This window comes from Solanum lycopersicum, chromosome 5 (genome assembly GCF_036512215.1).
Source record: "Solanum lycopersicum chromosome 5, SLM_r2.1".
NCBI classification, from domain to species: Eukaryota; Viridiplantae; Streptophyta; class Magnoliopsida; order Solanales; family Solanaceae; genus Solanum; species Solanum lycopersicum.
The window spans coordinates 51,489,112-51,561,200 of record NC_090804.1 but is presented as its reverse complement, the minus strand read 5'-3'; the positions used below and the strand labels follow the sequence as shown (position 1 = coordinate 51,561,200).

Genomic DNA, 72,089 nt, shown 5'->3' with positions numbered 1-72,089 from the left:
CCAACAAATTTCCAAAGATGCTTTGCTCCTCATGATGATGTCTCATATCCTTTTCCTATGCCACCACTAACTCCTTGTCAGTCTTTGCATCTGCATCTGTGGCTACTACATCTCCCATATGTACATCCCTAGTAGTAGCTAGAGGAATATTTAAGGTCGGAGGGGCACCTCCATCATTATCTATCCTCATCATATAATTGAAGTCGAGAGATTTAAGATAATCTACGTTTTGCCGCAGGCCTGCGATATTGACTTTCATAGCCGGTATCTCAAATGGTCTTCTTTGTCTTTTCTTTCAAGGTGTAACTCTCAGTGTTAAAGCATCGATAGAGGTATGGATTGGGGTAAGTGCATCAGCTATGACATTCTCGATCATCCCTTGAACTGAGCTCTCTAGTATGGATACCCTCACCTCAGCTAATTTGGCCTGACGCCCTATCTTCGAGATCATTGCTTGAATAACCTTGATCTGATGACCAAAGGAAGTAGTACTTGGATTTATGAAAAGGAAGAAGAAGGGATTGATGTACCGAATAGTCCAGAAACTGGAGTAGGTGTGGATTCCTTCACATGTAACAACTCAATATCAATCTCTAGAGAGGCATCTACTGGAGTTGCTCTCCTTTTATCACCCTCCTCATGTATGTATTCATCCTCAATATGTCGGATATTAGTGGTGTAAGAAGGTAAAACCTATAGATCCCTATTAATCTCTCGAGGTACTCTATCATGTCTGCATAGCTCAGTAACCAGAATAGGAAATGAAATGGAAGTCTTCTTCTATTTGGAACTCATGGCCATTTTATATGATATAAATAGTCCAAGATCAATAGTTTTTCTATGTATGATACAACCAAGGCAAGCTGCATTTGGGAAGGATGTAATAGACTCGTTATGGGATGACATAATGGTATTACAAATAAAACCAAACCAGAATCTAGCAGCAATATCAGGTGCCTCTTCTCGATAGACGCTATGACCCCTATCTATCTCATGGTGTCCTCAGAAAATAAAAGTCCCAACCACTGCTTAATGATGAGGATTTGGGTAATCACTTATAAAGTTGTGCAAAATATAGTGCCCTTCCCATCACCAAATTGATATGCTTACTGTGGCATTCAAATTATGTGCCTCTCACTGTGTCTGGAATTAGTGGCTTAAAGTCACTCGCTTGCTTCTTACGTTTAGGCACCAATGTTCCATATGTTGTGTAAAATTCTCATACATGGGCCTCAGGGCCTCGTGAATTGCTCGAACCCATGTAAGAGTAAGATCTACAAGATGTCAGGGTACTTGTCTGCCAGGCACTTCACACACAAGAGATTTTCCTCAAAAATAATTCGCTGCCCATCACCCTTAAATTTATTCAGTAATTGCGGGTGATGGGCTAGCACATGCATGGGGCCCAATGAAGGAGTCTATGCTAGTTCTGGAATTGGCTCATATAAAGTTGTGGTTGTTGCATCCCTGGTGGAAGTGGTAAAATCCGATGGAACCCTAGTGGGTGATGATCTAGCTATATTTGTAGACCTTCTATGTCTCTGAATCAATGGATGATCATTCTCGAACTCATCCCACTCATTTTCTACCTCAGCAGCTACTCTTTTCTTTGCCACTCTCTTTATCTTTTGCCTCTACTTAAATTGAGTTCTTTTTATTCCCACTTTGGAGGATTTGAGCCTCTTTTGTTAATAGGAATGACTGGAGCTGCCTTATTTTTGAGTTGTGTATTAAGGCTGGTGTGTACTGTATCTACAAATGATTGTGATAAGTCAAAACAATAATAAAATTTAAACACAAAAATTTGATATAAAGGGTCGCCTTCTTAGCTGGGGATCACCAAATCTCGTTGTTGAGTTAAGTCGAGCATGCCGAAGGATTATCTTAAAGTCCAAGCAACTTGTTGATGGAAAGGTCTACTCAGAAAGTCGCCATCTTCCTTTGGCAATGAATAGATTGTTCACCGAAGAACACAATAAAGATTGGAAAAAGGACATGCAAAAGGAGATATAAAGTCTTGTAGGCGAATCGACGACTAGTTTCACAGATTAAGAATGTGTCCACCAAAAGCTATAGATTTTATATAACTAAAACATTAGTTAAGGGTGGTCTATAAGAAGTAGACCATCGTTAAGTCATTCTCCGCAGTCAACCAAACTCTCCGAATGACATAATGTGCCCAGTATTAAATAAAGAAAATAAAATCAAAGCATGGAAACATGAAAACGAAATCAAAGCATCTAAACACGAAATTCTCCTAAAACCCATACCCCTCATTACCCCAGAGTACTAAGATTTCTACCGGTTTTATCATATTTGGCCATTTAACTATGATCATCCTTTAGAATGTTGTCACCCATTCCCTCATTGGTCAATTTTTGTTGATTAGCGCAAAGGGTCAATTATTTAGACTTTATCCAATCATTTTAGCAACGAACAAGCAACACCCATGGTAAATTTAATCAAATAAAATCATAATCATTCAGGAATTCTAGTATCAAGAAATTTTAGGCCTTATACAAAGCATAATGACAACCTATTTCTATCAGAGAGGCCCAACACAAGTCATCCTTATACTAAACTTGCAAAATAATTAAAAATTATCAAAAACAAATTCACTGTTTTAGAGACTAACCTTTGATGTCGTAACGTCTCTTTTTGTAATGCTAAGTAGAAAGTAATTCAGACCCCAAGAACAAAATACCGGCCCAAATACTAGTTAACAATGAAAATCTAAGAAAAAATACCTTTGGTGTTATTTTGATGAGTAGGAACTGAGGGAAAGTGAATGATTCAAAAATTTTATCATTTAGACTTTATATAATCATTTTGTTCTTGTAATTGGCGACGTTAGTCGTACTCGCCGACCCACTCGGTATACGCCGAGTGGTAATTTTTTTTAGTAAAATTGTCAATATTTTGGGAATGAAATCGGCGGTCTACATCGATATTATCGAACAAGTTGGAGATATGCTAAGATGCTTTTCGAGTTCACTGAGTTTTACAAGCTTTGAGATGTATTTGCATTGAACCAAATGGCAGATTAAGCAGGGCTCGCCGACCTGTTTGGAAAAATGCTAAATCGATTTTCTGCTTGTCAAACTTGAATTTTTTCACGCTTTCCTATTTTAATACTGCAACATAACACACCATTGTTTATAAAAGTAAAATCGTAAAAATACTTAAGACCTTAGGTTTTCTCCCAAGAAGAGTCTTATTTAATGTCGTGGAATGAATAGGTCCTTATTCACTCCATATTATCATAGTTAGTAGGTAACCTCAACATGTCGTTTGGATGGAGTTGATCCACTGAAAATATCAAGTGTGATATGATGTGCTCGATTGATTTAGAATGAGATAAAATCAATTGATTCAACAATTCCACATTATCTCTCATTTCGTCTAACAACCGATCTTGATTGATGATTTTTTGGAGAATGATTTGTAGCATTACCTCAACGTGACTATTCTCATCTTCTATTGAATGATTTTAGCATTACCTCAACGTGACTATTCTCATCTTCTGTTGACTTCTTCTGCTAAGGAGGAGGGATATACCTCCCTTGGCATTTGTATGGTTTCCACCTGAAATATTTTGGTTGTCAAGTCATTTAGATGAGATACCAGCATAGTTAACTTTAAATCACCCACGACTTCTTGATTTATTTTGCCCCCAGTCCATCAGCCAAGCTTAATGGACATGCATGCACAAACAACTAAAAGGAAAAACAAAACAAAACTACAAATAAAATTCGAAAACTTAACTAAAAAGAATGAAATTTCTTTTAACTACATTATCGCATGAAATTACTCCATGGAAGCGGTGCCATTTTGAACTATTATCTGTGACCAACAACACTAATCTACAGTATGAGTGTCTATGATCGTTGATATTTTTCACCCATCCAAGGGTTGGGACTGTGTCCCAAAGAAGCGTTTCGAGAAGATGTAGTCAATTAGAATTTCATTATAATAAGTCGTGGCTAAAAATATTTAAGAGTAAAAACATTATAAATTATGAGGTTGACACAAAAGTGTCAAATATCAAAGGAGGGTTTTGTGACAAGTAGATAAAAACAAAAACAGCAAGGAAGTAAAGTATGGGGAGAAGTTCTTTGGGTGTGACCGCAACACAAGTTGATCTAAGTGGTTGGGTACATGTTTTCAATAGGAAATTTGCAAGATAATAGAGACTAGGATTAGCTTTAGATGGAAATAACTTCACTCTCGCACAACTTACCCCCATTTTGAATGCGTTCCTATCCAACACCCATTTATTGCATGCAGGCTACCCTATGCTTTACCTCACGCACTCTCTCGAACTGCATGTTTGGATATGGGATTAGGTCTCACCCTCTCCAGATGAATCTCATGTTGACTCAATCTTTAGGCCATCAGCCTAGGGGTCTTATTTTCACTATCTCCATCTCAGGCAAGTAGAAAACAAATGGGTGAGTTTGTTTTTGCAACTACAAACCCATTAAGTTAAACCGCAACCACTAGGTGCAATCACCATTAAAATATATCTTACCTATGAGCAATCAAGACCCTAAAGAAATGTAAACTCATATTTGAATCATACCCCAAGAAAGGGTTTTTTTAGCCACACATTTAGCAACAACAACATACACCTAAAATAAAAATGAAATCAAATGGGTATAAGAAATTAAATCATGATTTAAGCAAAGGAAGATGAATAGAGAAGACCCACTTCCAACTTGGGGAAGATGATTTTCTTTCTTAGAATATCCTAACACACTCTCCAAAATTGAGAGAAAATAATAAAAAAATATTCTAAGGTACAAACAAAAGAAATGAGTGGGTACCGAAAAATAATAACAGACTAGTATTTATAGCCTTCAGATTAAGTGTTGTGGCGGTCCATTAAGCGAGGTTAGTCGTGATCGCTGAATAAATTAGTGAATCTCCCTTCTTCGTCCTCATCACAGTTTAATGCATGCCTTCAGCATCTTCATGTTCTGGACCACTGGGCGGTATAGCATTGCTTCGCAAAACAATTCGACAATGTGCATACTACTTCTTTCATCGCCTTTTTCATCCACTTCCTTAAGATCTATGCATTTTGGAAAAGGTAGGAGTACGTCTTTTCAGTGACTCACCAAATGCTCTTGGTGAAGCTCATGCTTCAGGTTTTGTGTTCTTTTTAGCCTTTTTCCCTTTTGTGCGCAAGTTTCCACGCTTGCACTATAAACTCAATACCTGAAAATTAAGAGTTTTCACTAGATATTAATACAAAAAAAAAGCATTTGAGGACACTATTTCAATCAAAAAAATCCTTAAATGATTCAAATTTGTGGAATCATCACAAAGCACGACTAAATTCAAAATCATTTTCTTCGAGAAAAAGTTATGCAAGGCAAAATTGGAATGAAGCAAATCAAAAAAATACAAGAAAGCAAATTACATATTCACAAAGATACCGGACAACATGAAGTTTATAATATTTCAAAAAGTTGTTCAAATGGTTGAAAGAGAGAATAAAATTGTATCGATATAAAATCACATGACCTAAACATGGAGTCATATGTATTGCCTCTTCAAGAGAACTCAATATACCTTGTCAAGGTTATAAAGGCATGACTGTCGTGATAATTAAATATGTTGTCTGGAGACTTAACCTAGGAGGTTACATAGTTATCGGGAATTAGGGTGCCTGGCCCTAATCTACTCGATATTAATCCTATCCCAACTTAAATGTATAAATTACAAACCAACTTCGATAAATTGGATGAGCTCAAATTTGTGATATGCTAACTGAAAATGCAATATGAAGTATTGATAATGAAAAAATTGCAAACTGATGCATGTATATATGTACAAAATGACCTAGCAAGTGTAATTCATGAACTAAATGAATCAACACAATTAGGTTCTGAATTTGATGCCAAAATTGAGAAACATAGATACAAAAAGGTAATATTATGATTTAGATTAGTCTAAAAACTAATTCACTACAAGAATCTAAAGTTCTATAAACCCTAAGTTGAAACATAATGAAGAGAATGAAAAATGTAACTTAATTCTAGGGACCCAATGAGTGAAAGGAATCCACTAGTGAAATCCCACATACCTGGTGACGAATTCCACAGAGAAATCATTCGATTTTGGGTATGGAACCGGAGGAAACCTTTTTGCGGCCTTGAGTAGGGTTGATCAACTCTCTCTGCTCTTTTCCGTTTAACATGGACAATTTTTGGATAATGAGTTGACTTGGGAAAAGTCTATGCAGTTACTAAGCTAAAACTCACAAAAATTACGTACTTTAGGGGTTAAATAATATAGTTTTTGTTTCCAAAATAAAGGGAAAAGACCAAATTGACTCTAGCTTAAATTTTTCAAAAACCATCGATGACCCTGAACTGTGGTCCGTCCTGTCAATCGTTGTATGGATTCATAGAGGGGCTGATAAGGGGTCTGATCCAGGGACCTGGACCATGAACCATGGTCCCACCTATGATCTATAGGTCCTGGAGAGGTTCTGGACTTAGCCAAATTTTCTGGGCTATATGAGGAGGAGCTTTAAGTGGCAACGGTCCATGGATTGTCCCCGTTGGTTGCACCTGCAACTTTTGGAATTTTCTACATTTTGTGTTTTTCTATAATATGGGGTGTCGCATTATCTCCCCTTTGGGAAAGTTACTCATCGAACGAAGACTAAGCTAGCTGAATAAGGATGAAAAGTGCTGCAAACCCTACCACTAAATATTGGAAATTGAAATATGATTGTAAGTTCCAAGAACATCAAAATACATTAAAAAAATGCAAGTACAGCTAAAAGAACATGATTCTAAGATTGAATCTACGCATGAGTAACTGGAAACGAACTATTACCTCAATCTAGAATGGAATCTGAAGGGAAGAGATGGGAATACTTCACAGTCATGTCTGCTTCTGTTTTCTAAGTTGCTTAGTCTATTAACGGACTACTCCACAAGACTTTAAATGAAGCAACTTCATTGTTTTGATCAAGAATATCAACTAACACATCATCAAAAGTAACACTATCCTTCATAACCACACTTTCTAATGGTATTATGGATGCTAGATGTAATACCCCAGAATTTCCAATACCCATAGTAGAGACTCATATGTTTTATAATGATGATTTAATACTTAAAGTAGTGTAAATAAATTTTTTGATAAGTATTGATGCTATAGCATAAAAGAAAGTCTTGACATCCAAAAACTAGCTAAATTGAACTAGTAGACGCCCCTATGTTTGGTGAATGTTTTGGACGATCATATGGAGTCTAAAACTTGTAAAAATATTTTAAATAGGTAAAATTTACTATATAGGATCAAAACATACAGTCACGACACCCCAAGGACCACCGGAAGGGTCCTTGGGGAGGACCCGAACATGGGCGAGCAGCCTGCGCACAGTCAAGATTTTGGTGGCTGTTGCGTGACATACATCCATCATGCAAGGATTTCAAATTGGACTCATGATGCAGGGACTACACAAGGCTCACTGCCTCAACCCGGATTTCAAAAATAAATCATGAAATTAACCCCGCTATGCGCAGCCACTTCCCAGATTTGTAAAAGTCATATTTTCAGTATTTTGACTTGACAAAAAGACCCATTTAAGTTAGGGGAAATTTGGGTAGTTTAATGGTGACTATATAAGGTCTTAGGGTCAGTTTTAGGTCAATTTTAACCCCTAAATCAAGTCTCAATATTTAAAGCAAAAATCGCTCTCGTCTCTCCCAAATTCTCTCTTCCTCCAAACCTCCATTGAAGACCAATATAGATACAAGAAGAAGATCAAGACTTCAAGTTTCAAATCAATCTTAATGGCTTTATCATATCTAATTTATGGTTTCTTTCACTTTTGGGATTTCCCCAAGAGTTTCCTCCAAAAGATAATTTCTAAATCCCCCAAACCTAAGATTTTGTTCTACTCATGGGTCTTCTTTGAAAAATAAAACTATGAACCAATTGTGATAAATTATGATGAATTAATGTTGTTTAAGTATGAATTTGTGGTTCATTTATGATTTCCTATGATATTTCCCTAGATCCATTTCATTCCTCCAATTTCATGAAAATCTTGAATTGATATGGTAAATGTGAAGATTATAAACATGTAGATTGACTACATTGTTGTTAATTATGTAATTGCTTCTGAAAATTACCTTGTTTATGTATTCTTGGTAATGGAAGTATGAAGGTTCTTAGAAGGGCAATGAGGTATGTTGATTTATTCTCCTTGGATTCAATTATGAATTATGAGTTACTTAGATAGTAATGCTTCTAGGTCTAATGTGTGGTTGTTATGTTGATGCTAAGTATTCCTCATCCTTGACCCTAGACTATTGAATTCTTTATAAAGTATGTAAGTATGGTATGGTATGATGATTATATGATTGAAAGTATTTTCTCATGATTATAATAAAGTGTTAAGTGAAAGGTTTACTCACATAAAAAGTGGTGTCTAAAGTGAAAGGATTGTTCTCACTTGTGATGACTTATGAGCTAGATATGCAAAGATGTTTACATAGGGGTCTAGAAGAGACTAATTTCAACTTGTATGATGAAATAATATGATAACTAAAATAAAAAATTTCTTAGCACCAAAAGGGCATGTAAATTAAATAGAGGTCTCACGTTAGTAAATTCCGCCTCCCACATGGGTTTCCTTACGTTAGTAAGTCCGAATTCCCTAATTATGTGTTGTATAATGAGATGGAAACCTCTGCGTTAGTAAGTCAAGGTTTATAGAAAAAATATCCTTTACCCTTAACTATATGCCCACATAGGACCCTAGCTTAGTTGATCCACCTATATAGTTATGTACGAATAATTATACCTTAGGCAAGTGTTAACCCACTCTTTTCGATGTAAGAGTAGAACACCGAATTCAATGTAGCTAAAATAGTCTCATGTTGGTTATTGCACTTCTTTCCCTAATTTTAAAAGTAAATGAACACGTGAAGTATGTGAACTCTTATTAGGGTTGTCTTGATGGACACTACATAGGGTGAGGGAGGGTATGTGACTTTTCTCACTCATTGCAATTGTAGGATCCTAATGGATGGCTCTAATAGTGTTCTTATGATTATGATTATGATTATGTTGATAATCTATGAATAGTATTTACACTACAAGAAAATAAGTTTTTTTGCGAGGGGAAATCCCGTTGTAAAAAGTCCTAATCCGGTCACTATTTGTTAATAACGATGCACAAAAATCCCGTCGTCGTCGGTCGCTAAAAGCTCCGTCATTAAAAGTTAACGACCAGATTTTAAATCCGGTCATGAAAGAATCTTTAGGGACGAAAAAATCTGGTCGTTGTACCACCTATTGGCAACACCATTCACCCTTTATTGATTGTAATTCCTGTCGTTAAATCTTTTAACTAAGATAGAAAATTTTGTCGCCAAAAGTTCTTCTACTTTAGACAAATATCTGTTAATCTTCAGTAATTCTTTGATAATTAATATATATACCGCCATTCAAAAATGTATCAAGTAATCAATATTCATGTAAGTTCGTCAACTACAAAGATCTGAGAGCACCATATTAGAAAAAAGATATATGCATTCAAATTGATGACATTGTGCTTATTAACATCTCACAAAAGAGAGAAGTTCTAAAATGTACAAATGAGAAAATTTGATACTCAAATCAAATCAGTAAATAGATCTCTTTTGTGGTTCAACTTATTATAAAACATTTTCGCTTGCTTGTACTTGCTCAACATTTCTTCTAGAACAAGTTCCTCAAACTTCAGAATCTTGACCTGTTTAAAATAATTTTAAAAGAATTAATTAATAAAAAGCAGCAATAATAAACACATAGGTCCATACAACATTATATTATTTTATTCCTTGTATAATAAGCCAACGATTATAACATAAAGTTGGTTAAATTGTTAAGTGTAAATGCTTAATAAACTAAAGAAACTGCATGTCTTTTATTTTGAAAGGAGGGGGCAACTATCAATTATGAATAATCTGAAATGAAGAACAAGTATAATATTGAAAAAGGAAAATAAACTCAAAATTAATTCATATTTCTAATGATAAAGAACGACACACCAGATCAAAATTTATAGTACGAGGAAAAAGACATATTAGTAGTGAAGATATTTGATATTTCGAACACATTCAATTAAGTGACATAGTTGGTAGGTTTTATAAACATGGTTACTAAAAGAAAATATGAGGTCATGTTTTCGATTTATTTAATAAAAATACTACATTTCTGAATGGTAAATCAGAGAAACATTTTGAGTTGAAGCTAATGATCTTTGAAGCTTGAACACAATGAACAAAAATACCACGTAGAAGAAGATGAATTTGAATTGAAGAAACACAAACTAGGTGTGACGAGTAATTTAGACTTGAGGCTCCAATTTTTATAATTGCAATTGACAAAAAAAATGAGGATAACATCAAGGCTACAAATGTTGGTTGCTTATATACGACTGACCATCCACGCTGATTTGCCACGGGTGAATCACTTCAATGTAGTCTCACTAATATACTAAAGGTAACCATCATCACCTTGCCAAATCTCGTAGGTGTTGTTATAATTTTTTGCAGCTCACCTGAAACAATATAAAGGAAAGAACAACCATGAAAATTATTGCCTCTAATAGTTGTACTCCCTTGTTTTGTTCAACTGTTTTCAAATCAAATTTTAATTAAGACAAGATATTTTATTTTATTTCAAATTACCCAACACATCGACACCAAATAAACTACTTAATCCACTTCTCTACTTCGTTTTCAGGTTATTTTCCCAAATTAATGAAGCTTTCCTTGTGATAATCCCATAAAAACATGTTTTTTTCTTACTTCTATTAGTATTTTAAGATAAGACATGAAAAACCATCAATTGTAAAAACATCTACAGCAAAAAAGTTCTATATATTTATAATTTCCTTTTTTCTCTCCTATTGCACATTCTAATATTTATCTTAGATAGCAATTGTGTAAGTATCCCAAATATAACTCATCATCTAATTAAACTAGAAGTTGAATATTCATGTCCTTTCTTAAATAGTTATTAGAATCAGTGCAACTTGTCAATTCTATAAGTTAACTCTTAGTACATTACACAAAATCTGGCCACACGATGGTCTTGCAGACACCAAGTAATGACCTCAAAGTATTTTGTGATACATGTTACAATTTAGAGTTGATCAATTATATTCGATCATATCTTGAAATTGTTTGTTCACATTCATTGATCACTTACCCGGTGAGAAAGAAGTGCCATATTCAAACCAAAAACTAGTGCAATAACTCTAATTTTATTTGGATTCTCTTGGATACTATTCAATATTTACAAAAATAAATATGATATTTTAAAGTAGAATATAACAAAAGATGACACCCATATTTGACATACAAGCAAATATATGTGTATAACATTATCTAATTAAGATGTATTTTCTGTTAACTTTGATTTACCTTGAGCATGCAAAAGATACAATAATAATCAAACATATAAACCTAAAGAATATTCCTGAAAAAAAATTCATGTATTTCAAATCTACCATGAGATAGTATATAAACATATTCACAATCCTAAAATATTTTCTAAAAAATTCCAAATAATTCTCTTCCAAGATTAAGTTGCCAATTAAAAATAATATCAAAATTAGCGACTAGAAAACATAAGATAACTTCTACTTAGCAAGACATGGAAGTAAATATCTAAATATTAGTCAAATATAAAAAAATCTTAGCAACATATAGAAACTAGAAAACATAAGATTATTATATACTTATATTCTTTGTATCTTTTTATAATAGAAAATTGATTGTTACTCACTTACTCTTAAAGAAAAAAACCTAAATTTTACATGATTTTGATAACGTTTTCCAAGAGAATCTAAAGAATATATAATCTAATGAATTAGAGAAAGTGCAGCAAACATTATACATAAAATAAAAAATAAGACTTCACAAAATAATGTATGATAAGGATAAGTCATAACAATAAAATATACATAATGAAAAATAGTATAAACAAGCACTTATTTGCTCAATAATAAAAAGAGATAGAGAAAAACAACCGGAGCAAAGTTCTTCAGGTACCGAGTTGCGGATAGAGTCAAAAACCTAGTTAAAATGTAAAATTAAATAAAATAAAATTTCACCGAATCATTTGAATCAGACTAAAAGATAAGGTAGATCCACAAATCTTTTAATTAAATCAAAGAAGATGAAATATAGGAAAAACAAAAAAGTATCAGTAATAGCATAAAAGGACAGGAGATAAAAAATTTGATTGGAAACGTAATGGGTATCTATATACGAGGTGAGGGAAACCAATTTTTACCAAGAATAATAAATTTTTTTGAATGAAAGACAAAAAGGCAATGGTTACCAGATGTGGCAAAGATGAAGTCATGGAAAAAACTTCCCACTGATTAATAGGTTTTTCTTTAGTGGAGAGAGTAGGAAGTTAGCAAAAAATTATTGGAGAAAATGGTGCTTGTTTTATGTTTAGTTTAGCGACTGAAAATAATTTTTGCAATAACTGAATACTACTTATTTTTTTTCTTAATTAAAATACAATTTTTAACGTCCGGAAAAATATTTTGTCGGCATAGTTTACTTATAACGACTGGATTCATGTCCCTTCGTTAAGCACTGGTCGTTAAAAGTTAACATTCTTGTAGTGTTATATATTAATCATTATTATGACTTTAACAGCATATATTGTAAGTATGAAGTGGGTTGCTTAATGTGATATGTAGTCTTGGATAGGATTATGGGGTTCTATATTTGGCGTTACACAAGTATTGGGTTGCTATTAAATTCAATTGAATCATTATGCTTATGTATACATGTTGCGTTAAAATTATAGAATGCTTGATTTCAACTAAATTGTCCTTTTCTCATGCATTAATGATTTTTGTGCGTAGGAGTCATACTTAGTACATGTGGTTTGTACTAACCTATATTTTCCCCCTTTTCCCCAAATATTTTAGGTTCGGCCCATTGAGGAGATTCGTGGCTATTAGAGAGGAAGACTTGGATCTTTCCTAAGTCAACTGGTGATTCCTCATGAGTTCTAAGGATAGAGCCACTCATCAAGCCTTATTAGTTTTGTCTATGTTTTGAGATAATTATTCCATTCTCATGTTGAGACTTCATTGTAGACTATATGGGCATGTTGTAATAGACTAAGGGCTATGCCCAAACTATTGTGATTCACTTTATAGATGGTTTAATGTAAAACAATGATTTAGACTAATTTCTTATGTTGTCTAAGCGAGAAGACTAAGTAAGCTTCCTGCATTAGAGGTCTATGTAAACCTCAGTAAGTATATTGGAAAGTTTTATTTTTTTCCGTATCTTTGACCTATGATGTGCTATGATTTATGCTAAGGGCTTGTCTTAGTAATCTTCGAGGACGTTGCCGTCGGTAACGACTAGGTATACTTTGGGTCGTTACAAACTTGGTATTAGAGCATTAGGTTAAAGTAATCCTTAGGATTGATGTCTCACTAAACCACGTCAATCTAGGGTGTTATTCATATTTGTGAAGCACTCAACACTTATGAATGAGAGACTATGTGATGCTTATCAACTTTCACTTTTGTTATTCCTTAGTCATGCCTAAGAGTCGTAGCTCTATTTAGTCCTTTCCTCTAATCCTTTTATTGTGCTTATAGGCAATGAATAAAAGGAGTAACAATGCTCGAAGGGCTGTACAGGAGAATTTGAAAGAGGTAGTTCCCCCTCAAGGTCCTTATAACCCTCAATTTCCTATTGAAGAATGGGTTATGCCTAACGTTGAGATAAGGTCGGCCATACATAGCTTGACTTAAGTGTTTGTTACTCAAGTTGCTAAGGATGCAAGGGCTCAAGTGAACCCCAATGTTTGCACTATCGCTTCAAGAATTAGGGCTTTCACAAGTACGAATCCCCCTACTTTCTATAATTATAAGGTGGAGGAGGACCCGCAATGGTTTATTGATGAAGTGTTCAAAGTTCTTTATGCTATGGGTGTTTCTTCTCAAGAAAAGGCGGAACTAGCCGCCTACAAACTCTAAGACGTAGCTCAAGTTTGGTGTGAGCAATGGAAGGATGAAAGGTCGGTTATAAAAGGTTGGATTACTTGGGGAGCTTTCAAGAAGACTTTCCTTGATAGGTTTTTTCCTTTGGATTATGGGAGAAGGAAAATACAAGAATTCATCAATATTCGTCAAGGGGGTATGAGTGTGAAGAAGTATAGCCTCAAGTTCATTCAAATATCCAATTACGCTCTTACTATGGTTGCTGATTCTAGAGGAAAGATGAACAAATTTGTTATGGAGATATCTAACCTAGTGGTTAACGAGTGTAGGTAGGCTATGTTGATTCCTAGCATGGACATCTCTCATCCGATGGTTCATGCCGAACAAATTGGGAGCAAAAGCTTAAGCAAGTTGGCAAGGAGTTCAAAAAGGTAAGAACCAAAGATGGGGATTCTTCCAAGACTAAGTTTGAGGTGCAAGAAAAACAAAGGTTCAAAAGGAGTTTTTCTAACCAAGGCCCTTTTAATGCACCGAGGGTCAACAAGAGTAAGGTGACAACTCCCACGCCCCAAGAGGGGTAAGGTGGTAGTTCATATGTTGAGAAGTCTCTTTGTGCAAAATTTGATAAGAAACATGGTAAGTGCCTAGTTGGCACGAGTAATTGCTACGGTTGTGGCAAGAGTGGTCACGTGAAGAGACATTGTCTTATTATGAAATCTCAATGAAGGGAAAATGATCAAGCTTAATAAAGTTTCCCAAATCCAAATGCTCCTAAGAAAAATCACTTTTACACTCTCCAATCCCGAAGTGATCAAGAAAGTTCACCGTACGTGGTCACCGGTAAGTTAAAATTATTTTCCTTTTATGTATATGCTTTGTTGGATACGGGAGCTACATTGTTATTTGAGACCCCTATTGTAGCCATGAAATTTAAAATGCTACCCGACATATTAGACGAACCTTTTTTGGTTTCTACCCCGTGGGTGATTCTTTGGTGGTTAAGAGAGTCTATAGAGGTTGTCCAATTTCCTTTCCCAATAGAGTTACATTAGTTGATTGATAGAAATTGACATGATAGATTTTGATGTCATATTGGGAATGGATTGGTTCGATGCTTGCTTTGCATCCGTTGATTGTAGGACAAGGTTAGTTAAATTCCAAAATCCAAGTGAACCAATTTTTGAGTGGAAGGAAGGAAACAAAAACCCTAGGGGTAAAATCCTTTCATGTATAAAAACTTGCAAATTGATTGCAAAGGGTTGAATCTACCACATATTAACATTTAGGTATATTGAATCTAAGGTTCCTACCATAGAGTCGTTATCCGTAGTGAGGAAATTTCTGGTGGTCTTTCCCGATGACCTTCCCGGAATTCCTCCCGAACGGGAGATTGACTTTGGCATAGATTTATTGACAGATATACTACCTATTTCAATTCCTCCTTATCGGATGGCTTCGGCCGAATTGAAGGAGCTAAAGGTTCAATAAAATGATTTGTTATACAAGGTCTTTATTCAACCGAGCATATCTCCATGGGGTGCTCCGGTATTATTTGTAAAGAAGAAGGATGGGTCATTGAGAATGTACATCGACTATCCTCATCTAAAAAAAGTCACCATAAATAAAAAGTACCCGCTCCCTAGGATTGACGAATTATTTGATAAACTCCACGGAACAATATATTTTTAAAATATTGACTTGAGGTCGGGTTATCATCAACTTAGAGTGAGGGAGATTCTGAAAACGGCATTACGAACAAGATATGGTCACTTTGAATTCCTAGTTGTAACACTTCAAAAATCCAAGACGTGTCTTAAAGTCTAACATAAGTATCATGAGGTACAAACACTGTATTAAGGCCTATTTTAATGAATATAGTTCATTTAGGAAGTTCAGTAACTAAAACGTCTGTGACATTCGGAAATAAGTTATAGTGAGGTACTACCGTGCCTAAGCCTATTCGATGAGCTTTTAGGAATCGAAAATCCATGAAAATTGGTGGTGGAAGGATAGTTAATAGGTGTTTAATTTAATACATGGTCAAAAATTCCGAATCCCCAAGGACCAACCAAGGGCCCTTGAGAGGAACCCTTGCAAGTTACTGCCTCGACAATGTGCACCCACAAAGGGTCAATCAACGGGGCATGTGTTGATCGACGGTGCGTGTGTTGATCGATGGGGAGTCGATTCCAACCGTCGACCAACACTTAGACATTTCTTTGAAGAGGGTCGTTTGCACACTCTCTTAACTCATTGGTGGATGTGTAGCATCGAACGGGGGCTAGTCCGACTATTGAGCCACGAGGCGTCGAAGGGGTTTCGTCTGTGAGTGGCATGTTTTTGCTGCACATTTTAAATTAGTTGAAGAATATTAATTAAGTGATTTAGTGGTTAGTTAGGGTTTTTATATAAGCCTAATTAACAAATTTAACTCCCCATATAAAGACCCCAATCCCATTAATCTAATTACAAATGTCATAACAAACTCTCTTCATTTTCTCTTCTTTCTCTCTATATTGGAAGACACCATTGAAGACTAGCTAGGGGAGGGAATTGGGTGATGCAAAGTGAAAAACTCACCATCAAATATATACCAAACATTGAGGTATGGGATCTAATTCTCCTTTGAGACCTCTTTCGTCAAAGGGTTCCTTCAAAGTATTTTCAAAAATTGCATTTTCATATGGGTTCTTCTCAATATCGAAAATTATGTTATGAATTGGTTTGTTTATGTTTTCTATTGGATAATATGAATATATTAACATGTATTCTAACTTAATTATGATATATCTTGATGGTTTGGTCTAGTTTGTAGATGATGAACCGTGACCCTAGCTTTGATATTGATGTGAATTAGGTTGAAATGGGTTCAACCGACTTGGTTATTGTTGAATTTCTATTAAATGATGTTTTTACATGACGATGATAATAATTGAGTGAATTGTAGTCTTTCATGTTAGTTCTTCAGAACGTGGTCTAGGTTATGAAGTAAATTGACCTAAGTATCTTGTCTTAAGTTATAATCTAGTATTGAATTTTGATGTAGGGATTCTTGTAGTCTTGATATCATGTTGAATGTTGAGGTATAATGATGTATACCCAATAATTGGGTTGAATGAGGGTTTATGGTAAGACCTTGATGATGAACTATGAACAAGACTTGGTAAGTCTTATAAATCACTATCCTTTACATTCAAATTGTGGTTAATTATGATTAAGTCGTGATGTTGTATTGGAATATGCCTTATATTAGGATTGATGGGGTGGTATGATGTTAAATTAAAATTTCTTGACTATGTGGTGAGGTTGATTAAGGTGTATATGTTTTAAGGATGGTGATAACTACTAAAGTGCCTTATCATGATATGAAATGCTAATGTGCTAACCTAACCTGTATGAATTCTAATGAAATGACTTATACTCATGCAATTGCTATGGAGCTATGATGATGATGTTATACAAGGGTTAGACCCTATGACCTAAACTAAGTTATGATTGATAATTAAAGGCTTAAAGACATTTCAAAAAGGGTCTCTAACTTAGCATCGAGTAAATTAGAGTGAGGAGTTTCCCTTCCCCCATAGGGAAAGTAGGAGCACTAAAGTACTCTTGAGATTGGGGACTACAATGAATGTAACATAAAGAGGGTCCCAAATATATCTCCTAGTTCCTGAACTATGTTGCCCTAATAGGAATACTACCTAGTGGATCCACGTAGTTTCTATGTTTTATGTTTTCGTACTACTTTGGCAAGTAGTCCGCCTTCATACAGTGTAGGGTTTTATGACACCAAATTCCACACTACCTTATGTGGTCTATGTAGGTTAGGGAATGATTTTCCCAAAAGGTAAAATGAATTAATGGATTGAACTCTAACTAGGATTACCTAAGGGGACTAGATTAGTCTAGGTAGGGGTATGGTACTCTACCTAAGCATTGCACCAGTTAGCCTTGAGGGGAGTCTTAGGAGAATGTTATTATGTATGATCATGCTTATAATGATATGATATAATATATATACATACATATATATATATATATATATATATATATATATTCTGAACTTGCAGAATGTTGATACTATATATTGGTTAGTTTACATATGAATATGTGTTGTCGTATATTGTTAAAGTAAGATGAAATGCCTTTTTAAATGCCATGTTATGTGCATTAGGTTGTTAGTCATGATTCTTGTTGGGTTACTTGATTGAGTAAGCATATGGGCTTTTGCTTGGACATTGCACTTGTTGACTTGATTGGGGTTTATGGGTAATTGTCTTCCTTTGTTTTTAATAAAATGTACTCTTATTTATGCTTATTGACAATATGACTTGATGATAGAGTTACTTGAGTATGTATCTACTTATATGGTATGAATGTTTGAGTTGACTAGACTTGATTTAGTAGTATTATGATGAACATGCCTATGACTTAATGAATATGCAATAATAGTTGGTATGGTCTTGTTGAATGTGCATAAGTGTTTTTAAATGAAAAATTCATAATTTATGAGATGTCCTTTTCCTTAGCATTTTTTACAAGTATATGTGTGTATGGTCTCATACTTAGTACAAGTGGGTGCTAACCCCATTTTATTCCTTTTCCCCAATATTTTAGGTTCCGATTGTTGAAATGTTTCAGAAGGCGACTTGAAAAAGACTTGGATCCTTTGATCATCCATGTAGGGTAGGTCCTCATTGTTCTAGGGTGATGCCAATATCGAGCTTATGTTGTTGTTCTTATTTTAGTTCTAAGACTCTTATATTCTATCTCCTTTCATTTGAGTATGGATTTTATAAACCTATATGTGGATTTCTTTACATTGATGTATGGGTTATGCCTAAATTTCTAATCGTATTAGATTGTTATGAGATGAGACAATCTTTGAAGACTATGTTCTATCTTATATACATTTCTGTGCAATAAAAGTAGAAGGCTATGTAACCTTCCTATACGAAGGGTCTATGTATACTCAATATATATATGTTGTGTGTATGTAAAGGTCTATGTAAACCTTTAAGTAGAAGTAATGAAAAGTTTTAAACTTTTCTGCTAGATTTGACCTATGAATGCAATGCGGTAAACCAAGAGGTTAGTCTTACTCCAGAAAGACGACGACAATGCATGTTACGTCTAGGGGGTAAACATGGATGTGGAAAACTTGGTAAATTATCATAGAGTAAATGTATCTCTCAACCACGTCTATGTATGTTCATATTCATAATTGTGAAGTGCCACACTTATGGATAGGAACCTACATGATGCCTAGGAAACTCCCACTCTCTTTGAAATCTAATATCGTGCCATTAGAGTATACTCATTGTGTGTTTCTGCATATAATCCTAATGTTGTGATTGTAGGAGAAATGACCACTCGAAGGAATGCGGCACAAAGAGTTGAAAAAGGAGATTGACAATGCGGGAGCTCCTCTCCATGGTGATCATATTCTTCCTCTTGAAGAAGAAGCTAATGTTGAACAAGATCGGGTCAACTCCACCCTTGACAGATGGTAACATAAGGATTGCCCTCATTTAATTAGCCCAAGCCGTCACTACACAAGCCTAAGCTATGACGACCGAAGCTAACCGGGAGGTTGTACACCGTCCAAATCAACAAGTTATCACTATGGGCTCCCGTCTAAGGGACTTCACTCGAATGAACCCTCCTACTTTCTACTGGTCAAAGGTTGAAGAAGACCCCCAAGAGTTCATCAATGAAGTCTATAACATACTCTTGCCTATGGGGTCGTCCAGAAGTGAAAAGGCGAAATTGGCCACTTATCAACTCAAGGACGTGGCTCAAGAATGGTACGTCCAATGGAGAGATAATAGGTAGTATGACTTGGGAGATCTTCAAGAAGGCTTTTCTTGATCGGTTCTTTACGAGGGAAATCAGAGAAGCTAAAGTGGTAAAGTTCATCAACCTTCATCAAAGGGGTATGAGTGTTCACTAATACTCCTTGAAATTCACTAAATTGTTGAAATATGCTCCCTCTTTGGTTTCTGATCCTATAAATGAAATGAGTTTGCTTTGTGACGGAGGTGTCGGATGATTTGGAAGAGGAGTGTCATTCGTCTATGCTACATGACAACATGAACATTTCTCATCTTATGGTCCATGCCAAACATGTGGAAGAGGTAAGGGTTATGAGGAAGAGTAGAGTTGCTAAGAGGGAAAGATATTTTGATTGAGTTTCTTCAAAGAATAGGCTTGAGATACAAGACAATCCTAGATTGAGAAATGGGTTTGTAATAAAGTTCCTTCACTTCCCTAAGGCTAGTGGATAGGGTCTCTAATCCTAAGCCTAATAAGGGAATTGGTATAAGTTCACCAATCGAGAAGACAACTTGTGAAAAGTGTGGCAAGAAGCACTATGGTGATTGTCTTAAGGGGGACAAATAATTGTTTTGGTTGTGGTAAAAGAGGGCACAAGGTTAGTTATTTCCCTAAAGTGAGGGTTCAAGACAAGGGTAATGGTCAAGATCAAGCAAGTGGTTCAAATGAGGCTCTAAAGAAGAACCACTTCTTTGCCCTCCGCTCTATGGATGAGCAAGAGACTTCTCATGACGTGGTGACCGGTATGTTGAAAGTCTTCTCTATTGATGTATATCCTTACTTGATCCTGGTGCTACTTTATCATTTGTTACCACTCTAGTAGCCAAAAAGTTTGACATTTTGGCCGATATTTAGCATGAACCTTTTATAGTGTTTACTCCGGTGGGTGAGTCGATTGTTGCCAAAAGGGTGTATAGAAATTCTCCTATAATGTTGCCCAATAGAGTTTCTGATGTTGAACTACTAGAACTCGATATGCTTGATTTGATATTATATTGGGTATGGATTGGTTGCATGCTTGCTTTGCTTCTATTAATTGTAGGACAAGGGTTGCGAAGTTTAACTTTCCAAATGAACCCATTGTAGAGTGGAAGGGGGAAAATCTATTCCTAGAGGTCGTATCATCTCTTATCTAAAAGTATAAAGAATCATCCCATTGAGTTGGTCCCATAGTGAGTGAATTTTCGTAGGTCTTTCCTAATGACCTTTACGGTATTTCTCAAGAACGGAAAATCAATTTTTGTATTGATTATCTACCAGATACAAATCCCATTTTGATTTCTCCTTATCAGATGGGTCCGGCCAAATTGAAAGTGTTGAAGGCACAACACAAAGATTTACTAGACAAAGGCTTCATAAGACGTAGTATTTCTCCATGGGGTTCTCCGGTTTCATTTGTGAAGAAGAATGATGGGTCCTTAACTATGTGTATTGATTACCTCCATCTTAATAAAGTCGTAATCAAGAACAAGTATCCTCTCCCATGGATTGACGACTTGTTTGATTAACTCCAAGGGGCAAGCTACTTTTCTAAGATTGACTTGAGGTCGGGGTATCACCAACTTAGGGTGAGAAGTGAGGATATACCAAATATAGCATTTTGGACTAGATATGGTCATTATGAGTTCCTAGTAATGTACTTTGGTCTCACTAATTCTCCGGTGGTGTTTATGGACCGGATGAATAGGGTGTTTTGAAATTATCTAGATTCAATTGTCATTGTCTTCATTGACGATATCTTTGTATATTTGAAAAATGAGGGTGAGCACATGAACCATTTGAGGGTGGTGTTACAAGTACTTAAAGTACTTCAATTGTTTGCCAAGTATAGCAAATGTGAGTTTTGGTTGTGGTCAGTGACATTTCTCGGTCATATCATCTCTAGTGAGGGAGTAGAGGTTGATCCAAGGAAAATGGAGGCGGTGAAAATTTGACCTAGACCATTGACTCCAAGAAATACTAGGAGTTTCTTGGGTTTAATGGGTATTATTGGTGGTTTGTGGAGGGTCTTGTATCCATTGCATCTTCCTTCACTACTTTAACCTAAAAGTGTAAGAAATTTGAGTGGTCGGAGGCATGTGAGAGAAGTTTTCAAATGTTGAAAGATAGGCTTACTTCCGCTCTTGTGTTGACCTTATCGGAGGGTAAAAAGGGTTTTTTCGTGTACTGTGACGCATCCCGAGTGGGTTTGGGCTTTGTGCTTATGCAACATGGGAAGGTGATAGCCTATACTTTTTAAAAAATTAAGGTGCATGAGAGAAACTATCAAACTCATGACCTTGAGTTAGCGGCCATGGTTTTTGCTTTGAAAATATGGAGGCATTACATGTATGTTGTCCATGTTTATGCCTATACCAACCATATGAGTCTCAAATATCTGTTTACCCAAAAGGAGTTGAATCTCCGACAAAGAAGGTGGTTAGAATTGCTGAAAGATTACGACATGAGTGTCCTCTATCAACCCAGCAAGGCCAACATGATAGCGGATTCTCTAAGTCATATAAATATGGGTAGTGTATCTCACATATATGAAGCCAAGAAAGACCTAGTGAAATATATTCATAGGTTGGCTAGGATGGGTGTGAGTTTTGAAGATTATCTGAGTGGTGGTTTCATGGTTCATAATAACTCCGAGTAATCATTGGTAGTTGAGGTAAAGTCCAAACAGTGCTTTGGTAAATCGTTGATGGAGTTCAAGGAATCGATCCTTTGCAAGCTTAATGAGGCATTCTACCTAGGGGGGATGGTATTTTAAGGTGCCAAGGAAAATTGTGTGTTTCCAAGGTAGATGAGTTGAGGAACCATATACTTGAGGAAACCCATGGGTCTCGCTACTCCATTCATTCGGGTTTGAGATAAATGCACCATAACCTTAGGGAAATATATTTGTGGGAAGGTATGAAGAAGTACATAGCGGAGTTCATCGCTAAGTGTCCAAATCGCCAACAAGTAAAAGACAGACATCAAAAACTGGGTGGCTTACTACAATAAATTCAAGTTCCTACTTGGAAGTGTGAAGACATCAATATGGATTTTGTTGTGGGTTTACCTAGGACTGATTGACAATTATACTCTATATGGGTTGTTGTGGATAGATTGACTATGTCCGCTCACTTTATTCCCATCAAGTCTACGTATTTGGCATAATATTATGCTAGGATCTTCATAGATGAGATTGTGTGTCGCTATGGTATTCTGTTATCCATCACACCCCGGTCGGGGTTCACAATCCACATCTAGGTTTTGGAGGTCATTTCAAAAAGGGTTGGGTACTAAGGTGAAGTTGAGTACCGTTTTTCATCCCCAAACAGATGGTCAAGCAGAGCGTACTATTCAAACCTTTGAGGATATGCTTAGGGATTTTATTATTTATTTCAAGAGAAATTGGGATAAGCATTTGCCGTTGGTGGAGTTTTCTCATAATAATAGTTTTCATTCATCCATTTACATGGATCCCTGTGAAGCCTTGTATAGCAGGAGGTGTAGGTATCCTATTGGGTGGTTTAAAGTGGGAGAGCCTTCTCTTCTTAGTCCAATTTGATGTATAATACTTTGAGAATGTTTATATCATAAGGAATTTGTTGCAAACGCGGCCTATAGTCGGCAAAAGTGTTATGTCAATCATAGGAGAAGGTATTTGGAGTTTGAAGAAGGTGAAGAGGCGTATTTTAAAATTTTACCTATGAAAGGGGTGGTTAGATTTGGGAAGAAAGGGAAGTTGAGTTCTTTTTATGTGGGTCTGTATGACATCTTGCAAAGGGTTGGTAAAGTTGCCTACGAATTGAAACTTCCTATTGAATTAACTTCGGTTCATCCGATTTTCCATGTTTCCATGCTTAAAAAGCGTAGTGGTGATCCCTAGTCTAATCTACCTATTGAGGGTTGTGGTGTGAAGGATAATATCTGTTATGAGGAAGTTCCGATTCAAATTCTTGATAGACAAATCAAGAAGTTAAGGAATAAAGAGGTGGCTTCTGTAAAGGTGTTATGGAAGAATCACCTAGTTGAGGGTGCAACATGGGAGGCTGAAGCCAACATGAAGTCCCGTTACCCTCATCTAATTGATAACAAAGGTTAGTAGTTCTTACTAACAATAAAAATAATGACTAAAATTGAAGTTGCTTTAATTTTTGGTGAATTCTTGCAAAATGTGAATTTTTGAACAGTCTTACAGTGAATTACACTAAAGTAATGTATTTGAACTTGAAATTTTGCTCTTTGGCTTGTCTGAGTTATCTTATGCCTTTTGATATGATGAGTCTTTATGAAATGATATGTAGCATGTTGATAAGTTGAACTTTGGCATAATTGACTCATGTAAAGCATGTTGAGATCATGTTGTTGTTGTGATAAGGATATTCCTCATAATGTAATGTTTGAGCCTTATGTGTGGTAATTGAAGTTTCGAATTGCCTTGTGTAAGTGATATGATTTATGTTGTTATGTATTATGTTGGTTGGGCTGATAGTCTTTAGTCTATTCCTTCCTTTTAAATAATCTAGTGTCATTCGGGGATGAATGTTCCTAAGGGGGGAATAATGTAAACATCAAAAATCCAGGACGTGTCTTAAAGTCTTAAATAAGTGTCATGAGGTACAAACACTGTTTTAAGGCCTATTTTAATTAATATAGGTCATTTAGGAAGTGTGGTAACTAAAACGTCCATGGCATTTGGAAACTAGTTCTAGTGAGGTAGTAGCGTGCCTAAGACTATTCGACAAGCTTTTAGGAGTCAGAAATCCATGAAAATTGGTGGAAGGATAGTTAATAGGTGTTGAAGTTAATTAATGATCAAAACATCTAGGTATGAAACCCCAAGGCCCAACCAAGGGCCCTTGAGAGGGACCCTTACACGTTGGTGTCAACACTGCCTGGGCAATGTGCACCCATAAAGGGTCAATCTACGGAGTGTATGCTGATCGATGGGGAGTCGATGCCAACCGTCTACCAACACTTATCAAAGGACGTGCAACATGGAAGGGGGGCTGGTCCGTCGATTGAGCCACGAGGCGTCGACATGGTTTCGTCTGTGAGTGGCATGTTTTTGCTGCACGTTTTATATTAGTTCAAAAAAATTAATGAAGGGATTTATTTGTTAGTTATGGTAATTAGAGAATCCTAATTAACTAATTTAACTCCCCATATAAAAACCGCAACCCCATTAACCTAATTACAACTCTCAAAACAAACTCTCTTCCTTCTCTCTTTTTTCTCTCTCGATTGGAAGATGCCATTGAAGACTAGATAGCGGAGGGATTTAGGGGCTGTAAAGGGATGAATTCACCATCAAATCTTCATGAAACGTTGAGTTATGAGATCTGATTCACCTTTGAGACCTCTTTTCTCAAAGGGTTCCTTCAAAGTGTTTTCAAATATTGAGTTTTCATTTGGGTTCTTCTCAATCTCGAAAATTATGTTATGAATTGGTTTGTTTATGTTTTCTATTGGATAAAATGAATAGATTAACATGTATTCTAACTTATTTATGATATATCTTGATGGTTTGGTCTAGTTTGTAGATGATGACCCTTGACCCTTAACCCTAGGTTTGATATTGATATGAATTAGGTTGAAATTGGTTCAATCAACTTAGTTATTGGTTGAATTGCTATTAAATGATGTTTTTACATTGGTCATTAACAAAGTTAGAAAGTAAATTGACCTAAGTATATTGTCTTAAGTTATAATCTTGTATTGAATTGTGATATAATGATTCTTCTAGTCTTATTATCATATTAATTATTGAGTTATATTTATGTATAACCAAGAATCAGGTTAAATGAGGGTTTATGGTAAGACCTTGATGATGAACTATGAAGGAGACTTTGTAAGTCTTATAAATCTCTATCCTTTATACTCCAATTGTGGTTGATTGTGATTAAGTCATGATGTTGTATTGGAGTATGCCTTGTATTAGGACTAATAGGGTGGTATGATGTTGAATTAAAATGTCTTGACTATGTGGTGAGGTTGATTAAGGTGTATATGTTATAAGGATGGTGATGACTACCAATGTGCCTTATCATGATATGAAATGCTAATGTGCTAACATCACCTATATGAAATGTAATGAAAGGACTTATTCTCATGAAATTCCTATTAAGATATGAGGATAATGTTATACAAGGGTAGAGCGTATGACCTAAACTAAGCTATCATTTATAATTAAAGGCTTAAAGACATTTCAAAAAAAGACTCTAGCTTAGCACCGAGCGAACTAGAGTGAGGAGTGTCTCTTCCCAAATAGAGAAGGTAGGACCACTAAAGTAATCTTGGGATTGGGGGCAACAATACATGTAGCATAATAAGGGTCCCAACTATATCTCCTATTTTCTGAACTATGTTTCCCCCATAGGAATACTAGCTAGTGGATCCACTTAGTTGCTATATTTTATTTTTTTTTGTACTACCTTGGCAAGTAGTCCGCCTTCCTTCGGTGTAGGGTTTTATGACACCGGATTCCACACTAGCTCATGTGGTCTATGTCTGTTAGGTAAAGATGTTCCCAAAAGGTAGAATGAATTGAAGGATTGAACTTTAACTAGGATAACCTATGGGGTCTATCTAAGTGTAGGTAGGGGTATGGGACTCTACCTTAGCATTGCACTAGTTAGCCTTGAGGGGAGTCCTAGGAGGATTTTCTTATGTATGATTATGCTTATTATTATATATGATATGTATATAATGAACTTGCACATTGTTGATACTATATGTTTATGAGTTCCCTTATGAATATGTGTTGTCTTATATTGTTAAAGTAAGATAAATGTCTATCTAAATGCCATGTTATGTGAATTAGGATGTTAGTTATTATTCTTGTTGGGTTACATGATTAAGTAAGGTTATGGAGCTTTGCTTGGTCATTGCACTTGTTGACTTGATAGGGGTTCTTGGATAATTGTGTTGCTTTGTTTATAATGAAATGTACACTTAATCATGCTTATTAATAATATGGCTTGATGATAAAGGTCCTTGAGTATGTATCTAGTTATATGGTGTGAACGGTTGACTTGACTAGACTTGATGTTGTAGTATTGTGATGAACATGCCTATGACTTACTCAATATGCAATAATAGTTGGTATGGTCTTCTTGAAGGTGTATAAGGGTTGTTAAACGAAAAATGCATAATTTATGAAACTTTCTTTTTCTTAGCATGTTTTACAAATATGTGTATATGGCATTATACTTAGTACAACTGGTGTACTAACCTCATTTCTTTCTTTTCCCCAACATTTTAGGTTCCGGTTGTTGAAGTTTTTTTGAAGGTGAGTTGAAGAAGACTTGGATCCTTTGATCATCCAAGTAGGGTAGGTCCTCGTTGTACGAGGGCAATGCCAATATCAAGCTTATGTTGTTTTTGGTATTTTTGTTCTAAGACTTATATTCTATCTTTTTTCATTTGAGTATAGATTGTATAAACCCTATATGTGGCTTTCATTATATTGATGTATGGGCTATGCCAAAATTGTATATCGTGTTAGATGGTATGAGATGAGAAAATCTTTGAAAACTATGTTCTATCTTATATATATTTATGTGCAATTAAGGTAGAAGGCTATGTAGCCTTCCTATACGAAGGGTCTATGTATACTCGATATATATCTGTTATGTGTATGTAGAGGTCTATGTAAACCTCCAAGTAGCAGTAATAAAAAGTTTTAAACTTTTCTTCTAGATTTGACCTATGAATATAATGAGGTAAACTAAGAGACTAATCTAAATCATGAAAAAGGACGATGACACCAGTTACATTTAGGGGGTAAACATGGATGTGACACTAGTGATGTCATTTGGCCTAACAAATGCTGCAGCGGCATTCATGGACCTTACGAATCATGTTTTTAGAAAGTATCTTGATTTGTTTGTTATTGTCTTCATTGATGACATTTTGATATACTCTAGAAGTGAAAATGATCATAGGAAACACTTGAGGATAGTTTTGCAAGTTCTCAAGGATAACCAACTTTTTGCTAAGTTTAGCAAGTGTAAGTTTGGGTTGAGATCGGTTGAATTTCTTGGTGACGTTGTCCCTAGTGAAGGGGTAGAGGTTGATCTAAGGAAGACGGAAGTGGTTAAGAGTTGTCTTAGACCTTTGAATCCTATTGACATCCTAACTTTACTAGGGTTGGCTGGTTACTATAGGAGGTTTGTTGAGGGATTTCGTCTATCACATCTCCATTAACGGCCTTTACCCAAAAGAAGTCCATATTCGAATGGTCGGAATCATGTGAAAAGATCTTCCAATTATTTGAAGGATAGACTCCCCTACGCTCTGATATTGACCTTACCGAAGGGTACCGAAGGGTTTGTGATTTATTGTGATGCCTCCGGAGTGGATTTAGGATGTGTTATGAAACATGGAAAAGTGCTAGCGTATTCCTCTAGGAAACTCAAGACTCATTAGAAAAATTACCCAACTCATGATCTTGAGCTTGTGTTTGTGGTGTTTGCCTTGAAAATTTGGAGACATCTCTATGGGGTACATGTTGATGTGTTCACCGATCACAAGACTCTGCAATATTTATTCACTCAAAACTACTTGAATTTATGACAAAAAATATGGTTAGAACTTATAAAGGATTATGCCATAAATGTCATTTACCATCCTGAAAAAGCTAATCTGGTTGCGGATACGCTTAGCCGAGTATCCTTGGGTAGTGGGCTCATATGGCTTATGAGAAGAAACAATTAGTAAATCATGTTCATAGGTTGGCCTAGTTGGGTGTCCAACTAGAAAAATCTTCAAAGGGTGGTTTCATGGTCCATCATAACTCTGAGTCATCTCTACATGTTGATGTGAAGTACAAGCAACATCTGGATCCTCTTTGATGGAGTTGAAAGAATCTGTCCTTCAGAAGAATAATGGATCTTTCTCCCAACGGGAGGATGAGGTACTTAGATACCAAAGAAGATTATGTGTGTCGAATGTGGATGGTTTAAGGGAGAAAATCATCGAAGAGGCTCATGGTTCCCGATACTCCATCCATCCGGGGGCCACCTAGATGTATCGTGACTTACGTGATATTTATTGGTGGAATGGAATGAAAAGGGATGTAGCTAAGTTTGTGTCGAGGTGCTCAAATTGCCAAAAAGTAAAAGCTGAGCATCAACGCCTGGGTGGTCTAACCCATGATATTGGCATCCCCATTTGGAAGTAGGAAGATGTCAACATGGACTTCATAGTAGGATTGCCTCGAACGCATAGACAACATAACTATATTTGGGAAATAGTGGGTTGGTTGACTAAGTCAGCCCACTTTCTTTCCGTAAAAGTTTCTTACTCGGTGGAGTAGTATGCTAAATTGCATGTTAAGGATATTGTGAAGTTATATGTGTCCCCTTGTCGATCATTATGTATAGAGGAGCCCAAATTCACTTCACATTTTTGGAGATCTTTCCAAAGTGGGCTTCGTAGTCAAGTAAAACTTAGCACCGCTTTCCACCCTCAAACGGATGGACAAGCGGAGTGCACCATCAAAACTCTTGAAGACATGTTGAGGTCTTGTGTGATTAATTTCAAAGGAAATCGGGATGATCACCTATCTTTGATAGAGTTCTCCTACAACAATAGCTACGATGCAAATATTGGTATGGCACCTTTTGAAACACTTAAAGGTAGAAGGTGTCGGTCTCTGATTGGGAGGTTTGAAGTGGGTGAGTTTGCGCTTCTTGGTCCCAAAATAGTGTATCACTCCACGAAGAAGGTTTGAATCATAAAAGGGAGATCGAAATGACTTATAGTCGGTAAAAATCTTATGTCGACACCTTGAATTCACAGTAGGAGATTGGGTCTATTTGATATTTCACCCATGAAAGGGGTGATTAGGTTTGGAAGAAGGGAAATTTTAGTCCCCGTTATGTGGGCCGTTATAAGATTTTGAAAAGGGTAGAGGAAGTGGCATATGAGTTAGAGTTACCAATTGAATTGACCTCAGTTCATCCGGTGTTCCATGTGTCTATGCTCAAGAAGTGTATAGGTGATCTGGTGTCGATTCTCCGACTAGAAGGTTTACGGGTAAAAGAGGACCTTTCTTATGAAGAGGTCCTGGTTGAAATTTGGATTTCCAAGTTAAGAGATAGAGGAATAAGGATCTTGCCTCCGTGAAAGTTCTATGGAGGAACCACCTTGTTGAGTGTGCAACATGGGAGGCCGAGGTCAACATGAAGACCCCCTATCTTCATATATTTCCACCTACTCCTATCAAAAGTTAAGGTTGATAATTTTCTCTTAAATGAGTTATATGATATATGTTGAACTTATCATGTTTATCTAGAATGTACATATTCTTATTGAAATACATGCCTAAATGTAGTTTTTGTGAAATATGACTCTCATGATTAACTTGCACTTAAATGTGCTATATTGCTTTCATGAGAAGTGTTTTGGGAATGCTTTGGTGTTGTATTGATATGAAATTAGCATGTCAACTCTTCGAAATTATTCATGTTGAGCTCATATTGAATTGGAGAAGGTAGTTCTTCCTTATGTGATATAAATGATGAGCTCTTGTGTTTCATGTGTTGTGGATTAAGTTCCTTTGAGTTAATGATATGATTATATGTTTAAAGGTGTTGAAATTCCTCCTATTAGTTGTGACTCATTATCATATTAATGGCTGGTTGGCTGCTAGTCTTGAGTCTATTCCTTATTCCCAATACAAGGTTAAGGTGTCATTCGATGACAAATGTTCCTAAGGAGGGGGGGATATAACACCCTTTAATTTTAAATACCCATACTAGAGCCTCATATGTTGTATAATTATGATTTTGGACCTAAAATAGTGTAAATAACTTGTTCGAGAAGTACTGAATCCATAGCATAAAAAAAGCCTTGACGTCTGAAAGCTTTACACTAGTAGACGTCCCTATGTTTGGTGAAGGTTTTGTAGGGTCATGTGGAGTCTAAAACTTTTAAAAAGACTTTCAATTGATAAAATATAGTATATAGGGTCAAAACATATAGTCACAATACCCCAAGGACCACCGGAAGGGTCCTTGGGAGGACCCAAACATGGGCGATAAATCTGCCAAAGCAGCCTGCACGCAGTCACGATTTTGGTAGCTGCTGCTCGATGTGCATCCATCACGCGGGGATACAACCATGGCCTCGCTACGCGGGGACTACAAGAGCACTACACCATTTTAGGTCTACGGCCACCCCGGTAAAGTGTAGCCTAAAGTAGCAAAAAGTGTGGCCTTTGATAAAAGACCACACTTTTTGACTTTAGGCAACACTTTTCCAGGGGTGCCTGAATGGAGCGTTACCTTAGAGTTTAAGGTAACACTATTCAAGTGTTGCGTTAGCAGCAACAATTAAAAGCGTATCCTAAAAGGCAAAACGGCCATGCTTTTATGTACCTGAAATAGCAACATTTCTATCTCATAAAACTACAATTATAAGTGCGTACTTAGCTTCCTTATTGCTTATAATTCATAAGTGTTTCCTTTTTTATCGAATGTATGACAACAATTTTTAAGTGTTGCCTTTTCTATCTAATAAAACTACACTTATAAGTGTGGCCTTAGCTTCCTTATTGCCCACAATTCGTAAGTTTTTTTTTCTATCGAATGTATGACAAAAATTTTAAAGTGTTGCCTTTTCTATCTAATGTATGACAACACTTTCAAGTGTAGCCCTTATCCATGTATAAACCACAATTTATAGTCCTAAGGCTACACTTTTAAGTGTGGTCAAATCATTTCTCTATAAAATATATGCCACAATATCAAATTAAGAATCACCAATATTATTTTATAATAAATAATCTCAAACATTAAATTGCCTCTAAGTAATTCATATATAAATTTGCAATAAACTTCAAAATATAGCACTTCTTGTATACTCACACATACTTATACAACAATATTCTAAACATGTGTACACAATTGTTCAAAAAGTACTCTTCAATATATTTTACCAAAGAATATATTTCACAAATCAAACATAATGTATTCAAACTTTTACAAAAGTTCAACAACTCTTCATAATCCACTTCAATGAGATCAAATTGACTTGTAGCGACTCTTCGAATTTGATCACCTCCATTTCCCTACACATTTAGAATTTATGACATATTAATTTGCAACAGTTATAGAAGAGTAAAAGAGTTTCACGTTCCACATTCTATATTGCACAACAGTTTTGGATTCCACATTGCAAAGAGATCAAAATAATGCTTTGGAAGGGACACAAAATGGGTTAGCTTTTTATGGAGTTGATTTTGAAAAGGACATCAAAAGTGGATGTTTAGCTATATGAATCCTAGATGTTAAACATAAGCATGAATCCTTAATAAAACAACAACTATGCATCAATTAAAAACTACTTGTTTAGCTATTAATACTGAATATTCATTTTCATTTCAAAACCTGATGGATTTCCAAATTTCCTCATTTTAGATTTCCAGATTCCAGATTTTTAGATTTCCATATTTCAAATTTCTAGATTCCCAGATTAAAACTTTTCCAGATTGGCATAAGTATTTACCATTCAAAATGTCCTTTTTGGTCCGGAGAGCATTGATGAATAAATTTGCAACCAATGAAAAAGTGGTGACCCTTGGAGGGGAACCTGTGAAGTGTTTCTGCAGGCTGATGATCCTCCTTGGAGGCTTAAAAATTTTGTGTCAAAACTTTAAGAGTTAACTAATCAATGTGAATATTTTCACAGTGTTCATACATACGGAAAATCTTACAGTAGTGATGATTTTTTATCCAAGCAAAGTCACACACAAGATAATTGTCAACATTATTGTACTCAAAATCAGTTGCCAACAGCAGCAACAGAAAGTTATATAGTAGAGAAAGAGGGACTACCATATTTTAGAAGAAAGATGTTGGGAGGATTCAACAACCACCTTGACTTATTCCTTTTAATTACTTATGATCAGTTTAGATATTGATTGTTTAGATTCTTTAATTGTAGGTTTCAGTCAAGAGGAACAGAAGGTTCTGCCAAAAAAGAATTCCTGGAAGTAGGAAGTTGGATTTAAGTGTTTCTACTGCTAAAAATTAGAAAAAGACAACATTGATCACAATCTTTTGACAGGGCACTTTGCGAGAAATATCTTAAATATTACTACCAAGCATTGACTTCCTGATGGAGCAAAAACTACACATACAAATGAGCAACTAAATCTACTACTTCTACTCAAAATAACTATGATGATCTTGAAAATACAACCAAGCCCCTACTTAGGGAAGTACCTTGAATTCCAATTCATCATTGAAAAACTTGAAAACAAAACTTAATGGTTGGAAGACCAATTTCCTTAACATGCATGATAGAAAGGACTACGCTAGCCAAATTCTTTCTTAATAATATTCCCTTCCATGTCAGGTAGTACACCCAACTACAAGATAAAGGGAACGTGAACATAAATAGGTTAGTTAGAAATTACATCTATGGTACAACTGTAGAAATAGAAGGTTATAGCTCATAGGTTGGAAAACTATCATTCAACGAAAGAAAAAAGGGGAATGGATATGCAGAAAGTTGAGGTCGAAAAACAAATCTCTCCACACCTCTTTAGTATGGAGAGAGTGCAAACATATCAAAGTGATCTTGAAAAGAACCCTTCACGTCTAAGTTTTGCCACAAAAGGAATTTAGCTATGAGAAGCAAAGTAGCATCAAAAGCATGGAAATGCATAATGACATGCTATATAGCATCTATCAATGGATTAAAATGGAGTTCCAATAATGGTAGCATATTTAGGTCCTTCTACGACAATTAGGTAACAAATCAGGGAAACATAAGCAACCTCGTCCAAGGACCTCTCAACAAAAACGAGGACACACTTACTTTGGAATCTATGCTTGGAGAAGGATAATGGAAACTAAGATCAATATTCTTTGAGATCCTTTAGAACATTTCATACCCCTGACAAGGAAAGATGATAAGCTTATTTGGGGACTTATTAGTAATGACCTCTTTTTTTCAAAAGTGTTTTCTCTCTTCACGTTTAAAAGGAAGAGAAGCCAAAATATAAGCATCTAAAATAAGTCTAGATGGATTTGGAAACAAGAATTCTGAATACGATAAAAACCATCACGTGTCTCCAACGTCACAACAGGTTACCCAACAATCACTACATCCATAGCAATCAAACTAACAACCAAAAAGAACAACTAGACAAAGTTGAGGAAAACACAATGAGAGGTTCTAGAGGAGAGAAAGTTAGAGAAAAGCCTTAAGGAACAAGAAAAATACCTTTTCAAGAATCGAATCATGAATTGACCTAGAAGAATGTGGAATATGTTTGCCTATTACAGCTTGTGCGCTACTTGCATCAACAGGTGAAACAAGATTAGATACAACAACCCCTTGTATATCTTGAACATTCAATCCAGGTTTGTTTTGCAGTAATGGGCTAAAAAGATGTCACATTTCTACTCTCATTTCATTCATTTTTTCCTTCAGAGAACTTACTTTATTAGCATGCTATTTTTTTTAGAATTTTAATTTCTTCATCATCTTGTACAGAACTTGTTGTCACTTATCTGCCATAACATCTAAGTCAGTCAGCTGTTCCTTTCCAAACACTGCCCTAAAGGCATCATCCGTTGTTTGCCCAGAAGTTTGACGATTCTGAAGTTCAGTCTGTTGAATAAAATTAACTTTCATTGTTAACTCTAAGAACTATTTATACTCTCCACAATAAATAAAATTTATGTCTGAATTAAATTCACCAATAATCCTCTTTAAGAAACTTACAATTGCAATTTGGGTATCGGCTTGAATTTCCTTTCCCGTCTTTGTACGGGTTGCAATAAACATCTCATGTTGTGATGGTTCCTCATTGTTTTCTTTTGTTGCACACTAAAAATTATATCAAATGAAATTTCAAAATTTTAATAAAAGTATGTAAAGATTAAATTCATATGTCTGCTAAGTATTACCAATTTCATGCGTACTTTTGCAAAATTAACTGGTCCAATTCAATGCCTCCACTGTTGTTTTTTCCAATTTTTTAGAATTCATTTGTGCTATGACCTGTAATTTAATAAAAAGAGATATTTGAATCGATAAATAAAAATAAAAGAATATATATAATGCAAAATATGTCAAAGAATAGAAATACACTATTTTAGCGTAACTTAAACAATTGGGTGTTTCCAATACTCGATCAACTAGATGAATTGAGCTTATGGAATGTCTTTATGACGTTTTGCTAGCAAATCATCTACAATCTCATATTCAAACTCATGTTCATACTCATTATCAGTCTCCTCTTCAAAATGATTTGCAGACTCATCTTCGAATTCCTCTTCATACTCGACTTCAAGTTGTTTAATAACAAATTCTTCCAAAGGCACATCAATAATTATTTCTGGTAAATCAGTCCTTGTTAAGAGAATTTCACCATTATTTGTTGGTATAGATGGTCCCATTGAATGTACAAATGGCTCATTTTCATAACTTTGTGAGAGATTAGATTCAACTTGATCACTCATGTTAAACAAATCTCTTGGAGAAGTCTTCATAACATAATGTCTATCTTGATCATATGGATCTTGCACATAAAAGCATTGGTGTACTTGAGATCAAAGCACAAAAGGCTCTTCTTGAGAGCATCTCTTATTAAAATAGACATAAGTAAGGCCATAAGTATAATTTTCAACTTCATACCAATCACACTTAAATAGAACAACCTTAAAATAACTGTAATAGTCTAACTCAATAATATCAACTTTTCTACCATGATAAGTCAAATCTGTAACAATCTTATTTATATCCTTTGAGCTTGCAAAACTTGTAGTTGAGACAACTAGAGTAACACCACTATTTTGTGTTTTACGCTTTGCATGATGCTGCCTAACATGAAATCTATTTCCATTGATGAGATACCCAAAATATCTTTTTGCAACAAAATTTTGTCCTCTAGAAAAATATTTTATCAAATCAGCCACATCCTCTTGCAAAGCACGAGTTTCAAACCATTTAGAGAAGTTTTCACAATGACTCTTAGCCTTGCTTCATTTAGAATTTAGTGGCTTATTATTTACCTCTTGCTCATGCTCTCTACACAACATTAACTTTTTTTATTAAAGCAATAAATAAAATTAAGTTAAAAATTAATTATACAAAACGAATATTATTTTCAAATTAAGGTACCGAATATATGCTTCAACATCGATGCGATTTTTCAATAAATATGCATGTGCCTGACAGAGTGATTTATCATCTAAAATGAATGGATCAGTTTTCTTTTGCTCATAAAGGAACTCCTTTGTTACGAAACAAAGTGACAACTTCTACATCACTTGAGTCACAATCATCAGTATTCTGGGCTCTTCTGTTAAATATGGTATGCACATCCGTACATGTCACGACCCAAACCGGGTTGCGACTGGCACCCACACTTACCCTCCTATGTGAGCGAACCAACCAATCTAACCTTAACATTTCAATATAATATAAACAGAAAGTAATGCGGAAGACTTAAACTCATTAATAAAATCAATAACTATTATTATTCAACATCTATTATTCCCAAAACCTGGAAGTCATCATCACAAGAACATCTACTTTAAACTACTAATTCTAAGAGTTTCTAAGAAGCTAAAAATACATAAGAAGCTAGTCCATGCCGGAAGTTCAAGGCATCAAGACATGAAGGAGAAGATCCAGTCCAAGCTAGAAGCGTTAGCTCACCCTGAAGATCCGGTGTGACGAAGACTGGCTTGAGTTACTGTTGAGTCGAAGATGACGGTACGTTTGCTGCACTCCACAAATAACAAGAAGAAAAACATAAAAGTAGGAGTCAGTACAAAACACGGGTACTGATTAGATATCATCGGCCAACTCAAAATAGGGAACAGTATATATCAAATACTATCGTAAATCAACTATAAAACTCAACATGTAGCAACAACAAGTACTATAATCATCAATAAGTACCATCAAGTTTATCCATGAGGGCTCAAGCCTCAATGCCATACTCATTTGGGAATTAAGTTTATTAAGTTGAGTATATTATCATCTTTCAAGATTCATTAGCTTTCCTCTTCTTGTGTCGGTACGTGACACTCTGATCCCCTACTACTATGTGTCGGTACGTGACACTCCGATCCCCTAATTCTATGTGTCGGAACGTGACACTCCGATCCCCTATATGTGTCGGAACGTGACACTCCGATCCCCTACATGTGTCGGTACGTGACACTCCGATCCTCTACATGTGTCGGAATGTGACACTACGATCCCCTACATGTGTCGGTACGTGACACTCCGATCCCCTACATGTGTCGGAACGTGACACTCCGATCCCCTACATGTGTCGGTACGTGACACTCCGATCCCCTACATGTGTCGGAACGTGACACTCCGATCCACTAATACTATGTGTCGGAACGTGACACTCCGATCCACTAATACTATGTGTCGGAACGTGACACTCCGATCCACTAATACTATGTATCGGAACGTGACACTCCGATCCACTAATACTATGTGTCGGAACGTGACACTCCGATCCACTAATACTATTCTGTAAATCATCAAGCCTTCTCTATTCCAAGGCATCATCGATCCCATTACTTTAATTCATCAAGCCTTCTTCTATACCAAGGCATCATCATTAATAATGTATATTAAAGTTTCTTTTCAAGATTTGGGATTCAATATTTTCATCATGCTTATCTTATCACAATCACATAATCATATTCATGCAAACATACCATTAAACATATAGTAGGGTTTACAATACTACCAATACATATCATTCACAATTAAGAGTTTACTTATGAAGCATGAAAACCATAACCTACCTTCACCGAAGAATTGGAATCAACAAGCAATTTCCCAAGCTTTGATATTCCCTCTGCCTCTTGATCGATCAATTTCTCTCTCTCCTTGTTCTCTCTATTTTCTTTATTCAAACCCTCTTTCTTTTACCCTAGTTAACATATAATTAAGTGTAAAAGATGGCAATAATACCTCACTAATTAACTTAGGGTTACCTCTTTAAACCCCCAAGAATTTGAGTTATTAATATAAACCCACAAAATCTATAATTAAGGAAGGAATAGTCCAAAATCGTCCCTTAAAACGTGTAAGGAAATCCGATTCTGCCTGGGATTTGCGCAACCTGTGACGGGCCGTCGTGCCTGCGACGGTCCGTCCTGCAGGTCGTCGCAAGAGTCAGAGAGTCAATTTCCACTGAACAATCTATGACATTCCGTCACGCCTGTGACGGTCTGTCCTGCCATTCCGTCACGAAGTTCAGAGAGTCGATTTTCAGTACCCAATTTCAGATTTTCTAAGTGTTTTGAAACGAGACCCTGCGACGGTCCGTCGTGCCCATGACGGATCGTCGTTTGGTCCGTCGCCTCAGCCGGTTTTTCCTGAATTGAAGTTTGTTGCTCAAAACGACTAAACAGGTCATTACAATAGATACCAATTTACCCATCCTTCGTCCCCGAACGATCAAAAGAAGGAAAACAAGGGCGAAAAGGAGTACCTGAATCTGTAAACAGATGTGGGTATTTTTCTCGCATATCCGCCTCCTTCTCCCAAGTGGCTTCTTCAACGGGTCAATTCTTCCATTGCACCTTGATGGATGCAATCTCTCTTGACCTCAACTTACGAACTTCTCTATCTAAAATAGCAACAGGCTCCTCCTCATAAGACAAGTTCTCATCAAGCAAAACTGAATCCCAACAGATAATGTAGTTCCCATCCCCATGGTATCTTTTCAACATCGACACATGGAATACCGGGTGTACTCCGAACAGCCCTGGAGGCAAGGCTAACTCATAAGCCACCTCCCCTACTCGCTTAAGTACTTCAAATGGTCCAATGTACCTTGGACTTAGTTTACCCCTTTTACCAAACCGCATCACCCCTTTCATGGGTGAAACTTTCAACAAGACTTGTTCACCCTCCATGAACTCTAAGTCTCTAACCTTTCGATCTGCATATTCTTTTTGTCTACTTTGCGCCGCTAGAAGCTTTTCTTGAATAGACTTCACTTTCTCTATCGAATCCCTCAAAAGGTCAGTACCCCAAGGCCTAACCTCAAATGCATCAAACCAACCAATGGGGGACCTACATCTCCTACCATACAATGCTTCAAATGGAGCCATATCAATGCTTGAGTGATAGCTATTATTGTATGAAAACTCCGCTAAGGGTAAGAAGCTATCCCAATGGCCACCAAATTCTATCACACACGCACGAAGCATATCCTCCAACACTTGAATCATTTGCTCAGACTGACCATCGGTCTGGGGATGGAACACAGTACTAAGGTCCAACCTAGTACCCAATTCTGCATGCAATGTTTTCCAAAACTTAGAAGTAAACTTCGTACCTCTATCTGATATGATGGATAGTGGAACCCCATGCAATCGCACCACTTCCGAGATGTAAAGTTTGGCTAACTTTTCTGCATTGTAAGTCACCTTGACCGGAATGAAATGAGCAGATTTAGTTAACCTATCAACAATCACCCAAATGGAGTCATACTTACCCATTGTCTTCGGAAGACCAACCACAAAATCCATTGCAATTCTTTCCCACTTCCATTCCGGAATGGGCATTCTCTGAAGTGTTCCTCCGGGCCTTTGGTGTTCACACTTTACTTGTTGATAGTTTGGACACTTGGCAATAAAGTCAACAATATCACGCTTCATTCTACTCCACCAAAAGTGTTGCTTTAGGTCACGATACATCTTGGTTGCACCCGGATGTATAGAATACCTTGAACTATGAGCCTCTGTCAGAATAGTGTTGATCAAATCATCGACGCGGGGTACACATACCCTTCCCTTGATTCTCAAAACACCTTCCTCATCTATTTGTGCTTCCTTAGCCTCTCCTCGCAATACTTTATCTTGAATTCGGCGCAGTTTCTCATCATCAGACTGTCTTCCCTTAATCTTGTCAAGAAAGGAAGATCTTGCCTCCACAGAAGCCAACAATCCTCCCCTCTCATTTACTTCTAATCTCATCAAGTCATTAGCTAGAGTTTGAACCTCTCTAGCCAGTGGGCGTCTAGAAGCTTGCAAGTGAGCTAGGCTTCCCATGCTTCCCGCCTTTCTACTTAAAGCATCCGCTACAACATTCGCCTTCCCCGGATGATACAAAATAGTGATGTCGTAGTCCTTCAGTAGTTCCATCCATCTCCTCTGTCTTAAGTTCAAATCTTTCTGAGTAAAGACATACTGAAGGCTACGATGATCCGTGTATACCTCACACTTAACCCCATATAAATAGTGTCTCCATTGCTTTAATGCAAACACTACCGCAGCCAATTCCAAATCATGAGTTGGATAGTTACGTTCATGCACTTTTAATTGTCTTGAAGCATAAGCAATCACACTCTTCTCTTGCATTAGTACTGCACCCAACCCAGAATAGGATGCATCACAATAAACAATGAAGTTCTTACCCTCTACTGGCAAGGTAAGGATAGGTGCGGTAGTCAACAAAGTCTTGAGCTTCTGAAAGCTTTCCTCACATTCGTCCGACCATACAAATGGAACATTCTGCTTAGTCAAGTTCGTCAATTGGGAAGCAATAGAAGAGAATCCCTTGACAAATCGGCGGTAGTAGCTAGCTAACCCAACAAAGCTCCTTATTTCTGACACATTAGTAGGTCTTACCCAATTCTTCACTGTCTCAATCTTAGAAGGATCCACCATCACTCCATCCTTAGAAACCACGTGCCCCAAGAAGGACACTGCATCTAGCCAAAACTCACACTTAGAGAACTTGGCATAAAGCTTTTTCTCCCTCAACATTTCCAATACCATTCTCAAATGCTCTTCATGTTCCTTCTTGCTCTTTGAGTATACCAATATATCATCAATAAATACGATCACGAAGAGGTCCAAATATGGCTTAAAAATCCCGTTCATCAAGCTCATGAACGCAGCAGGGGCATTCGTAAGACCAAAGGACATCACTACAAATTCGTAATGCCCATACCTCATTCGAAAAGCAGTCATTGGCACATCCGTTGCCCGTATTTTCAATTGGTGATAACCGAATCTCAAGTAAATCTTAGAGAAGACATAAGCACCTTGTAACTGATCGAACAAGTCATCAATGCGGGGAAGAGGATACTTGTTCTTTATGGTTACCTTGTTTAGTTGTCTGTAGTCTATACACATTCGAAAACTCCCATCCTTCTTCTTTACAAACAAAACCGGAGCACCCCAAGGGGATGCACTTGGTCTAATGAAGCCTTTGTTCAATAACTCTTGAAGTTGTGCCTTTAACTCTCTTAACTCCGCGGGAGCCATTCTATAAGGGGGTATAGAAATGGGGCGAGTACCGGGTTCAAGATCAATACAGAAGTCAATATCCCTATCCGGTGGCATACCAGGAAGATCTGCAGGGAACACATCCAGAAACTCACGAACTACTGAAACTGACTCAATCGAAGGTACTTGGGTAGTGTCATCCTTGAGATGTGCCAAGAAAGCTAAACACCCTTTACTAATCATTTTCTTAGCACGAAGAAAGGAGACGATGCGGACCAGATTGGAAGTGTAGTCACCCTCCCACACTAACGGGTCTGTCCCAGGCTTGGCTAACGTCACCGTTTTAGCATTACAATCCAAGATTGCAAATTGCGGAGAAAGCCAAGTCATACCCAGAATCACATCAAAATCATCCATTTCTAAGATAACCAAATCTACATAAGTGTTGCTCCCCACAAAGTTTACCAAACAAGACCTATATACCTTTTCAACTACCACAGACTCACCCACCGGAGTAGAAACACGAATAGGCATATCAAGTAATTCACAATGTAAATTTAGACCATTAGCAAATGAGGAAGATACATAAGAAAACGTGGATCCAGGATCAAACAATACAGAAGCCATGCAATCACAAACCAGAAGATTACCTGTGATGACAGCATCAGATGCCTCCGCTTCAGACCACCCAGGGAAAGCGTAACAATGGGCCCTATCGTTCGTATGTCTGTTGCCCCTACCATGTTGTGATGTAGTGGCCCCAGTTTGCCCATTACCTCTGCCGTTTTGGTGACCACCATTACCTCGACCACCACGTCCTCCAGAATAACGGTCTCTACCATGACCACCTCTACCTCTAGCTATTGGGGGTCTATAACTTTGTCTGGGACAATTTTTCCTAATATGTCCAATCTCCCCACATCCATAACATTCTCTGGAGTCAATCATAGGCCCCTCGGAGAAGTGTTGACCGGTCTGAGGTGGTCCCCCAACTACAGTCTGTAGTGAAGACTGAATTGGTCGGACTGAGTAACTTCCCGAACCCTGTCCTCTAGTGTAAGAACCATTAAACTCACCCCCCTTTCGAAACCTTTTTGATGTCGATGTTATGGTGAAGTCGTCTGGCTTCACTCCTTCCACTTCTATCACAAAGTCTACCACTTCTTGGAAGGATTTTGCCGTTGCCTCTACCTGTAAGGCCGAAATCCGCAATTCTGACCTCAACCCCTTCACAAACCGGCGAATCCGCTCTTGAGGACTGAAACAGAGTTGAGTGGCATATCTGGATAGTGCACGAAACTTAGCCTCATAAGCATTGACCGACATCCTACCTTGCTCTAGGCTCAAGAACTCATCCCTTTTCCTATCCCTCAAAGTCCGGGGGATATACTTCTCCATAAACAAGCTATAGAATGAGGCCCAAGTCATAGGTGGTGCCTCTGTCGGTTGACACTCAACATGGGATCGCCACCACATTTTGGCGTTCCCTTGAAACTGATAACTCACGAACTCCACACCAAACCGTTCTACTATACCCATCTTGTGTAGTAGCTCGTGACAGTCAACCAGAAAATCATAAGCATCCTCCGATTCAGCACCCTTGAAGATTGGAGGTTTCAATTTCAAGAACTTACTGAAAAGTTCATGCTGATCACTTGTCATTACAGGCCCTGTAGTCAGACGAGGAAATGTGCTTATTTCCAATGGAACATCCATGCGGGGAGCCATAGTAGCCGCATGTTGTACCTCCGGAGCCTGAGGTGCTGGTGCAGAAAACACTGGGGGTGTCTGGCCCTGATCAGATAACCCGCTAAGATAAGCCAGAACCTGATTGATCATCTATGGGGTAGGTTGGGGTGGCAATCCCTCATTCTGCACTTGTTCAGTTTCCCCATCCTCCCCTTCTCTTATTACTTCCTCAGTCGGTGGAGGAGTCACTGCCCTAGTATCAGATGGGCTAGGTGCTCGTCCTCTTCTCCTAGAGGACGTCCTCCCACGACCTCTACCACGGCCCCTTGCCGCTGTTCTTCCTCGAGCCACAGCCCCAGTGGCTGGCTCAGTTGTTTCTTGTCTGGCCGGTGTTGGTGTTGACGTAGTCGTTGCTCTAGTTCTAACCATCTGCGAAAGAGAGTGAAGATGGTCAGATACCAATTCGTATCGCCTAGATACCAATTGGACTCAAGTAGTAGCACGAAAGAAAGAATGAAGAGTGAAATTTTTCCTAAAGTCTTATAGCCTCTCAAAGAAAAGTAATGGCGTCCCCCTACCGTTCCTTAAGACTCTACTAGACCTGTTCTTGTGTGATGAAACCAACGAACCTAATGCTCTGATACCAAGTTTGTCACGACCCAAACCGGGTTGCGACTGGCACCCACACTTACCCTCCTATGTGAGCGAACCAACCAATCTAACCTTAACATTTCAATATAATATAAACAGAAAGTAATGCGGAAGACTTAAACTCATTAATAAAATCAATAACTATTATTATTCAACATCTATTATTCTCAAAACCTGGAAGTCATCATCACAAGAACATCTACTTTAAACTACTAATTCTAAGAGTTTCTAAGAAGCTAAAAATACATAAGAAGCTAGTCCATGCCGGAAGTTCAAGGCATCAAGACATAAAGGAGAAGATCCAGTCCAAGCTAGAAGCGTTAGCTCACCCTGAAGATCCGGTGTGACGAAGACTGGCTTGAGTTACTGTTGAGTCGAAGATGACGGCACGTTTGCTGCACTCCACAAATAACAAGAAGAAAAACATAAAAGTAGGAGTCAGTACAAAACACGGGTACTGAGTAGATATCATCGGCCAACTCAAAATAGGGAACAGTATATATCAAATACTATCGTAAATCAACTATAAAACTCAACATGTAGCAACAACAAGTACTATAATCATCAATAAGTACCATCAAGTTCATCCATGAGGGCTCAAGCCTCAATGCCATACTCATTTGGGAATTAACTTTATTAAGTTGAGTATATTATCATCTTTCAAGATTCATTAGCTTTCCTCTTCTTGTGTCGGTACGTGACACTCCGATCCCCTACTACTATGTGTCGGTACGTGACACTCCGATCCCCTAATTCTATGTGTCGGAACGTGACACTCTGATCCCCTACATGTGTCGGAACGTGACATTCCGATCCCCTACATGTGTCGGTACGTGACACTCCGATACCCTACATGTGTCGGAACGTGACACTCCGATCCCCTACATGTGTCGGTACGTGACACTTCGATCCTCTACATGTGTCGGAACGTGACACTCTGATCCCCTACATGTGTCGGTACGTGCCACTCCGATCCCCTACATGTGTCGGAACGTGACACTCCGATCCACTAATACTATGTGTCGGAACGTGACACTCCGATCCACTAATACTATGTGTCGGAACGTGACACTCCGATCCACTAATACTATGTGTCGGAACGTGACACTCTGATCCACTAATACTATGTGTCGGAACGTGACACTCCGATCCACTAATACTATTCTGTAAATCATCAAGCCTTCTCTATTCCAAGGCATCATCAATCCCATTACTTTAATTCATCAAGCGTTCTTCTATTCCAAGGCATCATCATTAATAATGTATATTAAAGTTTCTTTTCAAGATTTGGGATTCAATATTTTCATCATGCTTATCTTATCACAATCACATAATCATATTCATGCAAACATACCATTAAACATATAGTAGGGTTTACAGTACTACCAATACATATCATTCACTATTAAGAGTTTACTTATGAAGCATGAAAATCATAACCTACCTTCACCGAAGAATTGGAATCAACAAGCCATTTCCCAAGCTTTGATATTCCCTCTGCCTCTTGATCGATCAATTTCTCTCTCTCCTTGTTCTCTCTATTTTCTTTATTCAAACCCTCTTTCTTTTACCCTAGTTAACATATAATTAAGTGTAAGAGATGGCAATAATACCCCACTAATTAACTTAGGGTTACCTCTTTTAACCCCCAAGAATTTGAGTTATTAATATAAACCCACAAAATCTATAATTAAGGAAGGAATAGTCCAAAAACGTCCCTTAAAACGTGTAAGGAAATCCAATTCTGCCTGGGATTTGCGCAACCTGTGACGGGCTGTCGTGCTTGCGACGGTCCGTCCTGCAGGTCGTCGCAAGAGTCAGAGAGTCAATTTCCACTGAACAATCTATGACGGTCCGTCACGCCTGTGACGGTCCGTCCTGCCATTCCGTCACGAAATTCAGAGAGTCGATTTTCAGTACCCAATTTCAGATTTTCTAAGTGTTTTGAAACGAGACCCTGCGACGGTCCGTCGTGCCCATGACGGATCGTCGTTTGGTCCGTCGCCTCAGCCTGTTTTTCCAGAATTGAAGTTTGTTGCTCAAAACGACTAAACAGGTCGTTACAGTACATAGATATTTTGAGAAAAAATTCATACAATCTATTCTTGCTCGTGTCTCTTCTATGCAACCTTCTAGATGATGTCTGATTTGAATGTACCCATTTCTCTTTATGTGGAATGCATCCATCCATTTTGAAATTGACCTCCTAATCTCACTTCATTCACCAAATGAATAGGTGAATGAATCATTATATCAAAAAATAGAGGAAAAATTCGCTCCAATTAGTTTATTGTTTCTATGATTTCTGCTTCTAAGCAATCCAGTTCCTCCGATGTGATTACTTTTTGACACAAACTATGGAAGAAGGAACTAAGATGAATCAAAGGAATAGCCACATGATCAGGAAGAAAGCTTTTAATTGTTATTCGAAGCAAGTAATGAAACATGAAATGAGCATCACAAATTTTATAATTAGACACTTTTCTTTCATCCAATTGCACACACCTAGATATGTTGGAGGCACTACAATCATATAGCTTGGTTGTCTTTACAAGTCCAAAAAAAAATTGAATTCTCTGTATTTGCCATTGAGAAGCACACCTTTGCCAACTTTGTTCTCTTACTATCTTTTATATCTTTTGGATGAAGGTTCTTCCTGATTCCCATATATTTCAAATCATATCGGGATTTTGCATGATCTTTTGTTTTGCCAGAAATATCCAAAAGAGTTCCAAGAATGTTATCAACTATGTTCTTCTCTATGTGCATTACATTAAGGTTGTGGCATAACAAGTTGCGCTTCCGATAAGGCAATTTAAAAACAATTGACCTTTTTTTTAGTGGACCATCATTGATCTCCTTATCTTCTTTCCAAACACATTTTAAAAAACTTGTAAGCTATTAAACACATCAGTACCCTTTAATAAAGATGGAGGAGCTCTAAATTCGGTTTTTCCATTTTAAGATCTTTTGTTAGATCTCCATTGATGATCTATGGGTAGAAAAACACGATGATCCATGTAACATATTTTTCGACAATGCTTAAGATAGTGAGAACTAGTGTCGTAGTTACAACAATGGCAAGCAAACTTACCTTTTGTACTCCATCCAGATAACATAGCATATGCAGGAATGTCATTGGTTGTCCACATAAGAGCTTCCCACATTTGAAAAGTTTTATTTTTTGAAGCAACATATATTTCAACCCAGAATCTCACGATAATTTCAACTCATCTATCAATGGTTGCAAGTAAATATCAATGTCATTTCTAGGTGATCGTGACCCAGGTATAAGTAAAGAAAGTAAAGAATACTCCGATTTCATGAACATTCAAGGCGGCAAATTATACACCATCAACATAACTTGCCATGTGCAATGTGATATACTCATGGTCTGAAATGGATTGAACCCATCACTTGACAAGCCAAGTCTCACATTACGAGAATCTAGTGCGAAATCTGGATGCAACCTATCAAAATCTTTCCATGCAAAACCATCAATGGGATGTCTTAACTTTACATCTTTAGAGCGCTCCTCGTCATGCCACCTCAAAGAATCTGCCGTCTTTGAGCACATAAATGACCTTTTGAGTCCAGGAATTAATGGAAAGTGTCTCAATGTCTTTGCTGAAACTCGATGTTGTTTTTTGAAGGCTCAAGCTCGCTATCAACTTCAGGAGATTTAATATATCGTGAAGCTCCACAAGTATGACAAAATTCATCATCCTTATGATCATTCCTGAACAACATGCAATCATTGGGACGTGCATCAATTTTCTCATAATCAAGACCAAGATTCTTCACCTTATACTTTTTATTGTATGACAAAGGAATGTTCAACTCGGGCATCGCCTCTTTTAATAACACTAAAAGAGAAGTGAATGATTCATTTCTCCATCCATGTAGATACTTCAACAAATATAAACGAATTGTGAATGATAATTTAGAGAATCTTGTGAAGCCAGGATATAATTCTTTGTTTGTCACATTAAGAAAGTTATAGAATTTTTTGGCATCTTCATTTGGACCATTATAATCTCCTTCACCCTGTGCAACAACTCTAAATTTATCAATCAACAAACCATCAATATCAACATGCAAGCAATACATATCATTGTCAACATTCATCTTAGTATCCCATTTCCCGTGATTGATCCATCTAGTATAACCCTTAATAAATTCATAGAATATTAGATGATCATACACTACATTCCTTCGTGTCCAACAAATATTAAAATATTTTGCACATGGACACTGAATTTCCTCTCCTATTGGATCTCCATAAGCAAAATCTAGGAAGGATTCAACACCATCAATATACTCTTTGCTATATCTGTAACACCCCGTAGCCAAAACAGACCAAAAACCAGCTTTACAGAAAAAAATTTGCAGGTGCAACCAACGGAGGCATCGACGGACAGTACAACAAATTTGAGTATTAGTGACAAATAGTTATGTCAATAAAAACTCAGATTTCATCACAAAATAAATTTTGAGACGAAAAATAGTTCGTCAATCAATCGTACCTAAATGTTGGCTCACTAAATGTATACATAGACGACTTAGTGATTCATTACTAAATAGAGTTCTATTAACTACAAAAATGACTTTCGTCTCCAAATGCGTAGTATTTTATGACAAATTTGTTTGTCATAGAAATTACAAAGTTTTGTAGATAATTGTATTTTTCGTGGCGAAAGAGTTATAAAGGCCGACGAAATAAGTGTTTCACTAATTATTAGATTAATTGATGACAATGTCATTGTCTCCAATGTTATATGTATTTCGCGGTTACACAAATATTACTTCGTCGCTGAAAAGTACCATTTACATACGAATCATTTTTTATCCCTAAATATATAAATTAGTGACAAATTAATATTTTATAAGTCTATTGTTGACAACAATAAATATCATCACTAACAATGTTTCGTATAACTACAATACATAATACAGTCGCTACAAGATGTCATAATTAGCGACGATCAAAACTGCCATAAATTACAAAGTTTATTTGTAGGTAATTCGGGGCAAAATTTATGTAGTCGTCTGTAATAGTGATTTTTTTAGGGTTGACATATTTTGTCATTTATCACAAGCTAGCACTGGGTGACATTCAATTAATGGTGATATTATTAATAATTAGTATTTAACTAAATTTCCCTTTAATTTGAATATACAAAAAATATTAGAATTATTAAATAATGCATAATATATTAAACATCATAGCTAGAAGAGTTTTAATAAATTAAAACATAGTAATTAAAAACAAATAAAATGACATTGAGATCATATCTTATTACATACTCCTCAGAGAAAATCATTAAGTCAAATAATTCAATATGATAGCCTAACTTAGATACACTAAACATTCATAATATCAAGGCAATAAAATGAAATTTTCTTCTTTACATAAACTAGTGTACAATACAGATACACCAACCATATTTTTATATTCAACTCTTCGACATGTCCAAGATGTACATATGATAATGCCTGTTAGACACGAGCAAACGTACACACGTGTGGACCAAAACAGATACTGAACAATATACATATGATATGTGTCTTTCATATTAAAGAGATTTCACCACTACTTGATTTTAAACAATTCAAACTGTTTAAGTATCAGAGCAAAAATACTATAGCCCTTTTATCCAAATTCATATGCCTAAGACAATTGATAGTATATCACATACTTAAATCACGATAAACAAGTGTTTTAAAGGACGGGCATGTAAGGCGAGCCATTTTATACGGTACGGAGCGAGGCGTAAGCCACGAAATACGGGGCGTAAATCCTATGAATCTACGGGACGTAATCTCATGTATATTCAATTTTATAGTTTCATTACTAATTAAATTCCTTCCAATGATTTTACAAATATTTTTTTATGAATAATATATAATATATAGAAATTATATCATATTTTTATTTGAGATATGTATTAATAAACTATATAAAAATGAAGAAGTATTATAATTACTATTTGAGAAATATAAACATCACTCTTTCATGAATAAAAATAAAATTACTTTCAAATAGTCAAATAAAATATAATCATTTTGAGACATGACAAAACCATGAATACCAATGATAAGTGAAAAAGGAAAATTTCGCTACATATTTTTAAGAGAAACGTTATGTAATATAGAATTACCTTCATAGTATAACCAAATAGTAAATATGTGATACTACATGTGTTGTTTGAGTTACTCTCAATCTTTTTGTCTTTATAGATTAAAAAGTTGTGTATCATTCATTTATTCAACAATTATGAGGGTCAACAATGTTAATTAAAGATTTTAATACATAATTTGTGTAAGATCTGTTGGGCGTTGAGCATGCTTAGAGCGTACAGTAGGGCGCTTAGGGCGTATGTCTTGTAGAACTAAGTCCCACACTTGAGTCTCGAGGCATTTTGCTAGAGTCCTGCCCCAGGGCGAGTCCCAGAAGAGTCTTTAAAACACCGCGACAAACAGAATCACAATATTCGAATTTCACCATATCTAGGTTCACATGTTTCATACTTTCTAAGTTCAAATATCAGCATTGGATTTATCTTGAACACTAATTTAGGCAAAGGCACGTGATCATTATGGAAGATAAGGAACATCAATGGATTACAAGTACTCTTTATAATAATCCAGAGTGCTTTTAGAGTAATCTAGTAGAGACCCAAACCATGTAAATGTATGCATAAGATTTAGAGTAACATACCTGGGTGCTTACAGTAATGCTCACGGTATTCAAGCTTTCAAGTAATGCAAAAAGAGGAGGTTTTTTTTTTAGTGAAATAAAGGCTTAACAATAAAATACAAAAATTCAGTTAGAGGTAAATTAAGGATATCTCCTGCCTTTGTTAACATAATTGAATGAAGTTACCATAAGTTTACAAGTATCAAGGCTGTCACATGATTCAAGCCTACGTAAGATGATTTTCAGCTACAAAATCTCTCGCTAAAGTCAAGTAACTGAATCAATAAGATATAAAAAAAAAAATCCAGACTTTCCATAAGAGTGATATGTCGACCATATAACCAAACAAATTGAAGCTAAAGTTTGCCCAAGTTAAATGAGGTAGAAGAGAGGGAAAAACCAATTGATTTTTGCAAACTTTTTTATAAATACAAAAGTATTAAATTTACCATTTACGACCAATCAAACAAGCTAGAAGATCTCAGGTTACTATGAATAGGAGAATAGTTACATAATGTTTGAGTAAGCAAGAAATTTGGTTTCTATATAAATAGAGAAACAAAACTGATACACTAGTGTATAAATATTAGGAACATAACACTGTCCAATAAAAAACTAAGTCGAGCAAGTAGTAAACGTATTATCATCACTAATAAAGGCCTAAACTTGAGCCTGAACCCTGAAGTAGCAAAACAAACATAACAAGATATTAGAATAACAACTAAAATCAATAGTAATTGGGAATGATGTTGTCAAAGCATAAAAAGATACAAATGCACAAGTAAATATGAACTAAACTTTATTCAACAATATCGTGCCTCAAATTAAAATTCTATTGAGTGAGATGGAGTGGCAACTAATTGAAAACAAAATACTAAAATATCATACTGTATGTGAATTCTCGAGAATCGGTCATAACTCGAAATGATGGACCTGGCTAAAATAACAGAAACAATCAACATTTCAAAGTTATTCGGAACTTTACACATAACACCAGAGAAGAACAATCGAAGAATATTTAACTACTGATAGGGACAGAAGGAAGAGAGGGAGGCAATGGGGTTTTTGGTGGTTTCTTTGTCTCACCAGCGAAGTGAACAAAAGAGGAAGGCGACGCCACCTCTGATAATTGAAGCGAGTTAAGACTAAGGCATCGATAGTGGTAAGTACTGGAATAAAAATACATAGACGAAAGGGGGAGATGAAAAGGGGTAATTGCACTTGAGTGGCTTGCTGGAGAGCTGTCGAGGTTAGGGAAGATAGGAGGTTCGCTGGAGATGGACACTCAACGCTCAGTGATTTCTAGTAGTGGCAAAAGGATGAGGACACGAGAAGAACATCGAGCGGCACTGGTTGTCTTGTGGTTACAGACGACAAATAAGACAGAGGAGATGGGGGGCGGTGATTTTCTGTAGTGGAGGTTAGGTGCGGTGGTTTCTCTAAGAAGAGAGAAATTAGGGATTTTGGGATTTATGATTAGGCTATATTGGATCAAATTTAAGCTAAATTGACATAAAATTAAATAGAAGACTATGATATAAATAAAGGAAACTTATATTAATATATTATAAAAAAAATTATCATTTATACTAATAATATTTTATTCATATAATCAATTTTAATTCATTTATAATACAATTTTAATCATATTACAAAAAACAATTTATTATTCATATATTATACAAGTTTTAATGATTGCTAAAATGTTTATCACATATTTAAATACATTTATTTCCTCCTTTCACAATTGTTTGACAGGTATACTAAAAATAGTTGTTCAAGATTAATTGTCAATTTAAATAATCAAGAAACAATTAGTCACTTTTTTCCAAATTTGCCCTTAATGATAATGTAGTCCAATTGGAAAGTTAGATAGACTTTTGATATTATTGATAGGGTTATATTAGTCAAATTACACATTGTATTACATTTTTTTGAGGGGTCTGCATGACCTTAACATGCCAAACAATTATGGACAGAGAGAGTATAATATAATGGGTCAACTTTTTCCCAAACAAACATAATATATTTCAAAAAACAATTATATTTCATATATATTACATACATAATAAACTTTTAATATATATTGCAGTTTTAATATAATATTGCTATAAATGGTAATAAACATATTACACATATTTATATATGTAGATAATACCATTTTTCATATAAAAGAAATCTCTCTCTCTCTCTCTCTCTCTCTCTCTCTCTCTCTCTTTATATATATATATATATATATATATATATATATATATATATATATATATATATAATCTTGAAAGTATGAAAAACATTATTTAGTATATGTCTCACTTATGTCACTTACTTCTGATTTTTGGTCATTTTCATTTTCATCTATTTCATTTATCTCAATATCTTCATTTAATTTTTGTTCCATTTCTTTTATTTCATTAGTTAATTCAAGCTCTTTATCTTTTTCCTTTTGTTTTTGCTTATTTTCATATAATAATTTTAGTCTAGCTAATTCCTTTTCTAATTCACTTATTCTTGTATTTTTTATTTCTTCTAAATGTTGTACTTCTTGTTTTGCTTGTATTTTTATTTTTTCAATTTCTTTTGATTTGTCTATTTCTTCATTTTCTTTTGTTATTCTTATCATAGCTGTTAAACTATCTTCTAATTTTGCTGTTTCTTTTTCTAACATTAGGTATAGATTATTTCCTATTTTTTTATATCTTCTTCCTAGATTTGAAAATATTATTTTTATTATCATTCCGTCTTGATTTTCATATGTTTTTTCATGTACTGCAAATTCTTCTTTATTCATTATAATTTATGTATTATATTATGTTGTAACTCATATTCAAGACAATTAATTCTAATTTTAACATGGATATATCTTTTCTTTGTGCTAGTATTGATTTATTACATACTTCTGCTAATATGTTTTCTTCTAATCTTCTTTTTCTATGTTGTAATTCTTGTTTTTTTTCAGCTATTTTTTCCCTTATTTCTTCTATTAATCGTTGTTTATAGATTTCTCTGTTCATACTGTCTTTTTAAATAGCGGACATATTTATATTCTGTTTTTGAAATTATGTTTATCAATTGATCTTTTTTATCATTATCTGTTTTGACTAGTTGTGATAGTTCATATCCTGTATATAAAGATCTTAATTTTTTCCATATTTTTCTTACCTTTTTATCTATCTTGGTTCTTTTTATTTTAGTATTTTTATTTTTATCCATCACAATTTTTTATATAATATTTTAAAAAGCTTACTTAATTTATCTAGATATTTAATCTTTTTTAACCTGTAATTTCTACCATATCGCCTTAGCCAATATTCAGTCATATTTAATCTCCAATATCTAAAGAATTGTGCTATGCAGGGCGGAGCGGGGTAAAGACTTGTGGGTTTAACCCGCACCCGCCCTACCCCTCCATTTGTCATCAACAATTTGATGAAGAATCCACCCTTTTCCATCCCCCAAACCCTAGTTCTTGCTAGCCTTCAATGGTGGGTTCTTGTAGAGAGAGAAATAAGAGAGAAAGAAGAGAGTTTATTTTTTAGAGTTGGCTTAAGGTTAATGAGGGTTAAGGGTATATATAGAGGGACTTAATTGACTTAATTAGTTTCCCTTAAATCACTAATTAACCCCTAAACCATTTAAGTAATTTAAATGAATTCACTAAAATCCAACAGTGAAATTCCACCCTGACCGATGAGACACAGTCGACGGTCCGTCGGTGGGTCGCCAGACAGCCCCCTCCCCCTCCGTCCTGCACTTCCATCATCTATATCAAAGACTTTGCAGGGGATTCTTCCTTCATTTTATCTTAGTATGGGATGACGGTGGCCTCGATACAGTGTTGAATGATGCCTCGTCGTCCCTTTTCGTCGAGTGTAAAAGTGGCTAGGCAAACAAGGGCCTTCACATATCTTTCTAAGTGTGGGATGATGGTGGCCTTCGACGTCTGATCGAGCCACTTACGGACTGTCGTCTGCCCCGTCGATGCACACTGCCAGGTAGTGCTGCATCAAACTGCAAGGGTTCTCCTCAAGGGCCCTTGGTTAGTCCTTGGGGAGTCATACCCAGACGTTCCAAACATGAAACAACTCAAACGCCCATTAGCTACCTTTCCACCCATTTTCATACATTTCTGAATTCTAAAAATTAGTAAAAAGGTTAAGGCACACTAACATCTCTTTGAACCAACTTCCCGGACATCTTAGGACCTTTAAACCTTCTAAATGACCTATATTCATTAAAATGGACTTAGAAGCAGTGGTTAGACATTATGACACCTATGTTAGGCTTTATCATGAGTCTTGGATTTTCAACGTGTTACACATCCCCTCCGTGATGACTTGAGCCAAGAAGTTGGAATTTTAGATTACTATTATAGTGTTTACTACATTTATATCCATCGTGAAAAAAGACAACTTGGTCCCTCAATCTTTAGTCTATCCAACATTGAGGTTGGTGCAATGGGTGCACTGGTTATGTTGCCACCACCAAAGGGTTTTAAGCAAATTGTTGGGGAATTTGAGAGTAGTTGTTCAGTATGATTGGATGAAAAGGGTATATGTGTGCAACTTTTGTAATAATATATATGAGCCAATTTTGTATTAGTAAGGATATATGTGTGTCACTTTTTTAATCAGGGGTGTAGGAGTTCTATATCACAACGTTGAGGAGTATATCAAGGCTTTTCCTCCATAAATATAGAGAAAATTTCATAAATAGCAAAGAGATTAATTTTAATAAACCACCCTTAACTACAATTTGCTTAATTACATTTCGTAGCTATAATAATGCTTGTTATTGGTATTCTCATTTGTATATTTCGCTTGCGAATATGCAAACATGGTAAGTATATAAAAGTTATGTACTATATATTTAGAAAATTTCAGAACTTTGTATATATATTTAGTTTGCGAATATACAAACATGGTTATTTGTAATTAATTATTCATAACTTATAAAAATCAAATGTATCAACGAATCATATTCAAATAATTAGGATAAATCTATACAAATTATGATATAGTTGAAAATTGAATTATTCAAATTCATTATAAGAATTAAGAAATTGTAGCCGCAAATAATAAATATTTGAAACAATAACTAAATAAAACTATACACTATAAATATTTGTTATTTCACGTAATTTTTCCTAAAAATAATATATTATATCTATATAATTATAAAATGGGTTTATAACTTATGGATTTAGTTTGATATATTTTATTTGTTTTGTTTTTAAGAGAGTAAATTCAAAATTAAATGAAAATGTATTTATTTAATCTCAATTGTATTTGGTAAGGCATTAATAGAGTTGATTCTAAAATCTACACCCATACATCTAAATGTTGTGGATATAATCAAATCAGAATGTCTCTAAAATATTATTATTGAGTTGTTAGTGAATTCTTAGGGTTATATTGAGTAGATTTACATGTAATTTAACTTGTTTATGATAATTGTTTATGGTTTGGTCAAATTTAAGAACATGATCCTCCATCCCTAACCCTAGGTAGTGATCTTGACTTATGTTGTATGTTGCTGATTCAATTGAGTTTGTTTTTGATTAGATTACTATCCTATGGTGCTATTATGGTTGAATTGAGATGAATTATAGGCCTATCATGTTAGTTCTTGAGATGTAATTTAGGTTATGAATTATAATGTAAAATTAGCCTATGTATCTTGTCTCAAGTTGTGATCTAAAGATGATTTGTGTTATAGAGATGTAATTGGCCTTGTTATTCTATTGCTTATCATTTCTCGATCATGTTACTCCAAAAGTTAGAGGAGAAGATGATGGAAGATTTATGATTTTATTCATGAGGGGAAACCCTCTATTTATATACAACAATCTTACCTCTTTGGCCAAAAATGGCCGACACCTACTTTACACTTGGCCTTTTTACATTTGGCCGACGCTAAAAACAAAAAACTTAGTGGCCTATCTTTATTATTGGCCGACACACTTACTATTTACTTTACGACTTTTATTATTGGCTTTTTACAGCCGACACAACACGACAAAAATAAAAGACTATTACTTTGTACATATGGCTGATATTCAGCCAACAAAATACAACAATCTTACCTCTTTGGCCAAAAATGGCTGGCACCTACTTTACACTTGGCCTTTTTACATTTGGCTGACGCTAAAAACAAAAAACTTAGTGGCCTATCTTTATTATTGGGAGACACACTTACTATTTATTTTACGACTTTTATTATTGGCTTTTTACAGCCGACACAACACGACAAAAATAAAAGACTATAACTTTGTACATATGTCTGATATTCAGTCAACAAAATACTTTTTTTTATTATTCTAAAAGTACCTCAGGGATTATGTCATCTCCTTGGTTACATTTTGAACAAATATGGTCTGGGTATTCGTGCCCAACTAGCTTGCAGTATCTTGTCATCAGTTCTTCGGATATGAATCCTTGTTTTATTACTCTAGTTGTTGGCGTAGCTTCTGGTTTTAACAGGGACAAAATCCATTTTTGGACTTCTTCCATATCTGCTTGTCTTATTTCTTTTGAATTGGCGTATATCATTAAGTGATCTCTCGAATAGTAGCTCCATATGGCGTTGCCTTGTAGATAGTTATTTGCTAGATCTTGTATAATAGTTGATAATCCAATTATCCTTTTATTGGCATAGAAACTGGGTATCTCAACGCTTGTTATCTCTGGTTGTTGGCCTATATCTTCTGGGATTATCATTTCCCGCGTTAGCCCAATTTTGACTATCTGGATCATTGGCTTTATTTCATCACAGAGTATCTCCGCTGGTGCTGTGTAGAATCTTATGAAAAATAAGTTTCCTTTTGTTATCTTTTTATATATTAAAAATGCTTTGTGGACCTCAGGGATTCCACTTATTTCTTCACCTGTATATGTATAGACTGTATTTAATAATCCATAGTTATAACAAGTTTTAACTAGGTTTGGATTAGTTTTTGGTTGTGCAATTAACTTGTTATAACCTTGTAGTTTTTGGGTTAGGTAGTCTTGGGTTTTTTCTAATGTCGTGGTAGATTTGGGTTTTTGATTCAAAAAGTTTTGTATCTTGTATAGGTTTTCAATATATGTTCGGGATATATGGTTATATGTTTTCTTCTCTTTATGCAGGCTAGCTGCATACATAAATGTTTGTGGTGCTGAAGTATCTATTATTTGTACCTTTGGAGTAAATGGTTTGGTAAATATGTTATTTAGGTTTGTGTTTTTTGGTGTAGGTTTCTCCATAGCTCCTTTGCTTGTACCTGCAACATCAGTAATGTCATGGGTTTTAAGGAATTTCCCAACGTCTCCTTTTAGTTCTGGCTGTTTTCCGTCTGCCGAACGACGTAGCTCCGCATTTTTAGAGTCATGCTGCTGACTATTAGCTTTCAGATTTTGTACATATGTCTCTATTTTTTTCAATTTTCTGGCATAGGTTTGTCATCATTGCTAATAGATCTTTCATTGTATCTCTTTCTTGAGAGGTAGTCTGCAATAAGATTTTCATCAGTTTTAATAATCTCAATTGTAAATGTAAAATTCAATATATTTAATATTAATCTTCTTATTTCTTTTGTTGTAACTGAATTCATCTATCTTTTTGGTTATCGACCACTTTACCTGTGTGTTATCTGTTCTTACAATAAATTTATTGTAAACTATATATGGTTCAAATGCTAACAAACATTTATATAATGCAAATAATTCTTTTCTATTTATTTCCCATTTTGCTTGTGCTTCAGTATATGATCCTGAGCAATACCTACAATGGTGTTCCATCTTTTCTTTGTTATATTTATATTTTAGTACTCCTCCATAGCTGTGGTCACTTGAATCTGTTTCAATTATGTATGTAAATGTTTTACTTTCATCAGGAAAATATAGTTTTGGTAATTTCTTGCATAATTTTTAAATATTTTTTATGTGTTCTTTGTCTTTGTTGTCAAAATGATATTCAACATCTTTTTTGAGTTTTTTGTATAGTGGTTTTAAATGGTCTGCTAGTTTTGGTATGTATTCTCTTACTTGGTTTACTAATCCTAAGAATGATTGTAATTTCTTTTTTGTATCTATATTTTCATCAATAGTAATTATTTTTTGTACTATATGAGTTTGCATTTTTATTCCATTTTTATCTATTTGTATTACTAGAAATTCTATCCGTGGTTTCATAATTTCTGTTTTACTTTTACTTAAACTTATACCTTAATGTTTAATTATATGTATAAATTTTTCTAATAATCTTATATGTTCATCTTGTGTTTTAGAATATAGTAATATATCATCTATATATACAACACAATTTTCTAACTGGTTAAAACAGTTATCCATAAAATGTTGGTATCTATCTGGTGCATTTTTATATCCAAATGGTAATACATTCCATTCATAGAATCCTTGCGGTACTGTGAATGCTGTTAATTGTTTAGATTCTTCTTCTAATTTTAGATGGTAAAATCCTGATTTACAGTCAAATTTGCTAAAATAGTTGTATCCTTGTATTTGTCTTATTTTAAGTATTTTATTAGGTATTGGATAGTTATATGTTTTAGTTTTGGCATTTAAATTTTAGTAGTCTATAACCATTCTACTTTTGCCTCTTTTTTGTTCACTGTGTTTTATAACTATAAATGTTGGGCTTGTATGTTTACTATTACTTTCTTGTATATAATTTTTTTCCAGTAATTCATTTATATATATTTTAAATTCTTGCAAATCATCAAAGTTGTATTTCAATGGTTTTTGTGTAATTATACTATTTTCATCTATTAGTTCAATTTTTACTTTTGTTTTATGTTTTTCCCATCCTTGTAATGGGTCTTCATTATATAATTGTTCTAATTGTTCATTAATTATTTTAACTTTGTCTATTGTAAATATAATGATTTCTAGTTGTTATATTTGTTTTTCATTTATATTTTCCATTTCCTGGTTTATTTTTTCACTACCTTTAATCCATTCTATAGATTTTCGTTGTTTATTTTTTACTCTTTTTGCTCCTATTTTATAGCCACATGGCGTAGTAAGCCACCAGTGTGTTTTTGTTATTATTTGTGGGTAAAATTTGTCTAGAAATGGCATTCCTAGCAACATATCTTTTGTTGTGAATTCAAAATTATACATTTCTTCTATTGTTAGTATTTTATCCCATATTTGTATTTTTATATTTTTTGCTTTATATTTAATCATACTTCCTTCGTTATTAAATCCTGTTACTACCATATGTGGTTTTAATTTTTCCCATTTATCTTCTGGTAAGCAATTATATTTACATATATTCGCTTCTGCTCCTGTATCTATCATAGGGGTACAATATCTGTTGTGATATCCTTCTACAATAATTTTTGCAAGTATAAATATTTTCATTATTCATTTTGTTCTTTTTATAATTATTTTCTTCTTTTGACAAGTTATTGTTAATTGTTCATTTTCTATGTTGTACGGTTTAACTTTTTCTAGCCATTTTATTCCTAATGTAATATTATGGTTTCCTTGGAATATTTTAAATGGTATTACTAAGGGTATTCCTCCTATAATTATTTCTTTTTCCGTTGTTTCTTCATTTGTGTTTATTATCTCACTAGGTAATCCAGGCCATATGTGTATTGTTTTTATAATTTCTTCTTCCAATACTAACTCTCTTGTTATGTAATTTTCTTCTTGTCCTGTGTTTATTAAGATTTTATATTTTCTTTGGTCTATTATTCTTGTTATGTAATAATGATATGGTGTTATTTCTTCCTTATCTAATAAGTTTTGTGGGATTTCATAGTTCCTTTTAGATGTACTCATTCTTGATGAGGTAGCTCTTGTTAACGTATTTGGTACGCTTGAAGTGCTCAATGTTTCTTTTACAATTTCTAAATCTTCTTCTATGTCAATTTCCTTATAGCTATAGTCATTATTGTCTATTACAGTAATTATTTTTTCAAAAGGATTTTCTATTTTTATTTTGTCAATTTTATTTCTTGCTGTTATTTTATGCTTTGTTGTTTTATGTATAGGTTTTTACATCTTGCTGTAAATACTTTGCTACCTGGTGCTAGTTCTATTCCAGACATTTTCCAATATAGAACTAATGATTTATCTATATTTCTATTTGTTAATGGTACTGTATAATTAGTACTTATTATAAATTTAAATTTTTGATATATTAAGTTTCCTTTTACTGCACTAATTACGCTTTTTTCTATAGGGTGTATAATTCTATCATCTGCTAAATATATTTCAATGGGTGTGTATCTATTCCTTCTCTAAAACAAGCTTTTATTAATATTTCTGTTCATCCTAAATGTACATATTTTATTGGTGTTTTAGCTTTTATATCTTGTATTTCTTTGTTTACTGTTAGTTTATTTAGTATAGGTATATATGCTTTTCCTCTTGTATATTTGCAATCTATGATATGTTCTTTCTGACTAACTACATAGTATTCTTCTTTTTGTCTTTTAAACCAATTTCTTAAAGTAGGTATTTGAAGTACTTTTTCAACACTTAAATCTAATTCTTTTCCTTTTATTTGTTCAAATATTGTATTATCAAATATAATTTTTTGTTCTGATAATTCTTCATTTTGGTAATCTTCCTTGGATATTATTTTTATTTCATCTTTAGACATTATATTTCTTCATCTGTTTGGTTATTCTCTATATTAATATTTTCTTCTTCATTGTCAGTTTCTATATCTGATAATTCATATATACTATCGTTTTCACTTAATTCATAGTCTATGTATTCTATTTGCATATATTCGTCATCATCTATAACTATTCCTACAATTTGTTTTCTTTTTGAATTTCTAGGTAATTTACAGTCTCTAGCTATGTGTCCTATCTTTCCGCAATTATAACATGTACATTGGGATATTTTCCTTTTAGGTCTATACAGTCTTTTCATTTTATAATTTTTTACATAATACCTTCGTCTTGGTTGTTTATATTTATACTGAGTTTTATTTTTTCTATAATTTTTATATCTTTTGGATTTTTGTTTATTTGTACACCCAAACTGTGGTGCCATTTTATTTTTACAACATGATAAATTTTTATTTAGTACTTTTTTCATTTTTAATTTTTCTTTTTGGTTCTCACATAATTGTGTAAACCATTGAGATAGAAATTTTATTCTAGCTTCGAAAGTATCTAACATTCCTTCATTATTCCAATCCTTTATTATTTTTGTACTAAATGGTTCTGGTAATTTTGTAAAATATTATTTTCTTATTTCTTTTGCTTCATCTAAATTGTATTTAGCTTTGTAATAATATTCTTTGAATTCACAAGTATATTCTTCTATATAACACATTTTACATATAGCTAATTTTGTCATAAGTTGTCTATTTATTATTTTTTCTCTATTTTGTTCTCTTATATCCGTGGTCATACCTCCAAATTCACTTCTTATTGCTGATTCATATTTGTCTAGTATATCTATATTTGTTGCTGATGAGGATCCATCCATTTTCTTATCATTCCTAAGTACTTCTAAAATTTCTGAGGGTAGATTTTCTATCCATAATTTTGTTGTTCCTACGAATGTTCTTTCTATGTATCTTGGTGTTTTTGTTTTTTCTATTTTGTTATCTATTAACTGTTTAGATATATTTCCTGTCCATAGTAATATTGCTTTATTTATGTCTGTGACACAATCTAAATCTAAGAAATTATATTGTTCACTTATTGGTTTTGATATCCAATTTTTATTTAATCTACTGTTCCATATTGCATTATTTCTATCTGATTGTTGATAACTTTCTGTATAATAAGTTGGTGGTGTCCACCTAGGACTACTTCTAGGACTATTTCTGGGACTATTATCTGGGGTTTTAACTCTTGACGTACTAGGTCTATTCATATCTCCTGTGTTTATTTCTAATTTTTTTTTGTTTATTTACCTGTTCTAAAATTTCTGTGTACGTCTCGCTTATATCACTTATTTCTGATTTCTGATCATTTATTGTATCTGATTCATTTTCGTTTATTTCATTTACTTCAAGATCTTCATTTAGTTTTTGTTCCATCTCTTTTATCTCATTAGTTAATTCAAGCTCTTTATCTTTTTCCTTTTGTTTTTGTTTAGTTTCATATAATAATTTTAACCTAGCTAATTCTTTTTCTAATTCATCTATTCTTGTATTTTTTTATCTCTTCTAAATGTTGTACTTCTTGTTTTGCTTGTATCTTTATTTTTTCAATTTCTTTTTATTTGTCTATCTCTTCATTTACTTTTGTTATTCTTACCATAGCTGTTAAGCTATCTTCTAATTTTGCCTTTTCTTTTTCTAACATTAAATATAGGTTATTTCCTATTTTCTTATATCTTCTTCCTAAATTTGAAAATATTATTTTTATTATCAGTCCGTCTTGGTTTTCATATGTCTTTTCGTCACTGTAAATTCTTCTTTGTTCATTATAATTTATGTATTATATTATGTTGTAACTCATATTCAAGACAATCTTATTCTAATTCTAACATAAATATAACTTTTCTTTGTGCTAGTATTGATTTATTACATGCTCCTGCTAATATATTTTCTTCTAACCTTCTTTTTCTATGTTGTAATTCTTGTTCTTTTTCAGCTATTTTTTCCATTATTTTTTCTATTAATTGTTGTTTATATTTTTCTTTGTTCATACTGTTTTTTCAAATAACAAACATATTTGTATTCTGTTGTCGAAATTATATTTATTAAATGTTCTTTTTTATCGTTATCTGTTTTGACTAGTTGTGTTAGTTCATATTCTATATACAAGGGTTTTAATTTTTTACATGTCTTTCTTACTTTTTTATCTATCTTGGTTCTTTTTATTTTAATCTTTTTACTTTTGTTCATTATATTTTTCTGTATAAAATTTTAAAAAGTTTACTTAACTTGGTTGGGTTTCTAATTAATTTTTTCCTATATCTTATGCTTCGTCTCTGCCATATTTCAAATTTTTCTAATTCAATCATTAATCTAAAAATATATCTAGATCGTCATATAAATCATACATATCATAGTAAAGTTCATCTTGTATACTTTGTATGGTTAACTCAGTCCAACCTTGAGTTGTTATTTTTATTATTTCATATGTTACCAATTTGTAATAAATTTCTCTTTTTATATAGTACTCAGATTTTTTAGTATATAGAGTAGTAATATCTTATAATTATCATCATCATCTATTAAATAGGTACTCATTTTATTCATTTTTTCTAAACGTTTTTATTCCTTCCAACCTCTTAATGGATTATACTTATTTATTATGAAATAATAATGATTTAATAATCATCTCGTCTAGCCACTACTACAGCTTTCTTCTTTGATTAGTTATCCTAACAGCGGCTCAACTTTGTTTACTCCCCTAAACGGCCTTCTTGACTACCGGTTTCAACTTTAGGATGGCATACACTGGGCATACTTATTCGAAGAATATTTCTGTAGGAAACCTTCTAAAGATGCTTATTATGACATTATTAAGTCATGATAAACAATTATAATCAACAAGAAATTTTCAGGAATAAATTTATTTAGCTACTCATAAATTTAAGAGTGTATACCTGATTTTGTAGATTTGTATCTCCAGATTTTTCCATAGTTAATAACTTAATTAGTTAGCTAGCTCTGATACCAATGTTGAGGGTGGAAGCGGATTTGTAAAAAAAGAGGAAATATTGTAGAGAGGAGAAGATGATGGAAGATTGATGATTTTATTTATGAGGGGAAACCCTCTATTTATATACAACAATCTTACCTCTTTGGCAAAAAATGGCCGACACCTACTTTACACTTGGCCTTTTTACATTTGGCCGACGCTAAAAACAAAAAACTTAGTGGCCTATCTTTATTATTGGTCGACACACTTACTATTTACTTTACGACTTTTATTATTGGCTTTTTACAGCCGACACAACACGACAAAAATAAAAGACTATTACTTTGTACATATGGCTGATATTCAGCCGACAAAATACTTTTTGGTGAAAACTATCAATGTGCCTTAATATGTTATGAGATGCTAAAGTGTTAACCTCACTTATATGAATTGTGATGAAAGGGCTTAAACTCATACAATTCTTATTAAGATATTGATGATGATGATTATACAAGGGGTAGACCCTATGGCCTAAATTAAGTTATGATTGATAATCAAAGGATTAAAGACATTACAAAAAGGGACTCTAGCTTAGCACCGAGTGAACTAGATAGAGGAGAGTCCTTTCCCACGTAGGGAAGGTAGGAGCACTACATGACTCTTCAGATTGGAGATCATAATGCATGGCGCATAAAGAGGTTCCCATCTAAATCTCCTAGTTCTTGAACTATGTTACCCCCATAGGAATACTAGCTAGTGGATCCACGTAGTTTCTATGTTTTATGTTTTGGTACTACCTTGGCAAGTAGTCCTACTTCTTTTGGTGTAGGGTTTTCTGACACGAGATTCCACACTAGCTCATGTGGTCTATTTCGGTTAGGGTAAGATGTTACCAAAAGTTAAAAACGAATTAAAGGACTTGAAATCTAAGTTGGATAACCTAAGGGGTCTAGCTTAGTCTAGGTAGGTGTGTGGGACTCTACTTAGACATTGCACTATTTAGTCTTGAGGGGAGTCTTAGGAGGATGTTTTTATATGTTTATATTATGATAATATATGATGTATATATGTGATGACCATGTCAAATTGTTGATACTATATATTGATTAGTTCATTTGTGAATATGCCTTGGTTTATAATGATAATATAAGATGAAATTTAAGCCTGAATTCCATGATATGTAAAGTTGGACATTGGTCATGTTTTCATGTTAATGATACTTGATTGTGTAAGGTTATGGGTCTTTGCTTGGTCATTTCAGTTCTTAACTTGATAAGGACTTATGAGTAGTTGTATTGCTTATTATGATATGTTTAACTATTATTCATTCTTGTGATATTATTCCTTGATGTTAGAGTTGTAATAAATCATGATTCTACGTGTATTGGGATAAGTGTTACTTGTTGAGATAGTAAACATGTTTGGTTGATTAATACGACTTACTTGATTTTGAATTAAACCCCTAAAAGGGGTAGTGTGGCATGTTTTAATAAAAAGTCCCTTTTTAGCATGTATTGCTTGTGTATGTGCATAAGATCTCATACTTAGTACCTGTGGAGTACTAACCCCATTTTCTTCCATTGTCCTAAACATTTTTGGTTTCATTCGTTGAAGAGTTTGGAAGGCGATACCGTTGAATTCTTGGATTCTTCCTTTCATCCAAGTAGGGTAGGTCCTCAACTTTCGAGGGCAATGCCATCTTCTAGCTTTGGACTTTGTTATGAGCTTTTTGACTCTATCATTCCCTTCCTTGTTATTTGAATATTGTACTTTCATATGACCCATACATGGTCTTGTTGAATTGATGTAAGGAATATGCCCACATTGTGACATTTGTTTAGATGGTATGAGATGAGACAACCATTGAGACTATTTATACATACATATATATATATATATATGTGTGTGTGTGTGTGTGTGTGTGTGTGTGTGTGTGATATAAATATAGAAGGCTATGTAACCTTCTATATGAAGGGTCTATGTATACTGGATATGAATATATATTATGTATATGTATATGTCTATGTAAACCTCCGAGTAGAGAAATTAAAAATTTTAAATTTTTCAGCCTTTTCAACCTATGAATGTAATGGCATGAAACAAAGAGTCTAGTCTTAGTCCTTTAAAAGGATGACGTCGCCGGTTACGTCTAAGGGGTAAACCCGTATGTGAAAAACTTTGTATCGGAGCATGAGGTTTTACACCGTTGAGTTATGTCTCTCTCTCTACCACGTTTATGTAGGTTTATAAACATAATTGTGAAGCGCGCCACACTTATGAGTATGAACCTATATGATTCTTAGAAATCACTCACTTTCTTGGAAATCCTATATCGTGCCAATAGAGTATACTTATAATGTGCTTTTGCATCTAATCATATTGTTGTGCTTATAGAAAGCATGAACACTCGAATGAATGCGGCTAGAAGACTTGATAAAGAAGTTGCTAATTTGAGAGATCCTCTCCATGATGTGCAAGTTCCTCAACTTGAGGAAAATGCTAATGTTGATCAATCCCCGACTAACCCTCCACCTATGACGGAGGCGGAGATGAGTGCTATGCTTGATCAAATGACCCAATCTATGACTACCCAAGCACAAGCCGCAACGTTCAAGCCCAAGCTATGACGACTCAAGCCAACCGCGATGTTGCTCCTCGTCCACATCAACAAGTCACTACTATAGCTTCTCGTCTAAGGGTCTTCACTTGGATGAACACTCCTACTTTCTATGGGTCTAAGGTTGATGAAGACCCCTAAGAATTCCTTGATGAGGTCTATAAAGTGCTATATGCTATGGGGGTGACGTCAAGTGAGAAGTCCGAGTTTGCTTCATATAAACTCAAGCATGTGGTCCAAATTTGGTATGTGCATTGGAGGGATAATAGACAATTGAGGGGTGGTCCGGTAACTAGGGAGATCTTTAATGCAGTGTTTCTAGATCGGATTTTCCCTAGAGAGATGAGGGAGGAGAAGGTGACAGAGTTCATCAATCATCGCCAAGGAGGGAGGAGTATTCACGAGTAATCTTTGGAATTCGTTAAGTTATCCAAATATGCCCCTTCTTTAGTCTCCAATCCTAGAGATGAAATGAGCCGTTTTGTGACGGGGGTGTTGGAGGACTTACAAGAGGAGTGCAAATCGGCCATGCTACATGACAACATGAACATTTCCCGTCTTATGGACTATGCAAGAAGGGTTGAGGAGGCAAGAGTTAAGAGAAAAAGTAGAGATGCTAAGAGTCATAGGTCATTCGATTGAGGCTCCTCAAAGAATAGGTTTGAGATACAAGATAATCCTAAATTTAAGAAGCGGGGTTCAAATCAAGTCCCTACAAAATTCCCAAGAGCTAGTGGTGATAGGGTGTCTAACCCTAAATTTAAGAAGGGAAAAGGTTCTAATTCACCGAAAGAGAAGCCAACTTGTGGAAAGTATGGTAAAAAGCACTATGGTGAGTGCCTTAAGGGGACAGATAATTGCTTTAGTTGTGGCAAGAGTGGTCACAAAATGAGAGATTGTCCAAACTTGAAGAGTCATGACAAAAGTAGTGGCCAAGCTCAAGCAAGTCGTTCTAGTGATGTTCCCAAGAAGAACCGCTTACATGATATCTGCTCTAGGGGTGAGCAACAGACCTCTCTTGATGTGGTGATTGGTATGTTAAAAATCATTACTATTGATGTGTATGCTTTACTTGATCCGGGTGCTATTTTGTCCTTTGTTACACCAGTAGTAGCTAAAAAGTTTGATGTTTTACTCGATATTTTGCATGAGCCTTTTCTAGTGTCTACTCCGGTGGGAGAGTCGGTTGTTGCTAAAAGAGTCTATCAAAATTGTCCTATTTCATTGCACAATAGAGTTTCTTATGTTGATCTAGTAGAACTCAATATGCTTGATTTTGATATTATATTGGGTATGGATTGGTCGCATGCATGTTTTGCATCCATTGATTGTAGGATAAGAGTGGTGAGGTTTAACTTGCCAAATGAACCCGTTGTTGAGTGGAAGGGGGGAATTTTTATTCCTAGAGGTCGCATCATATCTTGTCTAAAAGGATGTAAAATGATCTCAAAGGGTTGTCTCTATCACGTAGTAAGAGTCCAAGATTTGGATTCTGAAATTCCTCATATTGAGTCGGTCCCCGTAGTAAAGGAATTTCCGAAGGTTTTTCCTAATGACCTTCTCGGTATTCCTTCTGAACGGGAAATTTATTTTGGTATTGATTTACTATCAGAAACAAATGCCATTTCAATCCATCCATATCAGATGGCTCTGACAGAATTAAAAATGTTGAAGGCTAAACTTAAGGATTTGCTTGACAAAGGCTTCAGAAGGCCTAGTATATCTCCATGGGGTGCTCCGCTGTTATTTGTCAAAATAAGGATGGGTCTTTTAGAATGTGTATTGACTACCGCCAACTCAACAAGGTCACCATTAAGAATGAGTACCCTCTCCCTTTTATTGATGACTTATTTGACCAACTCAAAGGGGCGAGTTACTTTTCAAAGATAGACTTGAGGTCGGGTATCATCAACTCACAGAGAAAGGGGAGGATGTACCCAAGATGGCCTTTCGGACTAGGTATGGGCATTATGAGTTCTTGGTCATGTCTTTCGGTCTCACTAATGCTCCGACGACATTTATGGACCTTATGAATAGGGTGTTTCAAAATTACCTAGATTCGTTTGTCATTATCTTCATTGACGATATCTTGGTATACTCAAAGAATGAGGAAGATCATATGGGTCATTTGAGGGTAGTGTTGCAAACCCTTAAAGAACATCAATTGTATACCAAATATAGTAAGTGTGAGTTTTGGTTGAGATCGGTTACTTTTCTTGGGCACATCATTTCTAGTGAAGGAGTTGAAGTAGACCTAAGAAAAACGGAAGCGGTGAAAAATTGTCCTAGACTTTGACTCCGACTACATTAGGAGTTTCTTGGGTTTAGCGGGTTACTATAGGAGGTTGGTGGATGGTTTCGCGTCCATTGCATCTCCTTTGACTACTTTGACCCAAAAGAGTAAAAAGTCTGAGTGGTCGGAGGCATGTGAGAAGAGCTTCCAATTGTTGAAAGATAAGCTTACTTACGCTCCGGGGTTTACCTTATCGGAAGGTACAAAGGGTTTTGTGGTGCATTGTGATGTATCCCGAGTGGGTTTGGGGTGTGTGCTTACGCAAAATGGGAAGGTGATATCTTATGCCTCAAGGCAACTAAAGGTACATGAAAGAATTACCCCACTCATGACCTTGAATTAGTGGTCGTATTGTTTGCTTTGAAAATTTGGAGGCATTATCTGTATCGGGTTCATGTGGATGTTTTTTACCGATCATTAGAGTCTCCAATATGTGTTTACCTTGAAGAAGTTAAATCTCTGACAAAGAAAGGGGATTGAGTTGTTGAAAGATTATGATATGAGTGTCCTTTATCACCCCGACAAGGCTAATGTAGTTGCGGATGCCCTAAGTCGATGACTATGGGTAGTGTATCCCATCTTGATGAAGTCAAAAAGGACCTAGCAAGGGAAGTGCATAGGTTGGGTAGGTTGGGGGTGAGGTTGGAGAGTGATCCGAATGGGGGTGCCTTAGTTCATCATAACTCCGAGTCATCGTTAGTGGTTAAGGTGAAGTCCAAACAAGACCTTGACTTAGCCTTGATGGAGTTGAAGGAATCAGTTCTTGGCGAGATAAATGAATCATTCTCCTAGAATATGATGTTGTATTAAAGTACCAAGGGATATTATGTGTTCTCGATGTAGATGGGTTGAAGGTTCGGTTCTTAGAGGAAGCACATGGGTCCCACTACTCAATTCATCCAGGGTCGACAAAAATGTACCATGACTTAAGGGAAATATATATGTGGGAAGGTCTAAAAAGGGACATAGAAGAATTTATCGCTAAGTGTCTGAATTGTCAACAAGTAAAGGCTGAACACCTAAAGTCGGGTGGCTTACTACAAGAGATCCAAATTCCAACTTTGAAGTGGGTGGACATCAATATGGAGTTTGTAGTAGTTTTAACCCGAACCCAAAAGTCCTATGATTCCATATGGGTGGTTGTGGATCGATTGACTAAATCTGCTCGCTTTATCCCCGTCAAGTCTTCATATTCGGCAGAAGATTATGCAAGAATCTTCCTAGATAAGATTGTCTGACTCCATGACATTCCGTTATCCATCATATCGGATCAGGGCGCATAATTCACATCTAGTTTTTGGAGGTCGTTCTAAAAAGGGTTAGGTACTATGGTGAAGTTGAGCACCACTTTACATCCCTAAACGGATGGTCAAGCGGAGCGTACGATACAAAACCTTGAAGATATTCTTAGAGCTTGTTTTATTGATTTTAAAGGGAGGTGGGATTTACCTTTAATGGAGTTTCCCTACAACAATAGTTTTCATTCATCCATTTCCATGGCTCCCTATGAAGCCTTGTATGGTAGAAGGTGTAGGTCTCATATTTAATGGTTTGAAGTGGGTGAGCCATCACTTCTTGGTCCTGAATTAATTTTTATGACTTTGGAAAATGTTCATATCATAAGGAATCGGTTGCAAACAGCCTATAGTCGACAAAAGTCTTATGCCGATAATAGGAGAAGGGATTTGGAGTTTGAAGAAGGTGATAAGGTGTATTTGAAAATTTCACTAATGAAATGGGTGGTTAGGTTTGGGAATAAATGGAAATTGAGTCCTCATTATGTGGGTCCCTATGAAATCTTGCAAAGGGTTGGTAAGCTTGCTATGAATTGAAACTTCCTAATGAATTGACTTCGGTTCATCCGGTTTTCAATATTTCTATGTTGAAAAACTGTATCGGTGATCCCGAGTCCATTTTTCTTGTTGAGGGTCTTGGTGTCAAGGATAACCTTTCTTATGAGGAAGTCCCGATTCATATTCTTGATAGGCAAGTCAAGAAGTTGAGGAATAAAGAGGTGGTATCTGTAAAAGTGTTATGGAAAAATCAACTAGTTGAGGGTGCTACATGGGATGCCGAGGTCGATATGAAATACTGTCATCCTCATATTTTTGAGAATTAAGGTTAGCCATTCTCTTTAATTATATAATTATGACAAAGATTTTTGTTTCTTAATTTTTGGGTGAAGTGTTACAAAAATGGATTTTTTTGAAAACCTCTCAGTAAGTTCTAAAAAGAAGTCACTATAGTATTGTTATTAAAAATTTGATATTTTGATTTTTGCTTGTTTTTAGATATGTTGTGCATTTTGATATGGCGAGTCTTCATGAAATGATAGGTAACATGTTGTTAAGTTGAACTTTGTGGTAATTGACCATGTGATGTATTTTCAGTTCATAACTGTTGTGAGAAGGAAATGCCTCATGATGAAGTGTTTTGAGCCTTAGGTGTGGTAATATGAGTTTTGATATATGCTTTGTTGAAGTGAAATAATTTATGATAAATTGATATTGTTTATTGGTCGGGCTGGTAGTCTTGGGTCTATTCCTTCCTTTAAAAGAGTTTTATTGTCATTCGGGGATGAATATTTTTAAGGGGGGGGGGGGGGGGATAATGTAACACCTTGAAAATCGAAGACTCATGGTAAATCCAAACATAGGTGTCATAAAGTCTACCACTATTTCTAAGTCCATTTTAATGAATACAGGTCATTTAGAAGGTTTAAAGGTCCAAACACATCCGAGAAGTTGGTTCAAAGAGATGTTAGTGTGTCTTAGACTTTTTACTAATTTTTAGAAGTCGAAAATGAATGAAAATGGGTGGAAAGGTAGCTAATGGGTGTTTTAGTGTTTCATATTTCGAATGTCTGGGTGCGACTCCCCAAGGACCAACTAAGAACCCTTGAGGAGATTCCCTGTATTTTGATGCAACACTACCTGGCAGTGTGCATCGACGGGGAAGATGACGCTACGCAAGTGGATCGATAAGGCGTCGAAGGCCACCGCCGTTCAGCAGTTATAAAGATTTGTGAAGGCCCTTGTTTGCCTAGTATCTTTTACACTCGACGAAAAAAACGTCAGGGAGTCATTAGCTCGATAGGGTGTCGAGGCCACCGTCATCCCATACTTAGTTAAATTGGAGGAAGCCTCGCCTGCAAAGTCTCTGATAGAGATAACGGAAGTGCAGGACGGAGGGAGGGGGGTTCGTCGACCCACCGATGGACCGTCGACGGGTCTAGTCGGTGAGGGTCGAATTTCAATGATGGATTTTAATGATTTCTTTTTAATTAATTAAATGTTTTAGCGGTTAGTTAGTGATTTAAGGGAAACTAATTAAGTCAATTAAGCCCCTTTATAAATACCCTTAACCCTCATTAACCTAAATCCAACTCTCAAAATAAACTCTCTTCCTTGTCTCTTTTTTCTCTCTCTCTATAAGAACCCACAATTGAAGGCTAGCAAGAACTAGGGTTTGGCATGGAAAAGGGTGGGTTCTTCATTAAATTGTTGAGAAACAT

The 72,089-nt window shown here is 35.3% G+C and overlaps 2 protein-coding genes, 1 long non-coding RNA gene and 1 pseudogene across 3 annotated transcripts; all 4 read right to left on the bottom strand.

Moving 5' to 3' along the window:
- Nucleotides 1–40,032: 40,032 nt before the first annotated feature.
- On the bottom strand, nt 40,033–43,032 carry LOC138348428 (uncharacterized; the record flags this gene model as incomplete). Its single annotated transcript, XM_069297623.1, has 1 exon — nt 40,033–43,032. A coding segment is annotated over exon 1 (2,862 nt), but the record flags the coding sequence as incomplete, so codon positions are not given.
- A 7,514-nt stretch (nt 43,033–50,546) lies between these two features.
- Nucleotides 50,547–51,604, bottom strand: LOC101258264 (uncharacterized). Its single transcript, XR_182787.5, has 2 exons — nt 50,984–51,604; nt 50,547–50,774 (listed from the first exon to the last, which is right to left on the bottom strand). It is a non-coding gene; the product is annotated as an uncharacterized lncRNA (long non-coding RNA).
- A 3,784-nt stretch (nt 51,605–55,388) lies between these two features.
- LOC112941502 (uncharacterized) lies at nt 55,389–57,525 on the bottom strand (the record flags this gene model as incomplete). The annotated part of the gene is made up of 1 exon (XM_069298073.1): nt 55,389–57,525. A coding segment is annotated over one exon (1,119 nt), but the record flags the coding sequence as incomplete, so codon positions are not given.
- Nucleotides 57,526–68,587: 11,062 nt separating this feature from the next.
- Nucleotides 68,588–72,089, bottom strand: part of LOC138348595 (uncharacterized) — an 11,963-nt pseudogene continuing 8,461 nt past the window's right edge.